The 66,008-nt window shown below is 42.6% G+C and overlaps 2 protein-coding genes and 2 non-coding genes across 4 annotated transcripts; 1 reads left to right on the forward strand and 3 right to left on the reverse strand.

Annotated features, from left to right (window-relative positions):
• Positions 1–18,632: 18,632 nt before the first annotated feature.
• On the forward strand, positions 18,633–24,811 carry NANOS1 (nanos C2HC-type zinc finger 1). The gene has a single exon (XM_055424556.2). It carries the CDS (start codon positions 19,052–19,054, stop codon positions 19,925–19,927), a length of 876 nt encoding a protein of 291 aa, XP_055280531.1. The 5' UTR covers positions 18,633–19,051; the 3' UTR covers positions 19,928–24,811.
• EIF3A (eukaryotic translation initiation factor 3 subunit A) lies at positions 23,653–58,563 on the reverse strand. Its single transcript, XM_088842365.1, has 22 exons — positions 58,365–58,563; positions 52,976–53,166; positions 52,683–52,819; positions 52,130–52,293; positions 50,589–50,788; positions 49,280–49,488; positions 47,252–47,423; positions 42,042–42,146; positions 41,352–41,450; positions 39,969–40,085; positions 39,525–39,710; positions 38,658–39,005; positions 38,121–38,225; positions 37,927–38,040; positions 36,467–36,589; positions 35,796–35,949; positions 35,053–35,237; positions 32,017–32,105; positions 29,197–29,882; positions 26,473–26,674; positions 25,597–25,778; positions 23,653–24,866 (listed from the first exon to the last, which is right to left on the reverse strand). The coding sequence occupies exons 1-22, from the start codon at positions 58,411–58,413 to the stop codon at positions 24,649–24,651; spliced, it is 4,035 nt and encodes a 1,344-aa protein (XP_088698491.1). The 5' UTR covers positions 58,414–58,563; the 3' UTR covers positions 23,653–24,648.
• On the reverse strand, positions 40,410–40,539 carry LOC129556046 (small nucleolar RNA SNORA19). Its single transcript, XR_008685886.1, has one exon. It is a non-coding gene; the product is annotated as a small nucleolar RNA SNORA19 (small nucleolar RNA).
• LOC129556047 (small nucleolar RNA SNORA19) lies at positions 41,586–41,715 on the reverse strand. The gene has a single exon (XR_008685887.2). It is a non-coding gene; the product is annotated as a small nucleolar RNA SNORA19 (small nucleolar RNA).
• Positions 58,564–66,008: the final 7,445 nt, after the last annotated feature.

Here is a 66,008-nt window from a genome sequence, read left to right on the forward strand (position 1 = left end):
AGCAGAGGCAGCAGCATCAATAAGCCAAGAGCACAGAATTTGGAATCTAACATCCTGGGTTTTAATTTTTTGTATTAAAAAAAATTAAGTATAGACCATGCACCCATAATTCCACTGCCTGAAGATGAACATTCTATTTGGCTATACCGTGTGGCTTGTGGAATCTTAATTCTCTGACCAGGGATTGAACCTATGCCCTGAGCAGTGAGAATGCAGAGTCCTAACCACTATGGGTAGCCAGGGAAATCCCAGATGACCACTCTAGGATTACATATATATATATGTATATATATATATGTAAATATATATATATTTCTATATTTTTCACACAAAGTATATAGGGGAAAATATGCCTATGAAGTGTTTCATTTAACAAGATAACAGGGGTAGTTCACATGGTTTTGAGATAGACTGTTTAACAGTGGTAAGTATGAACAGTGTTTCATTCCCTTGTCTGTCTTCTTATTTAATGGTGAGGAAGCTGAAGTCCAGAGGAAGAAACAAGTTGCGAGTTGCCAGGAAGTCAGAAAGTAGCCCCAGTTCCTGCGTACTCATGACCTGGTCTAGCAGGTGATGCTGCGTGGTGAGTTCCTGTCTGAAGGTGACACTTGGATTCACCATGGGGGTGAGGAGGGAGCTATGGCCTCGTTGCAGGCAGCAGCTAGGGGAAGGTGGTGCTATCCTACCTTGTACTGCCCCAGGAGATTCTGGGGCTCTTATAACCTCACAGCATCCCACAGGGCAGCTGCTGTGGCTTCCTGGCTGGGACCCTGGACCCTGCTTCCCTTCCACCATCCAGCTGAGCCCTGTCACTTGGCAGAGGGATGGCCCTAGACTTCACCTCTAGCCCAGAGACAGGTGTGGTCAGTTCAACCAAAGGTCAAAGCATGTCCAGGCAGTCAGCATTCATCTTTGAGCTGTCAGGGGTCACATGGAGTGTTTTTCTGGTGGCTAGACAGTGAATTTCATTTGGCTCCAGGAAGGGAGCTATTCATTAGCAAATGTCACGGCAGTGGACATCAGGGGCCCTGATGATGCATCCAGCATCCTGGGACACAACTCCATCACCCTGAACATTTCCCTGGGAGCCAGGGCAAGTGAAGCAATTAATGGACAGCAGAAGACACACCCAGCAGGGCTTCAGTCTGCTGAGGCAAAGGAGGAAAGTCACAGCAGAGTCAGGACCCATGGGTTAAGAGCACCAGCTTTGGAGTCTATTAACCTGGGATCAAAGTCCCTTCCAGCTTTTGCTGGCTGTTTGACACTGGATGCATTGCCTTCCCTCTCTGATCCTCACCCTTCACATCTATAAAATGGAATTACCCATAACCCCTCCCCGCAAGGTTGTTGGAGATTAAATGAGGTAACGGGATAGAGCTCATAGCTGGACACACTGAACCACAGTTATTATTTACCTGGTGGTTCTGAGAAGGGAGAGAAGCCACATAAGTATATATGCCTACATGATCAATAATCCAAACTGTGTTAATCATTTTCTAAACTGTACTATACATTTCCTGCCTTCTTAAACAGAGTAATTGGAATTTGATACTTTTCTTATAATTCACAGTTGCTCAGTTGTACCCGACTCTTTGTGACACCATGGACTATACAGTCCATGGAATTCTCCAGTCAGAATACTGGAGTGGTTAGCCTTTCCCTTTTCCAGGGAATCTTCCCAACCCAGGGATCGCACCCAGGTCTCCAGCATTGCAGGCAGATTCTTTACCACCTAAGCCACAAGCGAAGCCCTCAGAATCAACATTACCAAATAATTATATCCTGTCATCATATGGTAATGTCTATAATACTTTTAGAGGTCACTGGATGCAAGTGGGCTATTTGTCCAGATGCTAGACAGTCCAGCCCGAGGTGACCCTGTTCTGACTGTGCCTGGGTCGGTTTTTGGATAGTTGACTGGTCCCTTCTCTCACTGTCAGATTTTCAGTTACTCTTTTTCATTGCTCTTAACAGGTCCGCCCAACTCATCCACATGTTCTCTATCACCACCCCCTTAGAGTCTGAGCTGAGAAAGCAGATAAAGAAAGGTACCTGCTACAAATGTATGTAAAGTATGAATTAATAGGATCCCAGTGAGGAGCTGACTCTTGTGCACAGCTAAAATGCTCTCATAGAATTCTCTGAGATCGTTACCCAAGGCCTACTCATTTCCCACTTCTTGGCCTCATCCTGGATGGCTGAGGTTTGAGGGGGTCACCCCCCTAGAAAAGTGACCATCACTATGTTCAGCTGATGTGACTTCCAACGTGGAGGGTGCTTTAAAGTGCTTTGTTTTTCAGAAAACATGTAAAACCAATATCACCAAAACAACTGCCATCTTCTTTTAGTATTCTTTTATAGAAATTAGACGAGATTTCATCTGAGTCGAACTCAAGTCTCTGATGCGCTGAGTGTCTTGTTCCAGCCTGAAGGGACCACTGTAATGACGATGAAGAAGTCCTCCTGAGGAGAGCCCATGGCTCCTAACCTCACGATGTCCCAGCTCCTTCTCCACAGAGCACTTGTTTCCACTCACCTGCTTGCCCCCAGCACCTTCATCCTGCCTCTACGGAGCTTCCCTCACCCAGCAGCCATGTGCAAAGTCCCATGATGTGCCAGGCACTGGGATGGGCACCAGGGGTCCTTGCCTCCAGACGCCCCCATTGGGTGAGGAGAGCAGACAGGTAGCAGCAGTTAGTCCTTTCTTCCTTGTAACCAGGATGTAGCAGGTACAGAGCTCCCGGGCACTTAGAGAAGAGTGTGACCAAGTCATCTCAGTGGGAGGAGGAAGCTTTACCCAAGAGGGGCCATTTGAGCTGAGCCTTGAACACAAAAAAAGAAAAAAGAAGGATATTCCTGGCAGAAGAAACAGTTTGTACAAAGGTGTGAACATCCACAGCTTGTTTGGAGCCAAGGGAGGGCTGGACAGAGACTAAGCCCAGAGTTTAAGTGTTCCATCAGCGGGCAACCACCATCATAGGGAGAGTCCGAGCAGGACCAGAGAAGGATCCAGGCATGAATCCCCTGAGGTCCTTACATACTGGCCAGGGCCAATCTCGGGAGAGCCCCCAGTCCTGCTTTCAGATTCAGGGACTCCGGGTCCCACAGCCACTTCCAGCCCTGGCCCAGGAGTATCTTCGAGCACTTGTGACTGCCTGCTGGAGATAGTACGTGCAGGCTGACCCCTGGCCCTGAGTGAACATCTCCATACAGCAGCTGATCCCCTGGCCAAACAGGCTAAAAATAATCTCGGGTAGATTTCCAGACCAGACTCTGACGCATTCAAACCAAAAAGATTCAAAGATTTGCACAGTTGATGAAAACTAAAATATCAACAGGCTCCTCCAGCTTGAGGAGCACTTTGCCCAGGCGGTGATTCAGCAAGAGATATTTGTTCAGTGAGCACCTGCCAGACACCGGGAGGAGGAGAGCCAGGAGTTTGACACCATCCCTGAAATAAACCATGGTTCATCTTTAGAGCAGCTGAGAAGAATGAAGCAGCTCTATATATATTGACCTGGAAAGCTCCTCTGACATATTACATGAAAAAGCAAACTGAAGAACAAGGGACTGCCCTAGTGGTCCAGTGGCTAAAACTCCGAGCTCCCAGTGCAGGGTTGGAAGGCCTGGGCTCAATCCCTGGTCAGGGAACTAGATCCCACATGCCACAACCAAAGATCCTGTGTGCTGCAATTAAGACTCAGCACAGCCAAATAAATTTTTTAAATTGTTTTAAATTGCAGAACAATACATAGGATCTCAGATACACTAAATTTAAAAGAATATGTGTGTGTGTGTGTGACTATTTAAATGTATAGTCAAAGACTTGGGATATCTTACAACAACCCCATGCAGTAGGAGTACTAATCACTTTCTGGCAATGAAATTATTAAATTTCTATGCAGTTAGGTAATTTGATCATATGACTAATAAACTGTTGAACTAGAATAAAATAATAACCACCACTAAGATTTATATAGCAATTTTTTTCAAAGAACTGAAATGCTACACACTAAACTCATTCATTCATTCAACAAACCTGAACTGAATATCTACTGTGTGCCTGGCTCTACTTCAGCCGCTGGAAGTAAAATGATGAACAGTACAAGTGAAATCCCTGTCCTCATGGCACTTATTGGCAGGGAACACCTCTGGGAAGATAATGATGGAGGGTGGGGTTGGGAAAATGAAAGAAAATATTAGCCTTGTGTATACTGTTTGAATTTTTCATAATCGGAGTTTACCCGCTATTTGAATAATGGAAATTTATTTGTAATGTTTTCATTGAAAATGTACCTTTGCCTCAGAGGGTATTTAATTTTCAAGCCTACTGCACAACTGCTAAGAATTTCTGATAACTTCTGTTTCAATTAGCATAACAGTAAAGTGAGTGCCTGGAGTAGAAAATGGCAACCTACTCCAGTATTCTTGTCTGGAAAATTCCATGGACAGAGGAGCCTGGCAGGCTACAGTCCAGGGGGTCGCTAAGAGTCAGACAGGACTGAGTGACTGAGCGCGCATGTGCGCGCGCACACAGACACACACACAAAGTGCACTCAGAAAAGTAAAACATAAATACATAACTACTTGCAGCAGCAGAGTGGGGAGGAGAGGGAGGTGGAGAGAAAGGGGAACTCCCCTACGCGCCAGCCACTCTGCTAAACCTTATGCACACGCCATTTTGTCCGACCCTTACAACTATACCACGAGGTAAGAACTATGCCAGTTTTCTTGTTTTGTTTTGATCTAAGATGTTATTTATTCACTCATGGCTGCACTGGGTATTTGTTGACGGGCAGGCTTCTCACTGTGGTCGCTTCTCCTGTTGCTGAGCACAGGCTCTAGGCACACGGGCTTAGTTGCTCCATAGAATGTGGATTCTTCCCCACTGCATTGACAGGCAAACTCTTAACCACTAGACCACCAGGGAAGGCCCTATATCTGTTTTATAGATCAGTTTTCAACCAGGGGTGATTTTGCCTCCAAGAGACACATGGCAAAGATCTGGAGATGTTTTTGCTTGTCATGTTGTAGGGAAGGGGGTGGTTGCCCCTGGCATCTAATGGATAGAGGCCAGGGCTGCTGCTGAACATCCTACAAAGTACAGGGTGCCCCCCGCTCCAGCAAAGGAATTATCCATTCAAAAATGGAATGGTGCTGAACCGAAGAAACCCTGTTACAGATGAAGAAATTGAGGTTTGAGAGAACTGAGTGCCCAAGGTCACATGGCGACTGTGGTGGGCAGAAGATGACCACCCAGACCTGTGGATATGGTACCATGTGAGGAGGAAATGACAACCCACTTCAGCATTCTTGCCTGGGAAATCCCATGAACAGAGAAGCCTGGCGGGCTGCAGTCCATGGGGTCACAAAGACTCAGACGTGACTGAGCACAAGAATGAAAGTTGGAAATGGAAGTAAGATTGCTGATCCATGGATCTTAAAATACAGTAGCCTGGATTACCCTGGTGGGCCCAGCGTAATCACAAGGGTCCTTAAAACTGACCCTTGTCCCTTAAAAGGGAGGCAGGAGAGTCAGTATCAGAGAGACTCAACTAGCCGTTGCTGGCTTTGACATGGAAAGTCTGTTTGGCTCCAAAGCATAGCTCTTGATACTACACTAGAAAAAAAGAAGGGTGGGGTATCTTTGATAACCCCACAGCCCAGGAAGAACCACTCTTAATATTCCAGAATAATACAATGGTTACAAATTACATCATGAGCATTCTTCTGTGTCATTAAAAATTAATAGAATACCCAACTTTCATTGGCTTTATTATAGTTCACCACATAAACGCACCATTATTTAACTGCTCCCTTTTATTTGACCATTAAGGTTTTTTTCATTCTGTTACTATTACAAACAACCCTGAACATTTTGGCTTGAGTTTCTGACTGCTGGGTAAGAATAACTGGGTTATTTCCTTAGAATAGATTCCTAGAAGTCAAATCATCAGTTTAATGGGTATGAACATTTTGAGGCTCTTAACAGATACTGCCAATCGTTGTCCAAAATGATAAGTACAGGAAAGAATCCATTTCAAATTCATGAAAACCTGAAGGATTTTTAAAAATCATTTGATAGATAAAAATAGTCTCCTGTTTGAATTTGCTTTTCCTTGGTTGTCAGTGGAACTGAACCTTTTTCTCGTATATTTAAAAATCGTTATGTCAACTATGAATCATTTGTTCATGTTCTTTTTTTTTCTTCCTACATTTCTATTTATTTGTTAATTTTCTTTTTTTAATTTGGCTGTACTAGGTCTCAGTTGTGGGACACAGGATCTTTCTTCTTTTAACCCAGGCCCCCTGCATTGGGAATGCAGAGTCTTAGACACTGGACCGTCAGGGAAGTCCCACGAGTTTCTTTATATGTGTGATTCTGGTTTTAAGTCACTCAGTCTACAGCTGTCTCAGTAGCACATCGTCTGAATAACTAAATCTTTAATAATTTTGATCTTTGGCCAGGCAAGCTCTTACTCCTACCCATCCAGCCCTTTTTTCCTTCAAGAGTGCATTATCTTTCTTGATCTTTGTTTTTCCATACAAGTTTTAAAGTCATCTTGTCAAGTTAAACACACATGTGCACACACACAAAGTTAGGATTTTGATTGGATGGAGGAGCCTGGTAGGCTGCAGTCCATGGGGTCGCTAAGGGTCAGACACTACTAAGTGACTTCACTTTCACTTTTCACTTTCACACATTGGAGAAGGAAAAGGCAACCCACTCCAGTGTTCTTGCCTGGAGAATCCCAGGGATGGGGGAGCCTGGTGGGCTTCCGTCTATGGGGTCACACAGAGTCGGACACGACTGAAGTGACTTAGCAGTAGCAGCAGCACTGAATCTATAGATGATTTGGAAGAACTAACAACTTTACAATAGTGAGTTTTACACAAACAGTGTATCTCTCCTATTTAGGTTTCCTTTAATGTCTTTCAAATAAAAGTTACAGTTGTTTCCATAGAGATCATGTACATATTTCATTATTAGAATTATTTTTCCTCAAATAGGAGAACTTATCTATGAAGTCATCTGGATCTGGTATTTTTCTTTGTAGGGAGATTTCTTAGTGCTAGCTTAAGTGACATTTTATCATTTATGTTGTTGGCAATATACCAACTGCAAACACTTTGTTTCTTTTGGTATATTGAAGTACATGGAAAGTGTTAATTGCTCGGTCATATCCGACACTTTGTGACCCATGAACTGTAGCCCGCCAGACTCCTCTGTTCTTGGAATTCTCCAGGCAAGAATACTGGAGTGGGTTGCCATTCCTTTCTACAGGGGATCTTCCCAGTATACATTCATTTTGTATTCAGGAAACTTACTAAACTCTGTTATTTCTTCTAAAAGTTCATTGTAAATTTTAAATATAATACATTACTACATTTCCAAACGTACAGGAGTTTTTTCAGAATTTGTATTTATTACATCACTTCATGGCAAATAGATGGAAAAACAGTGGAAACAGTGTCAGACTTTATATTTTTGGGCTCCAAAATCACTGCAGATGCTGATTGCAGCCATGAAATTAAAAGACGCTTGCTCCTTGGAAGGAAAGTTATGACCAACCTTGATAGTATATTAAAAAGCAGAGACATTACTTTGCCAACCAAGGTCCGTCTAGTCAAGGCAATGGTTTTTCCCGTGGTCATGTATGGATGTGAGAGTTGGACTGTGAAGAAAGCTGATCGCCGAAGAATCGATGCTTTTGAACTGTGGTGCTGGAGAAGACTCTTGAGAGTCCCTTATACTGCAAGGAGATCCAACCAGTCCATTCTAAAGGAGATCAATCCTGGATGTTCATTGGAGGGACTGATGCTAAAGCTGAAACTGCAATACTTTGGCCACCTCATGCGACGAGTTGACTCACTGGAAAAGACTCTGATGCTGGGAAAGGTTGGGGGCAGGAGGAGAAGGGGACGACCGAGAATGAGATGGCTGGATGGCAACACCGACTCTGTGGACATGGGTTTGAGTGTACTCCAGGAGTTGGTGATGGACAGGGAGGCCTGGCGTGCTGTGATTCATGGGGTCGCGGAGAGTCGGACACGACTGAGCGACTGAACTGAACTGAACTGAACAACATGGCAGAAATACGATATGATCCCTGGGAATTTACTGAGGCTTCCTACATGTTCAGTAATTGGTCTATTTTGATAACTGTCCCACATGTAAAGAATGTGTTCTCTGTTGAGTATAATGCTCTGTAGATAGCTAATGCTCAAGTGTATTATTTGTATGGTTCAGATTGTCTGTACCTCCAATTATTTTTGTTTGCTTGATTCTGGAAAAGATATGCTAAATTCTCCAAATATAATTTTTTTAATTTTTTGACTGCACTGGATCTTCATTGCTTCACATAGTCTTTCTCTAGTTGCAACATGTGGGCTTCTCATTGCAGGGGCTTCTCTTTTTGCGGAGCATCGGCATAGCAGTTCCCCCGTGGCATATGGGATCTTACCAGACTAGCAAGCTTCTCTTATATTTTCTACAAAGAATATGTGACCTGTAAATAATGGCAGTTTTGTTTGTTCCTTCCTGATCCTTATAATTCTACTTTTCTTGCCAACCTGCACTGGCTAGGACCTCTGAGACCTCCAGTACAATACTGAATAGAAGTGTTAATTATAATGTTCACTATAGGGGTTTATAGACATGCTTTATCAGTTAAGGAAATCTTTTTCTAATTTTACAAAAATTTTTATCATCACTCTATGTGAATTTTATCAAATGCTTTTTATTGAGATGATATTTTTTTTCATTCTTTTACTATGTTAATATGGTGAATTACATTAACTGACTTCTTTGTTAAACCAATATTTCATCCTATAGGTCCATCTGCATTAGAACTGATAAATTATCTTCTGTTTTCCCCTTCATTGCTGAATTTGATTTGCTGATATTTTCAGATTTTTGCATGAATCTTTACAACTGAGCTTAGCTTGTAATTTTCCCTTCTTGTTATTTTTATATCAGGCTATACTAGTCTTATAAAATTAATTAGAAAATGGTTCTTCTTTAGCAAACGTCTAGAACAGTTTGTACAGGATTGAAATTATTTGTTCCTTGAATGATAGAACTTCTCTTTAAAGTCATCTGGATCTGGCATTTTGTGACATTTTTGTTTTAGCTTGGCCAGAGCATGTGGCATTCAGGATTTCCCCCACCAGGGATTGAACTGGGGCCCCCTGAAATGGAAGTTTGGAGTTTTAACCACTGAACTGCCAGAGAAGTCCCTATTATGATACTTTTAACTCTGGTTCAGTTTATGGCAACCCACTCCAGTACTCTTGCCTGGAAAATTCCATGGACTGAGGAGCCTGGTAGGCTACAGTCCATGGGATCGCAAAGAATCAGACACGACTGAGCAATTTCACTTCAATTTTACTTCACTTCACAGTTTATACAATGTTAGAGGACTACTGTGGCTTTTAAATTCTTGAGTTTTTGCTTTCAGCAATTTTTCAATTCCTATACATTTTCAAATTTAAGCAGCAGCTAGTCACAAAATTTTTCACTTTGTGTAATGTCTTATTTTAAGAAGTAAATCCTGCCAAATAAGTTCCGTTCCATTCCGTCGCTCAGTTGTGTCCGACTCTTTGCGACCGCGTGGACTATAGCCTAACCAGGCTTCTCCGTCCATGGGATTCTCCAGGCAAGAATACTGCAGTGGGTTACCGTTTCCTTCTCCAAATAAGTTAATTTTGTTTTTTATTAAGAACAAGCTTTTTGGTTCTGTGGATCATCTGTCACGTTTTGGTTTTCTATTTCATTCATTCCTTCACTTTTCTGTATCAATTTTTCAAATTATCTTCTATCATCATTTTTAATTTATTTATTTTTAATTGGAGGATAATTGCTTTGCAGTGTTGTTAGTCTCTGCCACACAACTAATTTCTCTACCGTTTTCCTGACTTTCACCTTGATCATGCTTTCTTTTGTGACACTCCACTTCTTTACATCTACTATATATAGCCTCTATTTTCCTCTAACAGTGGTGCGCAACAGATTTTTATACACATACTTAACCTATCAAAATTATTATCAATGTTCATAACTTCAAAATGATCCACAGGTGGGAATGGAGCGAAAAACAGGTGTGGGGGGGCGACAGATTAAAATAAGAGTCATTATGGGTCAAGGGAAAGGTCAGTTAGGATTCTTTACACTGGGACCTTTACTTTTGTAATGCTTAAAATTTTCCATAAGTGAAAATTTTTAGAGTTAGTATCTTTACTCGCCTGGGTGTTGGAATCAGAGCACAGGATTTTAGAGTGCTTTACTCCAGTCACTCCCCGTGATGTACATGCTGCTGCTGCTTGGTATTTTTATTGAAGTTGGCTGTTTATTTTGACCACAAATTAAATAACATCATCATAATCATTATTTTTAATGATTTTAATATGCCACTTCCTTTGCTCACCATCCCTTCTTGCAACGCGGACCCTCAGCAATTACTTTCCATCTGCCTGAGGGACACACGCACATGCATGCACACACACACACAAGGCTCCTCCACCCCATAGAGTCCCCTGTACTCTGTCAGGTCCTGACAGGCAAAGGAAACCTCAGTTCACCAGCCCAGTTGACCTCTGGACATGCAAAGGTCCTGGGGCCCATGTGTGTTGGTTGGATGCCCCTTGCCAAGGGGTCCCACAGTCCTCTGTACCCCTCATGTGGAAAGCAGAATAATGTCCCCACCAAAGATGCCCACATCCTACTTCCCAGACCCAAAGGACTATTCTATGTTCCACCACAAGAGGAATTAAGGTTCCAAGTAGAATTAAGATTGCTAATTAGATCGAGTTTAGATCTAATTAGATCATCATTAGATTAGTTTAGATTGCTAATTCAGTTCAGTTCAGTTCAGTCGCTCAGTGTCTGACTCTTTGTGACCCCATGGACTGCAGCATGCCTTGCCTCCCTGTTCATCACCAACTCCCAGAGCTTACTCAAACTCATGTCCATTGAGTTGGTGACCCCATCCAACCATCTCATCCTCTGTTGTCCCCTTCTCCTCCGGCCTTCAATCTTCCCCAGCATCAGGGTCTTTTCAAATGAGTCAGTTCTTCGCATCAGGTGGCCAAAGTATTGGAGTTTCAGCTTCAGCATCAGTCCTTCCAATGAATATTCAGGACTGATTTCCTTTAGGATGGAATGGTTGGCTCTCCTTGCAGTTCAAGGGACTCTCAAGAGTCTTCTCCAACACCACAGTTCAAAAGCATCAATTCTTCGGCACTCAGCTTTCCTTATAGTCCAACTCTCACATCCATACATGACTACTGGAAAAACCATAGCTTTTACTAGCCAGACCTTTGTTGGCAAAATAATGTCTCTACTTTTTAATATGCTGTCTAGTTTGGCCATAACTTTTCAAATAGGGAGATGATCCTGGATTATCACGTGGGCCCAACAAGGGTCCTGAGAAGTGGAAGAGGAAGGCAAAAGAAAAAAAAATGGCAGCATGGAAGGGACTTAATCTGCTGTTGCTGGTTTTAGAGGAGGAAGGGGACAACAGCCAAAGGGATGCAGGCAGCCTCGAGAAACTGGAAAAGGCAACAGTTTCTCCCCTAGACTCTCCAGAAAAGAACACAGCCCTGCAGACAACTTGACTTTAGCCCTGAGATCCATTTCAGATGTCTCACTGCCAGAATGGTAAGAAAACCAGTTTGTACTGTTTTAAGCCACTATGTTGGTGATCATTTGTTACGGCTGCAATAGGAAGCTATTATGCCTTCTTCCAAAGTATCATTGTCTGTCTGTTCACCCCATCGGAGTAATGAGCTCCATGAGCTCAGAAGTATGTCTGTCTTATTCACACTCAGCCCAAGGCCTTGATGGTGAACAAATAAATGAGAGCTGGAAAAGGCTAAGAAATCAGTTTGGCCACCTAATTTTTTTTTATCTTGAGTTTATATCCTGTCCCTAGGGTTTTGTTTTTTTTTTTTAACAACTTTATTGAAGTAGAATTTGTCCCCAGTTTTTGTTTGTTTTCTGGGGTGTGCTTTGGGTTTGTTTGTTTTTGCCACACCACATGGCATGTGGCATTTTAGTTTCCTGACCAGAGATTGAACCCCCTGCATTGGAAGCGCGGAGTCTTAACTACTGGACCTTCAGGGAAGTCTTGGCCACCTCATTATTTTAAATGAGAGAAAACTGAGGCCCAGCAAGGGGCAATCACTTGGTTAAAGCCACTCAATTTGTACCAGCCTGGGCCACCACCCTGCCTTCTGGTTCCTAAGCCACAGAAGCCCCAGGACAGGCACAACTGCCACCTCACCATCAAGAGCACAGGAAGAGCTAGAGAACTCGAGACAGCTGGGGAAACGCTGGCATCAGGCAGGCAAGATGGAGAGAAGACGCCTAAAATGAGCGACCTTAAAAACGTTAACCCCAGTGGCGCTTCTGGTCCACCACCACTACTAGGGCAGAACTGCAGCCAGCATCCGCCTGATCAGCTCAATTAGAAAGACACTTCCACCTGAAGCTTTAAAAAGGCCCACAGGCATGTAGCTAGTGGAAAACTGAGGGCTGCTTTCAAGAATCTTAGCATTTCACACTTTGGGTCAGAGTCAAAGCTTTGGGCAAATTAGGAAAAGGCATTTCTTCCAGAGGGCTTTTCCAATTGTCAGAATATTGTCATCATATACTGATTTCATTAGAAAAAGACTTTACCCCCAATTTGCCAGAAAACTATCATAGATGTACTCCTACATATATCAATATTACCACTTCTAGGAAGCACAAGGTGGAGAAAGCAATGGCAAGCCACTCCAGTACTCTTGCCTAGAAAATCCCACAGATGGAGGAGCCTGGTAGGCTGCAGGCCGTGGGGTCGCTATGGGTCGGACATGACTGAGCGACTTCACTTTCACTTTTCACTTTCACACATTGGAGAAGGAAATGGCAACCCACTCCAGTGTTCTTGCCTGGTGAATCCCAGGGACAGGGGAGCCTGGTGGGCTTCCGTCTATGGGGTCACACAGAGTCGGACACGACTGAAGTGACTTAGCAGCAGCAGCAGGAAGCACAAGGCACTCCCTGAGATGAGAAACCCTTGCTCAGTGCACGACCTGCAGAACCATACAGGGCAGCCCTGCTGGGCAGTCTGGTCGCATCCCCTTCCCTGACTGCGCCTACCCCCACCCCATCCCGCAGGCCCACTGGAGAACAAGCTTACCCTCATAGTATACCATTTTATGTCTAACTCTTCCACTCGGGGCCCCAGCCTTTGCACCTCTCCCTTGCAGACAGCAGGGAGTGAAGATGAGCAGAGAGCTGACAGTCCCAGTTAGAAAGAAGGTTAGGAGATAGGAAGACAGGAAGTGGGGAATTCTAACTCAATATCTACAGGCCAGGAGATACTCAAGGAAGTAGGGTAGCTCCCAGCTCAGGCATTGGCGAAAGCCACCCACTACCCACTGGGAGACGCTGGACACACTTGTTTTGGGGGGGGTGGGGGGCGCTGTGCTGGGTCTTTGCTGCTGTGCGCGAACTTTCTCTAGCTGTAGTGCGCGGGCTTCCCATTGCAGTGGTTTCTCTTGTTGCAGAGCACAGGCTCCAGAGGGCCTGGAGCTTTAGTAGTTGCGGCCCCAGGCTCTAGAACACAGGCTCAATAGTCGCGGTACACGGGCTTAGCTGCTCCGCGGCATGTGGGATCTTCCCAGACTAGGGATCAAACCCATGTCTCCTGCATTAGCAGGCGGATTCTTTACCACCAAGCCTCCCCAAGCCTTGTTTTCCTTTCTCTGAAAAGGGTATGATTATAGGACTGTTGGAAGAATTTAAGAAACTACAAGGTTGGGACTTCCCTGGTGGTCCAGTTGTTCAGACTCCAAGCTCCCAGTGCAGGGAGCATGGTTTCGATCCCTGGTTGGGAATCCTGCCTGCTGCATGGCGTGGCCAAAAAAAATCAAAACGCTATGAGCCTGTGAGGGCTCTGGATGCGCCAGCTGTTGTTATTGCTGTTATTATCAGCACCATCAGCCCAGGGACATCTGCCCTTCAGGCCCTCAGCTTCCAGGCATAACTTGCTTTAAACAAAATTGGGACCATACTGGCCAGGAGGTGGAGGGTGTGTTACAAACAGAAAGGACTACTTATTGAACCAAAGTACCCACTACTGGATAAATAGAAAAGTCCACACCGCTTTTGAACAAAATTGATTTTGTTGGGGTACAATCTCTGACACGATGGATGGGCCCAGTTTGGCCTTAAATGTCCCCTTCTGCCTCCCTCAGCCCCCGCCTGGCTCCTGGCCAGCCTCCCCATGCTGTGCCCTGAGGCCCGAGGGCCAGAAGACAACCAGGTGAACCCAAGGAAGCACAGCCCAGCTTTAGAGAGAGACACGGGTTGACATGTGAGCCCAGCCTCAACTCATGGATAACACGAGGGCAATCCCAGCCAGCCCTCACGCAGCAGTTATGTAGGTGGTACCGAGACGATGCTACGAAGCACCTGGTCTGATGGTCGTGGTGTTAGCAATACTAACATCAGCTGGGAGGCTTCAGTGCAAGGCAGGCTGGGTAAGAGAAGGGCCCCACAAAGCTCCTGTTCTCAGTCCTCTGGATTTCCTTCCGTCCCCCGTACACACACACGCATACAATGCTGACATGGTTGTCACCTCCATCTGGCCAGAATGGGGTGTCTCACCTTCTTGAAAGAATTGCCAAATGCTTTTTTTTATATTACTGTATCTCAGTTAGGCTTCCCGGGTGGTGCTAGTGGTAAAGAATCCGCCTGTCAATGAGGGAGATGCAGGTTTGATCCCTGGGTCGGGAAGATCCCCTGGAGGAGGAAATGGCTACCCATTTCCACTGCAGTGTTCCAGCCTGGGAAATCCCGTGGACAGAGGGGCCTGGTGGGCAACAGACCATGGGGTCACAAAGAGTGGGACACAACCAAACGTCTGAGCACAGCACGTCTCAATTAGACTGAATTCAGCTGCAAGCAATACCTGACTTGCCGTGGCTGAAACAACAAAGATGCTTAATTATCTTGTGTAACAAGTCACAGGACAGCAACAGAAATGTCACCGAGGCTTCATTTTTCTAAATAACTTTCCCAGGCAGCCACCAGTGTACCAGCTTTTTGTCCCGAAGTCTTAGCTTTGTCACCTCTGGGCTGCCTCCGATTTTCAACCTGCCAGTGACTGGAAGAAGGTGAGGTTCCTGGTTCTGTTTTGTAATTTTCTGAAGAAAGGAGCAAACTCTCTTCCAGAGCCTCCCTAACAGACACCCCCCCACCCTTATATTTCAGGCACCAGACGTGGGTTACCAGCCCTCTCCTAAAAATATCAAGAAACAGGGGCTGTTTCTGCTGGCTTACGCCTATCACAGCTCACCTCGCCAGGTTCAAGGGAGAGACTTCATAAAAGTAAGAAAGCAGGAAGGAGAACGTGGCTGTCCCTCTACATAGAGCCCCTTCATTGACAGAGGAAGGAACTGAAGCCGAGTGGTAAAGTCCCTTATCCGAGGCCACTCAAGACTTTGCAGAAGGACCAAGGTAAAAACCCAACCACGCCAGCTCCCGCCACATCACCACGAGGCTTCTCACCCGACTGTGGCTGCCCCTAAGCCCCACAGGGCACTCTGAGCTTGGCCAGAGGCATGACGCGGACAAAGTCAAGACCATTAACAGAAGTGAACCCCTGATGCGCCCAAATGCACCTCCAGGCCCCAGGGCCGTGTGGGGTTGGGGCAGTCAGAGCACTTCCTGCTCCTCACAGGAGCTTGGCAGGAGGGCCGTGGGGACCCAGAGCCTGACAAACTTCTCTGTAGCCGCCTGGACCCCTGCCAAGCTGCCTCATTCCCTGGGGCTGACCTCATGTTTCTGAAGAGCCTCAAGACGCCCGAGGTCCATGTGTTGCCTCTCCTGGCTCAGTTCTGCTGCCAGCAAAGGCAACGGCCCAGGATGGGGCCTGGGGACCATGTGGAGAGGTGGACACCCAGAGCCCAAGCATCTCCCAACTTACCCCTGCCCTGCCCTGCCTGTGGCACGCAGGCCCCGTTCCAGAAGAAACAGAAGACACACTGTCTAACCTCTGAGATGAGGTCCCTCCTGCTCTGTCTTCCAGCCCCCAACCACCTGAAGGTGTCCCTTGAAGAAACTTTCACACTCAGGCTTTTTGGTCTGTTTCGGTCCGGAACTAAAGGCAGTCAGACTTCATCCAACAGAGGTATTAAGCACATCTCAGAAGTCAGCTCAAGAACCTCAAAGGGAGCTGGAGAGCTCATCTGAGGTCTGCACTCGGTGACAAAAGTAACTGGTGATTGAGCCAAGAGCTGGGGCAGGCACGCACTCTAGCCTTTCTGGGGTCACTGACAGTATACTGAGGTGCAGCATGTACCTCCTCCCCTGCCAAAAAAAAGGGGAGCCTTCGTGCCCTTGACCTCCACTTCCAGACACTCTTTCAGGGCAAAACACCTACTCTGGGCAAGGCTGACAGCAGATGAGGTCAGTAGCCTGGGGAAACAGCGTGGAGCCAGGGCCCCAGGCCGCACCCCTCCAGCTCTCCCCAGAACATCTGCCTCACAATTACCACAACCCACCCACCCAGGCCGCAGCTCCCGATCGAGGCACTTGTTCCCATTCAAGTTCACTTAAAAGCGTTTATTTCCCTGCAAATCCACAAGGGCTAAAAAATCCACATGAGAGAGGAAAGAAAGCCTCTCCTAGTTGCCATTCTCTCTGGTCTGACCAAGAGGGGCTGGCCCCAGCCGCTGGTGGCTTTAAACTTTGCTCGCAGAGGTTTTTCTCGGAATAGTAGCTCACAGTCTTCAGAGCTTGAAAAGCCCGCATACCTTGAAAGTACACAGGCTGCAGAGCTGCAAGAACAGAGTGGAATTTTCCATTTATAGAATAATACTCTTCATACCACTCTGAGGGCCAGCATTCTCGTGGTAAGAGCTCCGAGTTCAGTGTCAGCAAACCCACCACGCTTCTGCAGGAGCCCCACGCCAGTCGGGCCTTTTTATTTATTTTTGGTGGGAGACAGGAGGAAATAAAGGAATAGCTTTTCAACTTGAGTGCCAACACAAACTTGGAAAAGGAACTGGCTTGGCAAGTGCTGAATATCACTGCCTGGTTTGGGGACTTAAATCAACCATCAGGGAGTAGGAGGTGAGGAAGAGGTTGAAAAATACACCTTCCACCCTGGCATGTAGACAGGTGGCCAGGACAGGCATCACATTACTGCCTCAAGACCTTCCCTGTCCCTGCTGCGTGGTCCATGGATCACGCCTGAGGGCAGGGGCCCATACCAAAAGCACAAGACCCCATCTCGCTTCTCTTCCTCCATACCCCCATGGGCTACACTTGATTTCTGCTGATGCAGGCACAGACAGACTCAAAGTCTGAAATAGCTTCCAGATTCATGGTGTAGAGGGAAGGCCACCAAGCCAGTCATGAAGAGGCCTGAGTCCTCACTCTGGCAGTGACAAATTCACTGTGTGGCCTAAAGAAGCCTTCTCTTCTCTGGGTCTCATTTTCTTCATCTGTAAAGTAAGATCGGATTGAATGATCCTAAAGATCCCCTTCACTGTGAACATTCGAACTCACTCATTCATTCTACTGCTAACCCGAGCCAGCACTAGGTTCTGGGCATCCCTACCGGGCCACTCTAAACCTGCTGGGACATACCCAGACCCACCCACTAATGACAGCTGCAACACCAGTCTCCCAACTCTTGTTTCAACAGACAGAGCTCTCCAGAGAGAGGAAGGAAAATCCTGCCTGCCAGCTTAGAGGAGGCGGCATTGTCCCCGCCCCTCAGCACCCTACAGGAACCCTCCCCCTACCTAACACTTTTCCTACTTTCCATATTTTAAAAAACCGTGTTGCTCCTTCTCCTGGGAAGGGTATGACCATCTCGTAGCCACCTAAAGTCTTCTGACTTATTTTCCACCGTTTATACAAAAGTACAGTATTCATTTCAAAGTATTAAATGGTGATGCTGAAGTGGCCCCTGAATACGCTTTGTTATTTCAATTGCACAAACACCTCATATTTCAATACGGTCCCCCCACCCCAGGGGCAGGGGGAATGAGGAGCTACACACACACTTAGAAACACACACACACGGATCACTGTCCTAAGGCCCTCACCCCTACCTGTCACCAGCTATTGGCCACCACCTGGTCTTGGAACACCTGTTGGGAGGTGCTACAGTGCTGCTGTGGGAAAGTTATATGTCCTTCCACTACTTACGAGGTAAGAACCAATACCTCTCTGAAGCTCTCAGGTTTGTGCGAGGATTCCACCCAGTTGAAAGCTCTCCAAAACGCTGTGCAAAAGGAAGTTTCTTGATTGCTGGGCGGCTCCCACTTAAAAACTGCATCGTTAGCTCGCATCAAGTCCTGCCTCCCCACATCTTTCCTTGCTGATGCTGATGAGGAGAGAGGAGACAAGGGTTTCTCAGAAGGCAGAAGGCTGGCCCAGGGCACTAAAAGCTTGGGAGGTGGGTCTCACCCCCAGGCCAAGGGAGATCCAAGGCTGGTCACCTGTTCCAAACCCCGGGAACAGAGCTCAGGCGAAGGCGGGCCCCAGCAGCCGCCCCTCCCCTACATCCCCCTCCCCTCCCAGCTGAGCGGTAGGGCACGCCCCCTCCCCCGGATTCACCAATCAGCGTCCGGAGCGGCGCCCGTGGCGCAGGGGGCTCTGGTCAGCAGCCAATTAGCGCAGCGGCCCGAGGCGGCGCCTGTCCGCCCCCTCCCAGAATGAAAGCTGCCCCGCAGCTGGCGAGGCGGGCGCAGCGCGCGGGGTGCAGGAGCCTTGCGGGCCGGGGCAGCGCGCGCTCACTGCCCGCCCGCCCCCCGCGCGTCCGCCTCCGCTCCGCCTCCGTCCCGGGCGCCGGCTAGGTGGCCCGGGCGGGGGAGGCAGGGGGCAGGGCCGCGGCGGAGAGGCCGCGGGGAGGGGAGGAGCGGGGCCCGATAAAAGGCGGCGAGGCAGCCCCACCCCGAGGCAGGCCGACGGGCAGGCTCGGCTCGTCCCTTCCGTCCGGCCCTCGCCGGCGGCGGGGAGGCGGCGCGCGCGGCCCCCAACCCGCCCATGGAGGCTTTCCCCTGGGCGCCCCGCTCGCCCCGCCGCGGCCGCGCCCCCCCGCCCATGGCGCTCGTGCCCAGTGCCCGCTACGTGAGCACCCAGGGCCCGGCGCACCCGCAGCCCTTCAGCTCGTGGAATGACTATCTGGGACTCGCCACGCTCATCACCAAGGCGGTGGACGGCGAGCCGCGCTTCGGCTGCGCCCGCGGCGGGGACGGCGGCGGCGAAGGCTCCCCGCCTTCTTCTTCCTCCTCGTCGTGCTGCTCCCCCCACGCGGGGGCCGGGCCCGGGGCGCTGGGGCCAGCCCTGGGGCCGCCCGACTACGACGAGGACGACGATGAAGACGACAGCGACGATCCGGGGTCCCGGAGCCGCTACCTGGGGGGCGCGCTGGAGCTGCGCGCGCTGGAGCTGTGCGCGGACCCTGCCGAGGCCGGGCTGCTGGAGGAGCGTTTCGCTGAGCTGAGCCCGTTCGCCGGTCGCGCCGCCGCCGTGCTTCTGGGCTGCGCCCCTGCCGCCGCCGCCGCCGCCGAAGCGGCGCCGCGAGAGGAGCGGGCCCCGGCGTGGGCGGCCGAGCCCAGGCTGCACGCCGCCTCCGGGGCGACCGCCGCCCGGCTGCTCAAGCCCGAGCTGCAGGTGTGCGTGTTTTGCCGGAACAACAAGGAGGCGGTGGCGCTCTACACCACCCACATCCTGAAGGGACCCGACGGGCGGGTGCTGTGCCCCGTGCTGCGCCGGTACACGTGCCCCCTGTGCGGTGCCAGCGGCGACAACGCGCACACCATCAAGTACTGCCCGCTTTCCAAAGTGCCGCCGCCGCCTGCAGCCCGCCCGCCACCGCGCAGCGCCCGGGACGGCCTGCCCGGCAAGAAGCTGCGATAAGGGCCCGGACCCCGGTCTGCTGCTGCCTCCTGATGCCACCAGGGTAGCCGCCCGCCCACTCTCGTGTTTGGTCTGCGCACCATCTCTCCCTCGCTGCCGAGGAGTGTGGAGCTTGTCTTGGTTTTTCCAGAGGAAGCCGACGGTACTATTTTCCTGTCGAAGAGCGGTTGAGACTAGACGTTAAAATCTTGATTATGTTTCTAGTTTATGCACATCCAGACGGTGAAGGCTGGGTATTCCACTAACTGAAATGTGACAACTTAGAGGCGCTGTGGTTTATTTATACGTCGACCTATTTTAGATGCGCATCAGTATGAAATTGTCTCGATCTAATCTTGGATGTTTAATTTTATGAATGGAGGCACTTTACTAGGTCTAGAATATTTTTTTAAAAGCCTCTCAACTGAACTTAAAACTGGCGATTTTATGGAGTGTCAGCAAAATGACTATTTTATTGTTTGAAATAAGTAATATTTCTGTTGTCCTTACCCAGTTATAATTCCAGGTGAAGCCCTGCCTGGTAGCATCATTAAGTGAAGACTTGGTATACTTCAGTGTTCGTTTGGGTGGGTGTTCCCTCCTTGTGGCTTGTTTTTGTCCTAGCTGGAGATGTATAAAAATTGTAGGCAGCAGGTAGAATACAGCTCATGTACCAGATCTTTTTATTACTGAAGGAGCAACTACCGTTTTCCCCCTTTAAAAATAGTGCCAAGTTATAATCATATTGTGTATACACTTGAAATGGTGCTGTTTAAAAAAATTGTGTATTTATACAGTAACAGTATATGAATTCATTAACCTTGCCTTTAACTCTACTACTTGGCTTTTTCTTTATGCCCCTTCCTATTCCAGTTCTTCAAAAATATGTCATACTTAAGATCAAAAGGGTGCAGTATTAATTCACTCTGAATTGCTCGATTTCAGGGTATCTAGTGGAAATCTCGTTCCAGCTGTTGCCTCTCAGACTAAATGTAAGGTGGAATCCTTTGAACTCTGAAAGGTTAATGGAAGAACTGGTGTTCAGGAAGGTTCCACTCTGGACTGTGTCAGCTTTAGACCATCATAGAAGTCCCCAAACCAGTGTAAGCACCAGTTAAAGGAACTGACTGGAGGAAGGCAATGGCAAGCCACTCCAGTACTATTGCCTAGAAAATCCCATGGATGGAGGAGCCTGGTAGGCTGCAGAATGTGGGGTGGATAAGGGTCGGACACGACTGAGCGACTTCACTTTCACACATTGGAGAAGGAAATAGCAACCCACTCCAGTGTTCTTGCCTGGAGAATCCCAGGGACCGGGGAGCCTGGTGGGCTTCCGTCTATGGGGTCACACAGAGTCAGACACGACTGAAGTGACTTAGCAGCAGCAGACTGGGGGTAGGGGGGTAAGAGAAGGAACACAGCCTCCCTCTATCGTGTTCCCCTTCTCATTAGAAGACAACCCTTCTGGAATCCCACCAATTATTTTCATCAGTGAGATTAAATCTAATCCTTGGGCAAAGGTGCTTGCTTGACTTCCACTTTAACCTCCCATCTTCATTTTCAACTCCACCATAGTGAATACCACACTGTATGCACCATCAGAACAGACACAGAAGGTAAATATGGGAATGAATTAACATGAAGTCATCTAAAATGTACAAAATCACTATCTGAAAATAACAGCAACAGATTTAGTCTTTAGAGGTTCCAGGAGAGCTTAGCTAGGTTATTAAAAATTAGACTGCCTTCATATTAAACAACTACCTCCCTCCACAGCAAATTAGCTTGATTTGAACACTTCTTTGAAAGTCTAAGAAGCTGCCATGATAGCTGAGATAGCTATGAGCTTTTTTGGTCAAAGGGTGGGAGAAGAGGCAGGGCACACAGGCAAACCATTCATTTCTTGGTCAAAAAAATCCTGTTAGTCTAGCTGCAAATGAGGGAACTTCAGACATGAATATACCTAAACTCAAAAACATGCATTAACTTCTTCTCTTCAGTTTTGCTAGAAAACATGTCAATTTAAAATAGTTTTGCTTTCTAGGTTGTTTTTAGGTCACAGGAATTCCTGTCACCTCTTGCCACTGCTTTAATTCTACCTTTTCAAGAGTCGCTGTTAACAGATGGGTGCATTCTCCAGACAGGAAGGACTAGGCAGGTTACTTACCTAGCAGTAACCCCGCCCCGCCCCCCTCCCCAAATGGCCATCTGCCTGTTTTCCAGCTAACTTTAGCTTCTAAAGTATTTTAAAGCATAACAGAGAATGTCAGTAGTTTTCTAGAACTCTCTTATGAAAAGTTTAGTAAAAAGTTTAGTAAACACATTTAAAAGCAACTCTCAATCTGAAACATGTTTTAAGCACTTGAAAAGCCAAATTTAAGGTAAAAGGAAATTCAATTTTTTGAAGTCTAGAAAGTATACAAAATAGTGACAAAATTACTTATTTTCATAAGACTGCATATTTTTGGGAAAAGGTGTATGGAATCCTCAAAAGAGCTTTACCAACTGTGCAGCCACAGACTGCCTTACATTTTAAAATCCTACCACAAATGCACGTGCACTTCAAAGAAAAATTTCAGTGTTAGTCCTAATTTTCTAATCTGTTCTTAGCTACAACATGAACATTCCTTCCATTAATTTCCAGTATATTTTAGTTAGACTTACAAGATCTTAAGTCAGTGTACAGCCAAATCATGTCACACATACAGATGCCAACCTCCCCCTAGGAGCCACTTTGGACAACTACTGGGATGTGGAACCTTTTTGGGCCGCTGTCTCCACCCTCAGGTCCATCCACACTGATAGTAATGATACCCTGTCTAAAAACGCAGAAGCCACTGGGAACATGGAAGACACCTGTAAATAAACACTGAGGGAGGGGCTAGGACTGTGAGACCCTGAGCAGAATGACAGGCAGCTGCACTCTTCTGCCTGTGCTCAGATTCCAACACCCAGGCCACAGAACTTGGGAGAACAGTACATCTGGGAGAGGGTCTGGGTAGGAAAAGGGTGGTTTGCAGACTAGCCTGGAAACCTAACCATTAGACAGCCATCTAAACAAATCAGCTCCAATAAATGTCTGTTGGGGCCTGTACGTGATTGCCCAGGTATGTCCTGTTCTAGTAACTTGGGACAGAGCAGGTTTTCACTTGTTAAAAAAGGCCCTCTTCTCACAAGACTTTCACTTGTTTGAAACATAAATTAAGAAAAATGTTTTTTAAAGTGAGTTCTATCATTACTAGCATCGAAAAGGAAAGGCTGCATTTGGTAAAGTTTTTTATAAAAAAGCATCAGTACTCCCTCTTCTGGCCTCATGGCTGCACCAAGTGTAATTCTCACCACAACTCAACACCAGAAAGAATCTAAGTGCCTAGAGTCACTATAAATTTGCAATTAACATTCTTTGATATCAATTATGCTTTTAATTTCAGAGGAAAACTCAAGATGTACATCACACACACACCACACAGACAGGACAACTTTACAGGGAAACACAACTTTACACACACACATCCTCCATACAGAGAGGACGACTTTACAGGGAAACCGAGAGGTCCATCCAGTAACGGAGGAAGACACTTTAGTGGAAGCATCCTAGCCACATTTGCTTTTTGTTATATTTAGGTTATTTTCTATGATACTCAACAGTGAGAAAATTAATACCACTGGTAAAACCTCAAATGAAATAAACTCAACAAATATGCAAGCTAAACATTACATATGAAACACTAACCACAAATCAACACTAAAATTCTGTAAGTGTTTTATTTATCATTGAAGAAAAAACACAGCAGCAAGTTCTGTGTTGGCTTCAATAAGACCAAATAGTTAAATCTTTAACATAGCGACTACACTCCAAAATTGAAGTCAACACAGTCATTACTACAAATTACTTATTGAAAGAATCTATTCTGAAGAGAAAGGAAATTAGGAAAAAGAATTTAAACAATTCCTCCAAACCACACATTTATAAATATTGTCATATTTAAAATGCTTGAAAGGCATGAATTCTCCATAAATGGAAAAGCAGTTTGCTATTGGCAACAGAAAAAACTCAGCCACAGTTTACCAAATGCTTTAAAATTTAAAAGCTATATGTTTCGGATTCACACTCCAGCAGTATTCCCGTCATTATAATAACGACCTCAAGTTGGTTTATACTCACCTTCTTTCAAGTAAAATCTACCAAAAACTCCACGGTATCCAATGTGTGTAATGTTTACTGCACTTAAGAGTAAACGGAAAAACCTTCTGAATTTAGTGAATAGTAAATACCTCAAAATACCTAGAGGTATGTCTCAATGGTGTGAGAACTGTTTCAGCTCCCTGTTTTAGAGACTTCAAATACATTCTCTATAACAGAACCTTACTTCATTCCAAATTAATACCAGATATTTCAAACATCAAAAGAAAAAAGATCAGTTCTTTACCAAGATATAGGTGTTACTCAATACCTGAAGAATTCTCATTTTAAATTTATTTTTAGTTTTTCCTCTTTGTAAACAAATGATTGATGAAATAATGCAACACCTTAAATTCAAAAACATGGCATGGTTTTCCAACCATCTGTGGATGCGGTGCCTGATCAATCTATTATATAGAATTAATACAAGTTCATGCTTTTTGTGTTATGGTGAGACATTAAAGAATCCAATTTAGATTGGTTGAAGCACAAGTATAATAATCCTTGAATGTGATCAAATCTATGTAAAGACATGAGTTTGAATCCATAATCTTGAGACTTAACGTCGTACTGTGGTCCATCCATCTTCATCAGTCTCATTTTTAGTACGACGAAGAGATTCCCTATCTTTCTCAGCTCTCCAGGAGGTCTTCTCTTTCTCACCTTCCCTTTCTCGGTCTCGGTCTCTCGAAAGAGCGGCGGGAGGAACACGACGAGGGGTATCACGCTCTTCTGCCCGGTCATCTTTCCTGTCATCAGCACGTCTCCAAGAACTTACTTTAATTAAAAGAAAAGGAGAGAGAATAAATTCGTACTGTATTCTATCAGCTCAGACTAAATAGAACTGAAGCAAAAGGAATGTCTCAAATTACTCAGAAATCCAGTACTGAAGATGACAGAGAATCTTCATTAAAAAAAAAAAAAAGCTAAATACATTTTAATCATTTTGATACAATTTCTGAAAAACCTTTAAAATAGACTTAAAGATACCAACTTGCAATCAAGAAATCACTGGCCTGGGAAGTGTCCTAATTTTTAAAAAATTTAGGATAAGGTGACAAAAATCTCACTGGATAAAAATTTGGATAAAAATTTTTTACAGGAGTTTTGGCTCCTGTTGAAGACTTAACAGCATACTTCATTATACTATAAAAGAAGAAATACCCTCGATGTAAAACAAATAGTAAAGGCTTCTGAGGCAAAAGTGTCATGGTCATTTTAAACAAAAGAAAGTGAAAGTGAAGTTGCTCAGTCATGTCGGACTCTTTGCAACCCCACGGACTGTAGCCTACCAGGCTCCTCTGTCCATGGAAATTTTCCAGGCAAGAATACTGGAGTGGGTTGCCATTTCCTTCCCCAGTGTGTGAAAACCATGAACTTTAAATGGAATACATGATCTACTTGGCCATCTTATTTTTGGCATTCACACAAGTTAAAGAGAAAGTAAATCCCCTCATCAACTATGGCTCCCCAGCGTTCAGCGGTCACACAGAAAGCACATCTCTACCTTCCTCGCGCTCTGATCTGAGAGGCGGTCCTCTTCGGTCCCTGTCGTCTCGTCTGTCCCTTAGATCACGACGATCATCTCTCTCACGACGCCGGTCATCGCGGTCCCTATCGTCACGACGACTTGCATCTCTCCAGCTTGAAGACTCCTCAGCTGGTCCTCTTCTCCAGCCACCTTCATCCCTGCATCCAATTCAAATGACATGTTAAGTTCTGCCGTTAGACAACACAGGTAAATTTAAATAGATATATAATACCCAGGTCAGCAAATAACAGGAATAAACTTTAAACTCGTGAGCTGACCTCAAACTGATGCTTCAGGCATGAAGTCAAATGAGAACATCTGGCTCTGCACTGTCCAACAGAATAGTCATTACCCATTCCAAACACTCAACAGTCAAACGTGACAGTTGGTTACCATGTGGACATTACATCTACAGGACACTTTCATCCTTGCAGGAAACTGTACTGAACCTGTGCTGATCTAGATCAGGTTAGTACAAAGCCACTTTGACCAGATGAAGCCAGCCAGAACTCTTAAAACTAGTAAAAACAAAGGGGCTTTTTAATAATTTAAAAGCAATAAACGGACCTCAATCACAGGGGAAAAGTAATGGACAGTGAAGAAGCTGGACTGGTTCCACCACCATAGATAGAGCCACACAAACTACAGACAGCACCAGCCCACCTGTCCCTCTTTGAAAAGAGGAATCTGGTTCAATTAGATGACCTCTAAATGTTTTTAAATCTATGGTTCTACTCGATAAATACATGAAAGGGGGGAGCATGTTTTTCAAACACGGCTGGGAATGCGCAGGACAACATGAAAGGAACTCTGACGGGAAGGCCACAGACGGTCTGAGGCAGAGCGCCGAACCTCGGCCGTCTGAAGCGGTCCTCCCGGTCGCCGTCCCTCTCTCTCTCCCTGTCTCTCTCCGGGTCCCGGTCGTTCTCGTCTCGATCCTGATTCTCTCGGTCTCTCTCTTTTTCCCTCTCCCAATCACGGTCTTCTGATGGTCTCGTGTCTCGAGGCGGACCCCAACTCTCTTCTCTGGCTTTTTCTTTCTCTCTCCATCCACCTAGGTTTTTTAAAAAATAAAATGAAATTTTCCACTCAAGAAACAGATTGGCAACCAGGAATCTTGATGTTATCCATCACCACTGTAATGGCTAATTAAGACACTCTAACGTGGCTCAGAGGTTAACGCGTCTGCCTCCAATGTGGGAGACCCGGGTTCGATCCCTGGGTCGGGAAGATTCCCCTGGAGAAGGAAATGGTAACCCACTCCAGTATTCTTGCCTGGAGAATCCCATGGATGGAGAAGCCTGGTAGGCTACAGTCCACGGGGTCGCAAAGAGTCAGACACGACTGAGCGACAGAACAGAACGTAATTTTAAAAAACTAAATGCATTTACCTCGTTTCACAGAACCAACTCCTATTTATGACTACCTATTATTGTTTCTCTAACATATAACACATAGGAACTTTATGTTCCATATGCAGATTTCTCAAGTATAAAAATCTGTAAACCTGTTCGGACAGTGAAGACAACTCATTTAGGCAGAGAACTTCAAGGGTGATGGGGAGGATCTAGATCTGAGAGACAGAGCCCCAATTATGAGTTCACTTATATCTTTCAACATTTTCCAAACCTTTCTAACTAAAAAGACTCTCCTTTCACAATCCTGCCCCCTACCATTTACCACCGTAAGGTCATGAAGCAAGGACAAAGCCTTGGCCCTGCTCAGTATCTCACTTAGCCATGGGATGTCCAAATCTAGGAAACATGTATGCACACAAATTCAAGCAGATTATTTCAATGAAAATCTCTTATAGCTGCAAGGCCAACAATTATCATCACTACCATTTCTATTCCCGTGTGCTACAGCACTAGTCTAAACCGTCTATTATTAGCTCTTTCAATCCTATCCACAGCTCTGAGATAAGTAGATTATTCCATACCTGCTAATTTGCTACTTGCTAAAAATCTGTAATTCCAAAATTAGCACTCCAGCACTTTCACAAGTCACTCCCAGGCATGTACCCAGTGGTGAAATATTTGAGCCGCCTGACGGGCCTATTCTCAGCTGAGCTCAAAGAAGGCAATGCTAGTCTTCTGGCTGCAGCTCTCACTTTAAACAAGTAGCCTTTCAATTGCTTATTTAGTGCCACATTTCCACTTTTTGTGTGCTTTTTTTTTAGCGATTTCACTTTTTAAGCACGCCACCGAGGCTACCTCCAGCATTCTCCCAAAACAAAAAGGCAATGGACATGACTTAGGGAGAAAATACAGGTGTTAGATAAGCTTCTTCCAGGAAATGAGTGACAGTGCTGTTGGCCAGGGAATTCATTGCTAATGAATCAGTAATATACATTAAATGAGGTATCTTTAAACAGAAAATTATAAGAAGGTTATGTGTTGATTGGCTGGAAAAAGCTGACTAGAGGGTTCAGGAAAAAACAGGAACCTAACCTAGTATTTCCCTTAGCAGCAATGGTTCAGTATTCACTGACTTTATAAAAATGTAATTACCATGAATTAATGAGAATCTACTATGCTATTATCCCCATGTTACATAAAGCACAGCAAAGTTAAGCTTACCTAAAAGTCAGAAAGTTTCACAATGGAATGAAGTGAAAAGAAACACAAGTATGCAAGAGAAACCCCTCAGGGTAAGGGGCAGGCAGGTGCTCAAACTGCTTTTAAAACAAATTACTGAAAAGACATCAGTCATTGAAAAGATCCAAGAAGAAGGATGAAAGAGCAGAATAAAGGAGAACTCCCATCTTATACAATTGGATGGACAGTGATGCTCTTGAAGAGAAACGTGTGTGTATGTTTGGTTTTTGTGTTTTTTTTTGGGGGGGGGAGGGGGTCGGGGCGGAATTCTGTTCTCATAGGCTGAGTCTGAAGTGTCAATGACCAGGCGCTACACAACAGTTGGAAACACAGGTCTGAAGGTTTGGGGAAAAGTCATCTGGGCAAGACCGTAATGAAGGCACAGACCTGTACACAATTACTCTAGAATAATAAAAATCATGAAGGGGGGATAGTTCCCTGGTAGTCCAGTGGCTATAAAAACTCCACGCTCCCAATGGAGGCTTGGGCTCAATCCTTGGTCAGGGAACTAGAACTCACATGCCACAACCTAAGATCCTGCACTCAGCAACTAAGTCCCAGCACAGCTGAATAAATTAAAAAAAAAAAAAAAAGTATGAAAGGATGAACAGGCCCAAGACCGAGAAAGTAAATGGGCTCCTCTCATGAACCTAATGCCATGGTTGACAAGAGTACAGACAAATGATTATAAGTATATTTTTATTTTTCGTTTCTTCTACAAGGAGTTCAGTCCAGGAAGGATCCTGAAGAACACCGATACTTAGGGATGAGCACAGAAAGAACCACCTCAAAGCCCTGAAATAGCAGGAACATATCTTACTTAACAATCAAAATGTAAGTTGTCCTTTCAAAGTTTTTTCTTTGAAATAACCTGCTACTCTCTACAGAATAGTGCGGATGAGCTGGTGTAAAATTTCAGGTAGCATTTGTAAATACATATAAAGCATCCAATTTGGTTTTCTGAATACCACAATTTTACCTGGTTTGACAAATGGTCTCCAAGGGCCAGGTCGTGAATCATCACCCCTTCTGGGAATCCGATCATCATCAGCCCGTCTTGAGATCCGATCGTCATCCATGTTTCTCCAAGGCCCCCTGTCATCATCTGCACCGCGCCTGGAAAATCTATCATCGTCGGTGTTCCGCCAAGGTCCTCGATCATCATCCAAGGCCCGCCTGGGACCCCGGTCATCATCCATGCCCCGCCTGGGACGGTCGTCGTCAGCATTCCGCCAGGACGGACGCTCATCGTCCACACCTCCTCGGCGCGGCCCCCGGTCCTCGTCCAGCCCACGCCTGGGTCCTCTGTCCTCATCAGCCATGCGCCAGCTCCCTCTGTCCTCGTCCAGCCCTCGTCGAGGTGGTCTGTCGTCGTCCGCGTGACGCCAGCTACCCCTGTCTTCATCGCCAATTCGTCTGGGAGGCCTGTCATCGTCTGCGCTACGCCAAGAAGGCCGGTCATCGTCTGCCCCCCTGCGAGAGAACCGGTCTTCATCAGGACCACGTCGTGGGCCTCTGTCGTCATCCATGCCACGTCGGGGAATGCGATCATCGTCTGGTCTGAGAGAGGACTCTCTCTCTTCATCATCCCCCAGGCGCCTCGGTCGGTCGTCATCTCTTCTGTGAGGTCTCTCTTCGTCCCGCCCTTCTCCACGTCTCCACTCCCTGCAGAGTAACAAGCCAAACACCTTTAAGAATACGTGATCTCTCAAACACAAAGAACAAATATTAAAAGCAGCAAGGGAAAAGCAGCAAATAACACATAAGGGGATTCCCATAAGGGTAACAGCTGATCTTTCAACAGAAACTCTTCAGGCCAGAAGGGAGTGGCAAGACATACTTAAAGTGATGAAAGAAAATACCCTACAGCCCAGATTACTATACTCAGCAAGGATCTCATTCAAATATGAAGGAGAAATCAAAAGCTTTACAGACAAGCAAAAGCTGAGGGAATTCAGCATCACCAAACCAGCTCTCCAACAAATGCTAAAGGATCTTCTCTAGACAGGATACACAGAAAGAGTGTATAAACTTGAACCCAAAGGAATAAAGAAAATGGCTACGGGATCGTACTTATCAATAATTACCTTAAACGTAAATGGGTTGAAATTTTCAAAAAGGCTAGGAAACAATTCTCATAGCCATCAATAGTTCAGTGTTGAGTTCATGAATAGTTTTTAAAGTTTGGGACAAACTGTAGTATTTGCTATTTGAAGTACTATTTGTAATTGGCATATTACGATGTAACTTTGGTCTTCATTTCCAACTTAAAACGCCTAAAAATGCCTAACAGATTTTTAGATTTGTGAATTTTAGTTGAAATGTATTTTACGATGTTACTAAACCTGCAGAAATATTGAAATATTTCAGAGAACTTATTCACTGTACATTTAATTTATTTTATTTATAAAAGTTATGAACTGTAGAAAGTTTTACTTGTTGGGTCAAATGCTTGTTGCTTCAAATGCTTGTTGCATTTGAAGTGCTAGTTACAAGAAAATCAAATACCTTCAATGTATAAATGCTATTAAGTTTTTAAAGGACTCTGGAGTATAAGTAAGTTTGTTTAAAGAAATTTAGTCTATTCAACCTGAATCAGCTCTGTCAAACATTAATTAAAAGCCTCATTTTAAAAAAAAAAATAAATAAATAAATAAATAATGGTGGTGGGAGGGAGGGTTGGGAAGCTGGCTGGAGGTGGAGGTGGTGAAGTTTATAAATCTAATTAAAAATGAAGTTGCATTTCCATTTTCCAAATCCACCCATCCACCAGCGTACTGTGTCACTAGACATTATGTACGATTTTACTTTGCAACAGAAACCATTACATTTAAAAATTCATTACAGCAAGGTGAGTTAGACACATGATGGATGCAGCTTTAATTCTGCCATATATTATTACAGTTAAAATGTAAATGATGAAAAATATTTTGTGCTTATCAGCATTTATGTGGAAATGTGTTTTACAGTGATATATGATGTTATATTTCTATTATTGTGATAAAAAAAAAGCAATACAAAAAGACGAAGTGTTTATTAAAACATGAAAAAAAAAAAGAAATGGTTTTGCAGCACTGAAGAGATTATAGAAAGTAAATAAGCTAGATCAGACCTGTTTTATGTAGTAATTTTATAGTTTATTTTAATTATTTCAGTTGTAAAATATTGTTATACTGTTAATTAGTTCTGATTGTTCATATTAAACTATTGTAATGCAAATAAATAAATAAATAAAATTAAAACAAGAAAAATAAATAAATAAATAAACTGCAAAATGGAAAAAAAAAAAAAAAGAATACGTGATCTCTTTGGGAAGGATTTTACTCACTTCCAAAGTGTAAATTCACTAATCTTAGTCCTACAAGAGTATGTTCCAATTAAAAAAACCCACAAAATTCAAAATTTTATGTCAACAAATAAACCAGTAAGCAGACAACTGCCTCTAAAAGGTATCTGGCACTTTATGAGGGATACCTTAGCAATTTCTAAATCTATTACTACAAACTTTCAAACGACAAGAAAAATACTATGAAACCATTCACTATACTCTAACCTCAATACCATTAGTTTAGGAAATTAAAAATAAAAACCTAAAGCACATATTTTCCAAGATATCTATTCTATGTCAGTAATTACAGCAGCACTGAAGTAAACCATGAAAAACATTTCAGTAATAGACATGCATACAATTCTTCATGACTCCCTTCTCCCCACCGCCACAAAATATGCCAAATTAGAAAAACACTAATAAGATACTAATAGGACCTATGATAAGTCTCTTCTCCTTAATTCTACTTACTTCTCTGGAGGGCCCCTTCTCCACTCAGAATCTGTTTCGGGTCCTTTTCTCCAAGTAACTTCTGTATCTCTATCTCCCCAACGAGAGTCCTACATTGAGCAAAGTGAGAGTTACTACATTAGCAACACCACTGATAGAAATTGAACGGGAACCTCAAAGAGCTAGTTGCTATAGCACAAAGAGATGAAAACAATAAATGAAACATTGAAAGAGATAAAGAATAGGACTTTGACAGGCCAGAAGAAGAGAAAAGGAGAAAAAATCTTCCTGAGTTAAGACAATTCAATATGCTCTAGGTAAACTGAATCCTGACTGATGGGGCACACGTGCCAAAAAGGGTGAACGGTAAAGACCTCAGCTTAGGCAACTAGACGAAGACTTGGTGAAATGTTAGACCTTCTTTTCTCAGAGCTTCCTAGGAATACAGGAGAATATCTACTGAAGGAAAAGATCAAGACTATTGTCAAGAACCCTCTTTCCACTAAGGACTAGGACACTGAGCAGACAGGTCTCTCAACTTCTGAGGGAGGGCGACTTTCAACTGGCTAAACCAATGAACCATTATGCAACTGTTAGAGAAAAGCAAAACCTCTTGTGAGGCATACACAAAAATAAAATATAGAATATACAAAAGACTTACATGCAAAGGGGAAAAGATACATTGTAAACATACTTTAAATCACCTTGCCAATGCAGTTGTAAAACTGCTAAGTGATTTCTAAATAGAAAACATTGTTTAAATGCATTGGAGGCAGTAAATTTAAGTAAAGCCTTTAAATAGATGTGGCTCAGATGGTAAAGAATCTGCCTGCAATTCAGGAGACCAGGGTTCAACCCCTGGGTTGTGAAGATACCCTGGCGAAGGGAATGGCTCCTCACTCCAGTATTCATGCCTGGAGAATTCCATGGTCAGAGGAGCCTGGCCAGCCATATACAGTCCATGGGGTTGCAGAGTCAGACACAACTACGTGACCAACACAGGTGCTACTACAAGAGAGAAAGAGGCTTCAGCCTTATCATCTTTGGGCTTCTCTGGTGGCTCAGTCAGTAAAGAGTCCACCTGCAGTTCAGGAGACCTGGGTTTGACCCCTAGGTTGGGAGAGCATGGAGGAGGGGTGGCAACCCACTCTAGTATTCTTGCCTGGAGAATCCCCATGGACAGAGGTGCCTGGCGGGCTGCAACCTGTGGGGTCACAAAGAGTCAGATGCAACTAAGCACAGCAGTGCTTGTTTTCTTTGTTTTGCACATTTTGTTTGTTCTGAAGAAAGAGAAGAGTTCTCAAAATCTACAGACTGTAAGTTTAGACTTTGAAAAGACTGTAAGTTTAGACTTTGAAAAGAATGGGTTGCAAAAGAGCAGAGAAAATCATAAATGCCACAACAAATGTCAGGAATAAAGCCACAAGCACTAGTAAGTTAGCATAGTTAGCTACCACATTAAACATGAACAGAAAGAACTGAACACTCTCCAACTGAAAGGGAAGGGGGAGTTAACAAAACAGAAACAACAACAAAGGATGAACACAGAACTGAAAAAACCGGTGAAAACCTCCAAAACCCCAACCATGGGTGGTCTACTCATCTGCTTCAGAACTAAATTAACAGGAGGGAGTGAATCAAACTGGAGAAGAGGGCGATGGCCACCCACTCCAGGACTCTTGCCTGGAGAATCCCAGGGACAGCGGAGCCTGGTGGGCTGCCGTCTATGGGGTCGCACAGAGTCGGACACGACTGAAGTGACTTAGCAGCAGCAGCAGCGAATCAAACAGTTAACTCGTATTTCACACACACACCATTCTGTGCCCAATAGGAAAAGAACACTCATAATAATTACCAAGAAGACTAACAAAACTAAAAATCCATTCATATATTATAAAACAAACTGAAGGCTACATAACTAGGAGCAGACCCTCCAATAAAGGGAAGCATTTGATGCAGGCGTGGCACAGATAAAGGATCAGAGGCATGGCAGGCAAGAAACCCTCCAGCTACTTACCGCGAACCTTAAAAAAACAGCAGTATTTCATTTAAAGGACAGCATGGACACATTGCAGGAAAAACAAAGAGCATGCTGGCAGGTGTCACAGACACAATAAAAGCTAACACTAGCTCAGAATAGCTAGAGTGTAAGTGACTAAGAAAACAGTGACTGATAAAGCTAATAAAACAACAGTAAACATAAAAGGCCTGGACTGCTAAGGTGTGTTTAGTTGGGCTCTAAGCAATGAGTACAAACCCAAAGGAAGGTCTGAAACCGAAAGCAGAGGTAACAATCAAGTATGCATCATGAAAAACCAAGCAAGCCACAATAGAGATGAAGGTCTGAGGCTGGGGGAAAAGAGGACAACCAGGGATAAGACCTGTAAGTAATACAGGCAAAAGAAACCAGCTGAATTAAATAAGGCAGGAGCATAGGCACAGAAAGGAGGGATGGGTTTGAGACAATGTGGTTTAAGTAGGTAACAAAGCTACTGCCAGGAGAACATATTAGATGCCCTCTTTATACAAGATAAAGTCCGAAGCACTGGTCACTTTGGACACGAACGGAAATTAAAAATAAACACTTAGACCAGCACTGAAGCACCTGGTAATCTTGTTAAAATGCAAATTCTGGTTCAAAAGATTTGGCTCTGAGCCTGAGACTGCGTTTCTAACAAGGGATGTTGAATACTGGCTGGTCCCCCAAATTAATCTTTGAGGACCCTCACATCATAGCAACTCCTTTCAAGAAACCGAACAGCTCCTCTTCCATATGACTATGTTACTTTTCATCAAATACTTAGTTTCATGGGATTAGTTCTTACTGACAAGTACTCTAAAGCCTATAAAATCCTAGCTTGCTAAGACAAGTCTAATCCCCTCCCATCCTCCTTAGGAACCCTCCGTCTTTGGAAAGATAATGCAATACTAGACTTAAATCTGAACGATGTGATTCAAAACACCATGCCCAGACGCTGACACACGCACTGACAGCTCTGTCATGCAGAGACCTGGCTGATAATCACACATCACATTAACACTGACGTCCATACTTACCTTTCTAGAAAGTGAGTCATCACCAAGTCTCCTCTCCTCCTCTCGACGACGCTCCCTTTCTTCAATTTCCAACTCCCTCTGACGTTTTTTCCTTTCAACTTCTTCTAACTTCTTGACCCGCTCCTGATATTCCCGAAGCTCCTCCTCACGCTTCGCGCGCTCAGCCCGCTCTCGCTCTTCTCGCTCTGCACAACACATCGGGTTATAAACTGTGCCTCCCACCCACACGTTTCCACCAGTGCTATACGTCCACTTTTCTGGTATTAGAGGCAGCATAATGTAGACGAAAACTCTTTCAAAAGTTTAAAATAGTTTACAATCAGCTAAACTTGAATATCAGAAAATATTCAAGAAAACAAGAATTATCCCACTCAACCCAACTAAAGATATCAGAATCCCTCCCCAACACCTGAGCATCTGCAATGCCACAAAAAAGGATCATTTGAGAGACTTCACGTGGCATATTTTGCTCAATAAATGTTAATACTATACAGACTACAATGATAAAAAATACGAGGACAGAGTTTGAGAAAGAACACCAAAACCACTCAAACAGGCCGGCAGAGGACCTAACACCCTCACAGCTAACACCCTGCAGAGAACTAGGTCAGGTTGTCAGGACCCGAGAACTAGTCAGCTGCAGTGAAGGAGCTAACCACCTTGGTTCCACACCCGTCTCCGAAGGCTGCACAGAGACCTGTCATCAGCCTTGCCGCAGAGCCCAGTCTCATCTGAACAGTTACCTTTGAGCATCTTTTCTTCTGCCCTCCTCTGCTCTTCCTCTTCTTTTTCTCTATAGTAGGTTATCCTTCGTTCCTCTTTACGCTGCCTTTTACGTTCTTCCAAGCGATTATGCCGTTCTTCTGCTAATCGCTCTTCAAACTGTTTAAGTTTTTCCTGTAATTGTATAATCAACAAAAGAAAGGACTCAAACTATCAAGGGCTACAAAACGGCAGTAAGTTACAAAAGCATGGTTAAGTTTGGTGGAACCATAAAATGCAACCTACAAACCTAAAAATCAAATTTCCAAATGACAAGTTCTTGCATGCCAAATGGTTAAAACTTTGAATTGACAGTATTATCTATACACAGTGGATTTATTTATACAAAATAAATAAAATGATTAAATCAGAGTCTAAGAGCAGGACTTTTCAATCTCGTTTTTTTCTCTTTCTAAATCAAAGAACTAAAGTTTATATCAAAAGCATTAAAGTGGTCTATTTTCACCTTCAGAAAAAAACCATTTATAGTGATGGCTACTTAAGTCTAGGAAATAATTTCAAGGTATCTCTATTAAAATATTATTTGAATGATGATTATGTTAGCTCAAGACAAGAGAAAATACCACCACACTGAAGAATCCTTAAGGCAAAAGGTCATGAATAAAGGTTTCCCTGAAACCAAGAAGTTCACCTCGTAAACAGACTGTCGTGCTGCCTTGAGCCGCATTACAAATAAATCTCTGTCTTCAAGCATTCGTGACATCCGGTTCTTATGTTCTAGAGCCTTTTCCCGTTCTAGCTGCATCGTAGTAATCTGCAAACACATGATACAAAGTTAAATTTCAAAGGGCTTATTATCTGATTATGAATTTACCCCAAATTTCTGACAGATATTCTTAAGTGTTAAGCATCTCCTCTGCCCGCTCCATTCTGCCATACCAACAGCTCCCTAGGATGACAATGAGGAACAGAAGACGAATAAAAAGGACTTGGGGCATCTGTGAGAAACAGCTTCAACCCCACGGTACCACAGCATCACTGACTCAATGGACAGGAATTTGAGCAAACTCCTGGAGATAGAGAAGGACAGACAAGCCTGGAGGGATGCAGTTTATGGGGTCACAAAGAGTTGGACAGGACTTAGAGACTGAACAAAGACAACCACAAAATTTATGGGGGAAAAACTAAAATGTGTGTGATAAAAAAACAAATACTTCATGGCTTTATTATTTACTGTATTTTCTCCTTTAAAAGCAACTGGAGGGACTTCTCTGGCCCCTCCAGGGAGTGTGGGTTTCATCCCTTATCAGGGAACTAAAATCCCAAATGCCATGAGGCACAGGTAAAAAAAACTTTTTAAAATTTTGTTTCAATAAATTAACTTAAAAAAGCGGCAAATCCTCTCAAATTTTTAGCTGGAATGTAGCACTTTCTCTAATTTCATGTTAAAAGAATTATCACACAATTTCCAACTTATAAGAAAACTGGAAAAGATGGTTAACACTAGGCCCTGAATGACAACAATCCAATGAAACCAAGAGGAGGCAGCCACCATAGATATATGTTGTCTCCTGCCTGTGGTTACTTTTTTAACCATAATGAGGTCACTCATTTTTACTACAAATTTGGCCACTATAAGCATTTGCAAATGTTGCTTTTGTACTGTTAAGTACATATAAACAAATAAAACTACTGAAGAAGCTGTTTAATCTCACACATACAGATTATATGATTCCATCTGTAAGAAATACCCAAAACAGACAAGTCTAGAGACAGAAAGGAGTGAAGTGGCTGCTGAAGGAGTGGAGAGAAAATGAAATGACTGCTAATGGCTATGAAGCTTCCTTTGGGGTGTGTTCTACAATCAGATTGTTGCCCAATTCCATAAATACACTAAAAACATCAACTGCACACTTTAAATTCATGAACTGCATCTCCATAAAGCAGTTTTCAAAAAAATAAAGTTCAGCTATCCTTTGTACAAGTTTCATTTAATCTCGATTTTGTAAATGTCTACTAACCTGTTTGTATACAGCCATTAAAGTACAATTTCTGGTGAAATAATACAAAAATCAATTTGAAACCCTGTTCCCATTACTGGCTTTATTATAGTTTGCTTACAGTCTAGAAATATTACAATTAAAGCCTTACTCTTTCTTCTTCTTGTTGTTCCCACAGATCCATGTCTTTAATTCTCTGTTCTTCGTAAGCACTCTTTATCAAGGGGATTTCTTCCAAACGCTTAGCTCTTTCAAAGTAGTCAATCTGAGTATCATGAAAACAAATGTTGTTTAAAAAAATTCTTTTAACTTGGCACGTTAAAGTTCATCACTTCTTTCATTTACCTTCTTTTCTTGATTCTTCAGGCGTTCCTGAAGTTCCTTCTTTTCTTTCTCCAGTTGTTCAACCTGTTTAGCCATGATGAAATCAGGATCCAATTCTTCAAGGTCCTGAAAAGTAACAGAAAAGTACCACAATTAATAAGAGTATAAAAGAAGTACATACCAGTCAATATGGAGCACCATTTCTTTCTAGAAACGGATCCTACTTTCTTTCAAAAGGGCAAATGCTTACAATGGGTAAATTCAGGCAACAGAAAAGTGTTTTAAAAGAGGCTTATTTGATTGTGTGGAAAAACAATGTAATCAAAACATACTTCTTATTCCTGTATTCTACTATATCCAAACTCCATTTCAACAGTGACTAAAAACTGTGGAGTCACCAAAACAAATGCTTATTTCATAGACTAACAAACTATTAATAGCTGTATCAAACTGACAAAATAACCAAATACCCCAAAGTAAACCAATAAATGGTAAAGAACTGTTCTTTTAAGAGACCTGAATAAAACTGGAATTTTAACGCATTAATATGCTACATACTTCAATGTCAATATCTTTAAATGCTTTGGCACCCAGTTCCGTCTTCTTGATTTGCTCCAAACGCTCACGAACAGTTTTCTTCTTGATTTGTTCATGTTCCTGTAAGATCCGCTCCTTCTCTCTCTCCTTTGCCTCCTGTCTCAGCCTCTCTTCCTCAGCCTTTCGCACTTTCTGGAGTTCAGCTTCCCTCTGCTCCAGTTCTTCTTTCTCACGCTGAATATTCAGACTTTCAAGCCGCTCTTTTCTTTCCTCAATCGTCTGACGGCGAGCCAAGATACGCTGGTGCTCTTTCCGTGAATTTTTAAGGTACGCGGTAACAGCCAACTGATGCTGTTCTTCTTTCTCTTGCTTCAAGAAAAAATGCATTAAAAATATTAAGTGACATACCACAGTATCCAATACCAAAAATATTGCTACATACCCCTAATGTATTATCCTAACATGTACTTGCATTTAAAGACAGGATGACATCATTCAACTACTGGTTTCTAGCACCATATACTATGATGCTACAACTATTCAAAGTCTTTAACAGCAATGACACAGCTGAAGAACCTTTATCTGCTAGGCCAACTTTTATCTGAACCACATATACTATAAAGTGTTCAAGCCAAGGAGAAAATACTAACAGAGCTCACAAACAACTTAAACAGAAAGGAAAAGCGTGATCACAGCACTCCCTATGTGGAGGGTCATCACCTGTGGTCTGTTATCACAGTACTCCTATGATCACCTTACCTGTTATTCTGACCCATAGAAGGAAATATATAATAAATCCCTTCTCTGAGACATCATTTCAAACCTTTTTGTGAAAGACCTAAAGGGCCCCTCATAATTCCATCATCCATTTCTCCCATAGATGCGTACCAGGATATGAGCTGGCTTAATGACTTCAAGTGCTTTCGCAAGTACTGAGGACATGGCGGTCAGCTGATTTCGTATCTGTTCTGAAGGCATGCTTTGCAGATGAGGACCAATTGGAGCATCTTCTCGAGTAGCATAATTCAGATCAGATCCAAAACTAAGGGTCCGAGAAGTGTGGTCAATACGAACCTATGAAAATTGAAGAGTATTATCAATAGTTAAATCTACATGCAAATATGAAGTCATTATACAAACGATTAACTTTGATTAAAATTTCAACTGAATTTAAGAAAAAAAATCAACTGAAGAATGTCAAATATCAAAGCTAGAAGCCTCAATTCATTAAAGCTTTAAAACAGTGCCCCTCTACCAAAAGCAGAGAAACAAAGAGTGTGTTTCAGTCCTCTTAGGCCTCTCACCACCTCAGTGTCCCCTGGCAGCACTTACCTGCAGATCGCAGTGCCTAGCTGCATCTACTATGGCCCGTTCCAGTTGGAAAGCATCAACAAAAGGAACCAGAGAAGTCAAACGAGAAAACTCAATGCTCTGATAAATTTGTGCCACCTGCATAAGAAACACAAGGTTAGTAATAATAGCTATCATTTATTCAGCAATTGTTACGTGGAGTCTCACGGAACAGTAGAAAGTTAGAAAGTTAGCCTACTTTTCAAAGAAAAGAAACTGAAGCTCAGAGTATGTAAACAATGCACTGCTGGAGCTAGAATTAAAATTCAAGGCTAGTGAAAAGATTACGCTGTATTTCAAACCATCACATAATCCTTTCAAACCCCAGTTCCATAAAAACAAACCAAAAAAACCCTAAATGGTCACGTATTTGTAGATAGAGACCTGCTACTTACCTAATTCATCTGAACATTTAATAAAACTGTTTGTCTGAAGGAGACTGGCAGTATTACTATTTAGTTATACTGCTAATTAACCTTCAATTATTTGTGTAGCACAGAAGAAATAACACTGCTCACACATAGGAGAGAAAGCAGGTCAATGACATGTGCACAAATATCCAAGTTAACATATAGTAAACACACTCCACCGCCAATGGAACAAATGGAAGACACAACAGGATCATTTAAGTCATACTGTAAACCATAACACTCAAACTTAAGTACAAAGCTGAACTACAACAGTTAAAAGACTGACAATACTGGGACTTCCCTAGCAGTCAAGTGGTTAAGAATCCACACGTCCAATGCAAGGGGTACGGGTTCCATCCCTGGTTAGGAAACTGAGATCCCACATACCACGGGGTTGCCAAAAAAACTAAACGACTGAAGTGATTAGCAGCAGCAGGAAAAAAAGCTTTCTTCACTACTGGTGGGAGGGTCCATGAATTCAATCTCTGAGGATTTGTTATAAGTTTTAAATGTGTAGACTATGACTAATTCCACTTCTTAGCTATAAAAAAAAAAGTTACAGAAGTATGCAAAGATACCTGTAAAGAAAATGTTCACTATTTCAACTTTTTATTATAGCCAAAAAAACTAAAAAAATTTCCACCAATAGTCTGAATAAATAAACCATGGTACTTTTAGACAATGAAAAACTACGTAGGTATTAAAAGGAATAAATGTACATAGCTAACAAGGAAAAATGTATGAAGACAATGGTCAACAAAAAGAGACAAAAGCAGCTATGAATTATGTAAAGTAAATATTTTTCAAATCAAACACATAAAACCAGTTTTGGTGAGGGTTAGAATTTGAGGAAGCTTTTTTCTGGGCTATTTCTAAATTTTTTTGTTTTGTGATCAAAACCATCAATGGAACATTCCCAGCTATTCCACAAAACATCCAGTATTTTCATCTTTACCTGCTGGAGAAGCCGGAGTATGGTGTTGTTCTGCAGTTGTGGAACATACTGTTGTAACTCTGGTTCCTTTTCAGGTTGTTCCCTAACCCAATTGAGAACCTATAAAATCCATTAAAAGAGTTATATTTTCTCTACAATAAATACTAAAACACTAGTGATACTTTTTCATTTTCTTCACAGACAAAATCAACACACAATGCAAAGAAATACAAAATGTAACAGGAAGCTATTGACTCTTGTATGAAGGTGACTGACAGCAATGGCTAAATTAAGTCATGCTGCTAATTTACCTCCAAAGGTTTATTTAGCACATCAGAAATATCTTTTCTCATGACATAAAGAAAAAAGACAATGAAATGTGCACCAAATTCAAACACATAGGATAACACTTCTCTGTTAACAAATATGGGACTAACTGGGAGGTTCCAACTGACATGTACACACTACCCAGGTGGAAAACAGTTAGTGGGAAGCCGTTACACATAAAGCTCAGCAGGTGCTCTGTGATGACCACTGGTGGAAGGGAAGTCCAAGACAGAGGAAGACATATGCATGCATATGGCCAATTTACTTCACTGTACATCAGAAAAATTAACACAATGTAAAGCAATTATATTCCAATAAAAAAGAAAATAATACAACGTAAAACTGTAACAGGGATGACTACACGATAATATAACCAAAGCTTACCTTTGTGACTCTCTCACAGAGTTTTAGTGGGTTAAATTCGACTTCCAGCCAATTGTAAAGGTCTTTTACTTCTGGGACAACATATTGCAGCACATTGAATCTGACCTACGGTAAGCAAAACAAAAGGATTAACGGCTGAAGTTATTTTGTAACTGGGATTCTGAACTGATTATAACGTAAATAAAAATATCAGACTGGAGATCTGGGAAATGACTGGCATTTCTCTAGCCTCAACCACCTCCAAATTTACCAAAGAAATCCAGGACCACTGTGCTGAGTCTCTGGCCTCAAATTATGTGGCTCTCTACAGTGAAACCCCACAGGAAATTAATTACAGAGGAAATAAAAACTCATCAACACAACCAGAATAGTTAGAGACAATTCATCCAGCCAACACAAATCAGTTTATTATCAATAAAGAGTAAATGCCAGTTTACAAACAGCGTATCAGAGAAAAGTTATTACAGCAACACTGCTCGGAAAGCCACAAACTCAAAGAAAAACAAACTCAGGACAAAACAGGCACTGATTCACATAATATACACAAACAGTCAAAGAAAGAACAATTGTATTCAATACACGAATATATCTCACCAATGAGGAGACGAATTTCACATATTTATGTGAAATTTCATATAATTTCATGTAAAATACACAAACAGGCAAAATTAGATGGTGTTATAAATCAGGACTGTGGCTACTCTTGGGGAAAATAGGAAAAAGTGATGAATGGAAAAATCTTTTTGAGAATTTACGCAATTATACTTAGGACATGTACTTTAAAAATGTATGTTACAATAGAACAGTCTTTGGGACTCTGTGGGAGAGGGCGAGGGTGGGATGATTTGGGAGAATGGCATTGAAACATGTATATTATCATATGTGAAACGAATCACCAGTCCAGGTTTGACACATGATACAGGATGCTCGGGGCTGGTGCACCGGGATGACCCAGAGGGAGGATAAAGGGAGAAGGGAGGTGGGAGGGGGGTTCAGGAAGGAGAACTCATGTACACCCAGGGTGGATTCATGTCAATGTATGGCAAAACCAACCAATATAATATTGTAAAATAATTAGCCTCCAATTAAAAACAAAACAAAAAAACATGATTCAATTTTAAAAAAAAGGTATGTTACAATTTAATCATATTTTAAGTTGATATGTGAATAGAACTTCCTTGCACAATAAAGATGTAGCTTGTATAACCTGCCCTTAGGTTATGAGACATCAGTCCTACACCTATCAAGAAATTATTCTATGGCCATTAGCAAAAAAAAATCTATAAATAACAAATCCTGGACAAGGTAAGGAGAAAAGGGAACCCTCTTAAACTGCTGATGGGAATGGAAATTGGAGCAGCCACTAACGAAAACAGTATGGAGGTTCCTCAGGAAACTAAAATTAGAATTATCATATGATCCAGCAATCCTACTCCTGGGCATAGATCCAGAATAAAATAATTCAAAAAAGACATATGCACCCCTACTATTCTAACTAGCAGCACTATTCTCAACAGCCAGGGCATGGAAACAACCTAAATGTTCAATAGATGAACTGATAAAGAATACACATACACAGTGGAACACTATTCAGTCATAAAACAAAAGAATTAAATAATACCATTTGCTGCAACAGAGATACAACTAGACATTACCATACCAAGTGAAGTCAGAAAGAGAAAGAAATACCATACAATCACTTTCATGTGAAATCTAAACTATGACACAAATGAACCTGTCTGTGAAACAGAAACAGACCCTTAGACACAGAGAACAGACTTGTGCTTGCAGGGGGATGGACTGGGATGTCGGGGTTTAGTGATGCAAACTGTTACATGCAGAATAGATAAACAACGTTTCCTACTGAATACCACAACTATATTCAGTAGCCCAAGATAAGCCATAATGGAAAAGAATATAAAAAAGAATGTACATAAAATTAAACCACTTTGCTGTACAGCAAAAATTAACACATTATGAATCAACTGTACTTCTATTTTAAATGAATATTCTGGAGCACCCCCTCTAAATAAGGAATGTGCTGAGACAGGCTATCATCATCTATTGAAGTATACTTGCTTCCCAAGCTTTAACAATCTCTTATGAACTTGATTAATTTGAGTCTGTTCCTGAGATACTAGAATCATTCTCTAGGTGATTATGAATTTAGCTTACATAAACCTAATACTCAGGTCTCGACCTTGTACGTATAGTGAACTCAAGATTTATAAAATGCCTTCTGACATCTAGTTAAGCCATTCATCTGGCACCAACTAGAAGCCTTCCTATAGGCATTTATTTATGGGTCCAGTGAGGACCCAAACGTGGATGTCCTGCCTACTGACCCTGACCCCACCAACAGATTCCTACATCACTATCATAACTGATCAACTTTAACATCAAGGTATGCTACCTGATCTGGAGAAGGCAATGGCAAGCCACTCCAGTACTCTTGCCTAGAAAATCCCAGGGATGGAGGAGCCTGGTGGGCTGCAGTCCATGGGGTCGCTAAGGGTCGGACACCACTGAGCGACTTCACTTTCACTTTTCACTTTCACACACTGGAGAAGGAAATGGCAACCCACTCCAGTGTTCTTGCCTGGAGAATCCCAGGGACAGGGGAGCCTGGTGGGCTTCTGTCTATGGGGTCACACAGAGTCGGACACGACTGAAGTGACTTAGCAGCAGCAGCAGCAGCATGCTACCTGAGCTCAAGAGATATGGATAATACTTCCACCAGGCACAATTCTCAGCATTTAAAAAAATTTTTTTAAATACTTATTTGCTAGTTAAGACTTCTTCCTAAACATAATGCTCTTATTTAATTACATTTAATCCTAATTCAGGAGAGAGCAATGGCAACCCATTCCAGTACTCTTGCCTGGAAAATCCCATGGATGGAGGAGCCTGGTGGGCTGCAGTCCATGGGGTCGCTAAGAGTCGGACACAACTGAGCAACTTCACTTTCACACATTGGAAAAGGAAATGGCAACCCACTCCAGTGTTCTTGCCTGGAGAATCCCAGGGATGGGGGAGCCTGGTGGGCTGCCATCTATGGGGTCGCAAAGTTGGACACGAGTGAACAGACTTAGCAGCAGCAGCAATCCTAATTCAGTCCCATAAAAACATGCCAACACACAAAGCCGGTTTTTATAAATGGCAGCAGAATAAAACAAAGGCATTCAGACAGAAATACTATTTCAGAGGTTAAGTTAGTTCTTTTAAAAAATTGACCACAAAGGGAACTTGCCTTGCTACTATAACAGAGAACTGTTATAAGAGAAAACTGTTGCCATATACAAAATGTATTAACTTTTATCCAAACTGACTGACTCTGCCAGTGAAGGAATAAGGCCTATATTCTCAAGTATCTGTCCCTTTTTTCTCTTATCCTGAAGTAATTTGCTAGAAGTGTACTGCCGGGGTCCTGCCCCAGCAGAGTCCAGGGGTACCCTCCAGATGAGCGGCATCGGCGAGAAAAGAAAGAAAAAAAAGCAAGTCGAGTCTTGGTTGAGTGCAAAATCAAGACTGCTTTATTTTTCTACATCCAGTGCTTATATACCCTAAAACCAGCAATACTAAAAAGGGAGGAGGGATTGTCTTGATAAAATTGTGCCAGGAATGCAGTCATAGACCATCTTCTAGAACAGTCAGTACCTTCACGCATAACTCTTAAACAATGGGTTCTTAGGACATCAAGGTCACAAGGCATGAGAAAATGGCTTTATTTGTGTATCAGTTAGTCAACTGTAAAAACTATTAACAAGCCTTATCTTGGGAGCCTCAGTTCTGCACAGACTTTGTGACTCCCCAGGTAGCATGGTATCTGTTTTTGGGCTCTACCCCCATACATCTGCAGAGTCAATTTTCTACACTAATACTATATGCTTATTCATTTTGTTATCAACCTTTACCTCTATGTTTTCTTCTAGTGTACTCCCAGGCACACCATGGACAGGGGGCAGGGAGACCTATCAGCAAGCACTGGTATGGGATCTTGAGGGCCAAGAGTCTCATGAGTTCCCTCCAGATCTCACTCTAAGGGGCCCTTCTAAGCTTGTGAAGGGCTCTATATCTATTTTGCTTGTGGAGTGTTTAGGCCTATTGTTAGCAGACTTAGTTTTATGCCGGGGGCGCTTTGTGCAGTCCTGAGCATTCCAAATTTTAAATTGACAATTGTAACCCCAACAAGGCCAGAAGGGTTAGGATGTTCTGTGTAAAAATATTTCTTTCATTCCTGGCCTATTTACAGGGCCCATACACCCTCAGGGACTGTATTGCTGCCATGCAAAAGCTTCAAGGGGGATATCTGAGCAGGAGTCAGAATTCTTAGAAAGCACAGAGGACTACCAAGCATCAGAAGAAGAAAAGACAGAGGCCCAGGAGTAGATGATGGAGCGGCCCCAAGAAATCCCCAGAGGTCTGGACACCCTTGCGTGCCAGCTCCTCAAGCCAAGACCTTGTCATGGGCAGGGTCTCTCATGCCGGCTCCCGACAGTGTACCACAGTAACCAAGTAAAACTACTGTGAATCAAACTCCTCTGGAGTACAAATTCCATTTAACGATCACTTGCCTGGCAGGTAATAGACACTAACATGATAAATTCCCATTGAATTAAAGAGTCCAACATAAAACACTGCGAGATACAAAACCTTGGGCTCTATATTCCAAAATCAATTTAATACATGCAATGGGTGAAACCTAGAAATCTGCATTTTAAAAAGTAATTCACACAATTTTACAGTGCATAGCCCTAATTAAGAACCACTGCCTTAGTAACATACAATGAAAGTTAAAGAAAACAAAGTTGTAAACACTTGAGTTGTCCAGAACTGGGCCTAATTTAATTCCATGCTTGCCTGGACTTATCATCATATTTCTAACACCTATCAGCTTAATTTTTTCCTATAGCCCCTGAAATAAGCCGTGATCGCTCTTGCCCATCACACTTTCCTCATCAAGGGGCCCATGCTACTCCTCAAAGCTAGTCTGAGTCTCGTCTGCTGCATCCAATTTAACTCCAGCTCATTCAAGACAAAACATCTCACCTCAACATGGGCTGACTTACACCAATGGTTCTCAAACTTGTCCATGCATCAGAATCCCCTGGCAACGCATCAGAATTCCCAGCATTTAATCATAAATTATAAAACCTGACCATAGACCGTTCTGTTCAAAGCTGTTAAAGAGTGCTAAAACTTATACCAACCATATCGTTAATAAGGCCAATTCGCGTTGGTGGGGCTTGCAGGCCTAGCAGGGTTGCAAGGCGACGCTGTTTCTCAACTATAATGCCGTCCATATCCAGAAGTCGAGCAATATCAGTACGCTCAGGGGTAATAGGGATGGAAAGAGTGGCCAAAAGGACTCTAGTAGACATTCTGGAGAACAAAGTTACAATCTGTTAAATTTGCAAATGTCACCTGATAAGCAGAAAGACACTTCTCTTTAATTACCTAGTAAAATATGCCAGTGATAGAATATGTATACCACCACGATGAACTGGCCTAAGTATTCATCAAAGCATGGGATTAATTAAAAAGAAATGGATTATCCTAAAATGAACACTTGGAGAAGCAGAATTCCCCCACCCACTTACTACTGTCAGTGTTTTCTAGCTGTAGAGAAAGACTATGTTAAATGGCAGCACAGGCACATCTGCATATACCCCTACTTCCTTACAAAAATGATTAGAAATTTTAAAACTAAGAAAAAACTGACACTTAAGAGGGAAAAGTTACAAGGACCACAAAAACAAATTATGGGAGTTGAGGGCAAAAGTTAAATGTCAGCTTCCTTAAAATACAAAACCCAGGCTGCATTTAGCGCACCGTAGCACACTAAGGATTGCGGGCTCTGGAGCCCAAGAGTCAAGAGTGGAATCTCAGCTTCACCATTTCCAAGACTGGAACCTTAGGCAAGGTACTTAATTTTCTAAGTCACAAGCTGTTGGGAGGATTAAGGAAAATAATGTACATATAGCCAAACAGCCTAATGATTATGACAGTACTCTTACAGTATTTTCTAACAGAAGAGTATAGAAGTAACTTAAAAGAAAATCAATTTTTTTCCCTTATTCCAACAGACAAGGATTACATACATAACAGACAGTGGATGACATAATGAACACTGTCCTCAATAGCTTTTTAAGGGACTTTCCTGGTGGCCCAGTGGTTAAGACTCTGAGTTCCCAATGTAGGAGGCACAGGTTCGAGCTCTACTTGGGGAACTAAGACTCCACATGATGCTCTGTGTGCCAAAATATACATACAAACATATATATATATATATGGAAGTGCAAGTTTTAGTTGCTCAGTCACATCCCAACTCTGCAACCACCAAGGACTGCAGTCCACCAGGCTCCTCAGTCCAAGATTCTCTAGGCAAGAAGACTGGAGTGGGTTGCCATATACACTAGAAAAAACTTAGCTGGTTCCATGCACTGCTTACAAGCTAAGAAAAACAATTTGGTGCATGTACTTCTGCTGCTGCTAAGTCACTTCAGTCGTGTCCGACTCTGTGTGACCCCATAGACGGAAGCCCACCAGGCTCCCCCATCCCTGGGATTCTCCAGGCAAGAACACTGGAGTGGGTTGCCATTTCCTTCTCCAGCATGTACTTCTACTAGAGACCAAAATAACATGGTCTGCCAGTAAGAAATGGTATGTGAGTTGCCTAAGCCCAACTAAAATGTATAATAAAAACCAAACATGATTGAAAGTATATATGTAATGCTAAAAAAAGTCTTTAGATTGTTAGGTTATAGGCTATCTACATAAAAATACACACGCCAATTATTTACAGAGTTAATGTTTTATAGCTGGGGGAAAAGTTACTTGATAAAAGTACTAATTTGGGGGGAGGGGGTCTAATTAGTTCCTAGATTCTAAATACCTAGACTCAGTTAAGGAAGCTAATACCTTAACACTGCCTTTCCTAACATTTCATTTTCTCAATTGGAGGGTTGGTTACCAGATAAAAGATAGCTACCAAAGGCCAAGAATTCTGCCCAAGAATACCAATGAGATTTTTTGGTAGTTAACAGAAGGAGTGCTACTGGCAACCAATGGGAAAACCAGGGATGCTGCCAAAGATCTTAAACACACAGTCCCCTGACAAAGAAATAACCAGCCCCAAACGTCAACAGTGCAGCTGAGAAACCCTAATCTAACATTATCATGCCATTTACAAGATAGTTCTTTTATATCTCAATACTATCCAACAATAAGATTCTTACCTTTGCATCTCTTCTTGCGTAAGATTCTTTCTCATTTCTCTAGATAAATGGTAAAGACGATGGAGTGTAGACGCATGAAAAAGAGCATTTCCAGATTTCCAAAATACAGTTGAGACTTTGTTATAGTAATTTGCCATCAACTGAGGCTTGGGCGGTTTTTTAGATAAGGAGAATAGCCCATGAATATCTTCCACAGCTTTGAATGCTTCCTAAAATTAGTGGTATAAATTATAGTCATTACATTCTAAACAAACAAAAAAAAATCTATGAAACTTAAAATATATTACACTTAATAAAAATGGCAAATAAAATACCTTCACGTGTGGTTCTTTTTATTCATAATTTAACTATATCTGATATATCTCAGAAAACTAACACAATCTCTTAAGACTGCCCAAGCCTTTAAAGTGAGGGAATATATTTTTAAAGAATCTGAAAGGACATAAAACACAATATAAAAGCTATTTCTGAGTGTTAAGATAATGGATAAATATTTTCTTCCTTTTACTTATCCATTGTTTCTATACTAGGCATGTTTACTTGTCTTCTATTAAACTTTTTTCCTTTAGTTCAGGTATCTTAAGGGTGTACCTGCAGAAAAGGAAAATATGGGAGAGCCGGAAATCACATTTTCACTGGCTGAAAACTACCAATTTTTAGTTTCTTCCTCTGCAATTTCAGTAAGATTTGGTGGGGGAATCAAATATATAAAAATAACTCATGAGAAAATGAGAATCCTTAGAGTAAAAAACTCCATGTTGACAACAAAATGCCCACTACCAAGATCTCTGATGTAGGATATTCACTGTGCATGCTTACTAAGTCTGCACAGCGCTGAAAAATCTAGGGGACAGCCTAGTGCTGCATTTCTCCAACTCTCTGTAGTAAAGGACAAGTTTGTCTTTGTAATTTCTAAACTGCTGCCATCAATACTTTTATAAAGTACAATAAATTACTATTAAAATAAGATGTAAAGACAAACTGATTTTTTTAAATCAGGGTAAACAAAGAAAAAACTACCATGAAATTATTTACAAAACATACTCTCCAGGCATTGAGCCACAATTTGAGCACTGAGGTCTGAAAAAGATTACACGATTTGGCTTAGAATTGACAGCAGGCATCAAGAACCAAAATAACTGAGATTTCTTGTCCCAAACTCTTCCTTCTCCATTAGACAACCTCAAATCTGTTACCTAGCTACTGAAATTAACCAAGAGATACCAAGACACAGATACTCATTAAGAGAAAAAAAGGTAATACGGGTTATTATTACTACAAAGAAAAGCCAAAACAGTTCACAACATACCTGCCACAATTCCATGCTGATAGCACTGTCCAACTGAACAAGCCTGGTTTCCAAATGCATAGACTGGCTCTCTGGATTATTAAGGTTGATTGCTGTACTTTGGTTATGGTGGCGTTGAATCTGAGACAAGTGCATTCTCAAGTTGTCACACAACTTACGGAATTCGGCCTTCCGGGTATATTGGAGGCAGAATTTGAAAGCTATAAGCATAATTGCAAAATATATTAGGTACTTTCCACCATAAACTTAGTATTTAAACAGGTTCCATTTCATGTATTAAGATCAGTTATCTTAACAAGATTTACCAAACTCACCATCAGTCTTGAGAAATGATCAGAGTCATAACTCACTTCATGTGCCCTGAGCACCTTTTAGACATAGTCATCAGTCCTGGTCTATGACTGAAATGGTTCTGAGAGCTAAGGAAGCTATTTAAGTTTAGGTCTAACAGGGACTCACCTTTCAAACACTTATCACTTCAAACCCTAAAAGAGCAAAAAGATTCTGGTCTGAAATACAATTAACTCTCAACTAATTTACTAGAAAACAAAGCTTCTGCACTAACTGAAACTGAGTAATACAAATTGGGGGTTTATGGTAACAAAATTTCAATTGCACACAGATGTATAAATGAACTATGTGCTCTATCATTAAAACACATAATTTTCTACTACCATACATGCAATACTAAAATAACTTCTTTGAATGTCCTTTGTCAATCCCTTAAAAAAGAGTATTTCTATTTCAATAGGCCTGCAACAAAAGGATGAAGTTTAACTACAAGTTAATATTTATCTCAACTGTTATCAAAAGGTCCTAGTTGACTTGTGTTAAATGCTAGCCATGTGGGCAAAAAGAAATATTCTAATACTCCTAGTAAGCTATTCTTAGTCACATAATCACTTAAAACCTGAATAAACAAAAACAAATGCCATATTAAAAAGAATGATGACAAGCTTGTGCCTAAGGCTAAAAGTAAGAAAAAGCCAAGAGCCACTCATGTCACATATAGTTAAAAGTTTGCACTGACAGGAAGATAAGCTGCAACAGTAAGGCAGAAAGACAAGATTAGGAAAACAAACATACAGTTCTTCAGATTAAAAGTACATGGACTGTTAACTATTGGATACTTTTTATGATGATCCTGAGTCTTCAGTAAGGTTCAGTTCTATATTCAATAACACTCTGGAGCTCAAAGACCTCAGAAACCCAGTACATGCTTGCTGAAGAGTATGCTATAGAGTCAAAAGTATTGATCGACTCAAGCTTGCCAGAAAGCAATAGAAAAGTTTATCTTTTCAGTCACTTAGAAAATTCCAAAATGACTTTAAAAGGTGCTTCAGACATCAACGGAAAACAAAGAATTACCTTGACTAATAAAACAAATTTCTTATTTAATACTCAAATGAATGCCAATCATCTAGAGTAAGAATTAAAACTATGTAAAGTAAGTACTACAGAGAAAAGGAGGTTAACTTTAACAGTTAATCTTTTGCAAAACCTATCCTTAAGTCAACTTTTCAAATCAGTTCTTGTTTTACCTTGTTGGGCAATATCATGGTAGAGACGCTCTACTCTAGAATTGTTTCGAAGAAGGTCCAAACACTGTCTGTATGATTCCCACAGGAATTTAACCCATGGAGTTAAAAGTAATCTGTCAGTACGATCCTGAGTGTCTTCACCACTTACAGCACTTAGGAGAACACTACAAAAATATTTAAAAACGTTGAAAAGAATTTTAGACATGGTTTCCTACTTTGCCATATGATTATAAAACCAAAACCAACAATGATCATTATAAAATAGTTCAAATCCTACCTACAACTTTGAACATACTGTAAAGCTATCACTCAGTCCAAATATTTGAATTCTCAATCTGTATTAAAACCATTTAAATTAGTATACACCCTATCGGATGGTTGTAATTTTTCACTTTTATGAACTTTGAATAGTACATGACTTGAAGTTACTGTACATTTAAAATCCCAAAGACAAGCATTCTTTCTAATAAACATTTACTTCAAATGGGGACAATGGAGACACATGTGAAGAAAAACAATGAGAAAGATATATTTAGCAATTCAGCCCACATACCTCTCAGGAGTTTGAATATTATCCAGATCTTCTATGTCTAAGACCATCTGCTGGGACTCTTCTTTAGCAGCTTCCGTTTTCTCCTCTGCCAATTTCAAATATGCCCTAACAACATCCTCTAGAGATTTGATGTTCACCTAGTCAATAAATAAATAAATAAAACTCGTTTCCCAACAAACCAAAAAATATTTTAAAAGCAAACTTTACGGTATAAAACGGTAAATTTGAAAGGTAAACGCCTCCCAAAATGACTAAAAGCACTTACTAAAATATAAAAACCCAGCTGTTCATACCTGTTGACAAATGTTCTTATACTGATATAAGCCTTCTTTAGCCAAATGGCTCTTGCGAAGATCCACACAAAGTTCCAAGTATTTCAACATAATCGGCTCGTGTATCTTTTGCCATGTTCTATGTTTCTTACTTTTCATAACATCATAAAGAACGTCCAAAGCAGGTTGCTTTTTGCCAACTTCAAGAAATTCTGGAAAAGTAATTCAGGAGAATTAAAATTAGTTATGTATGCTATATAAAAACCTACATCTTGCTTTTTAACTTGGCTGTTTTAATTTCCCAACCTATTACCATCTCTTTTGAGGTCACAATTTATTTTTGATTTCTAACACTATGCCAAGGTAAAAAAATGAAAAACTGACACTATCTCAAATGACCTATAGGTAAAACTAGATCTCACTCAATTCCTCTGCACCAATTATGTCTAAGTTACTTTATAAAGTTCCAGAAATTCAAGTCATGAGGGTAACAATCTCCCCCTTGAATAGGCAGAAAAAGTGTAACTTCAGTCACAATGATCTGGCTGATGCAATTTTTGCTAATTTGTATTAAGACTTGAGGTAGAAAAAACAAATTAGATTGACTTTGTTCCTTTTAGAACAACTGACTGTGTGGGTCTATTTGGGGGCCCTATTTTGATCATTTCTCTACTGACCTGCCTCGGCTTTTGCCAGTACCTCACTGTCTTGATGACTGTAGCTTGACAGAAAATCCTGAAGTCAGGTAGTGTGAGTACTCCCACTTTGTTCTTCAGTACTAGCTGGCTATGTAACACCTTTTGCCTTTCCATACCAACTTCAGCATTGCTTGTAGATACCTACAAAATAGCTCACTGGGATCTCATTGAACCTATGTAACAAGTTTGGAAGAACTGACAACAGCATTTAGTCTTCCAATCCATGAGCACAAAGTATCTCTCCACTAAACACGAGAAACAAACAGACAAATCCCAGCTAAGAGACAAAATACCTGATGACCAATACTCCTCAAACTGTCAAGGCCATCAACAAATCTAACAAATGGCCACAACCAAGAGGAGCCTAAGGAGACAACTAAATGTAATGTATCTTGGGTGGGATCCTGGAATACACAGGGGACATTACAAAAAGCTGAGAAAATATGAACAATGTATGGACTTATCAGCATTGATTCATTAGTTGTAACAAACATACCACACAGATCTAAGATATTTATTAACAAGAGAACCTGTGTGTGGTGTGACCCTCTGTACTATCTTTACAATAATTCTGTAAATCTCAAACTTCTAAAATGAAAAGTTTATTTTTTAATTGAGAAAAAAAATTTTGAATGTAGAGCAAACAAATGTATACGCTTTTTAAAATTCTCTGCCTAAACCTGATGGCATTCTGTATGTAGCAATATTTCAAAATCTGTTCCAACCTCAGATTTTGGGTATACTGCTTGTTCTGAAAAGCAAAAGCAAAAGCTCCTCCATTACATTTCTGACCAAAGTTAAAATTTATCATAATTTTCTTTTTTTTTTTAAACTTTCTTAATACACTTAACAGACTATGGGTGGTTCTTTTCTGGTTATGTTCAACTTAAAACTCAGTAAGTGCCAAATTTACACACAAAAATTTCCCCACTGAAAATCTGACAAATAATTTGACAGAACACTAGTTTACGCTATAAAAAAGTTAAAACACATCTATTTTTTTAAGTCATTGTTCATTTTTCTAAAAAAATCCTTGACAAATAATTATTTTAGGCATTAACCTAACAATGTATAGCATTATTTAAGATATAACTATGCTAGGGCAAACAGAGACAAAAATGTCTCTTATCTGAAGGATTTACTAGATCTATGGATTTAGTGAGTAACTCTTATTTCTTCTTCCAATCATCATATCTTTCAGGAATGCTGCCTCTGAACATTCCTTCCTCCAGGAAAACTATAAACAATATTCCAACTCTAGTATATTTTTAAAACCTTATACAGGAGAAATCACAAAACACACTGAAATAAGTATCTTTTAACAATATCCTACATCATCCCATATTATACCAAATCATACTCCTCACATGCAAATTAATATAAACCCCTCTTCAATACTTCAATAATCTCAATATCAAATCTGCCAACATGGGAGCAAGGCCATTTTCACTTGGGTCAATTTTATTACACACCTCCCAATCAAAGATGTAACATTGAATACAACTAGATACTTTGCTGGAATAAGCCTTTTCTGTTTTAAGAAAGGACCTACTCATCTTCCTAGAACAGGCACACATAGTTATTTTAAAATTCAACAATATTTTAGTGTTTTTTCACAACTATTTAACAGAAACAGTTTCTATCAGCCAAAAATTGGGGAGTAAAGGTTTTCACGTTTATCCTTTACATTAAGGATATCACAGCAACCCACCAAAATGACTTATTCTATCCAATCCCCAATCTTACATTCAAACCCCATACTACTTTATATGTCAACATGTTGCGAAATAGGCACCAAGACTGGTAACAAGGTCACTTAAAAAAAACAGTAAGTCTTGTTTAGTGATAAAAGTGAAAGCACTTTCCATTTCCTCAACAGCTAGTCAAAATTTAAGATTCCAAATTCAATACTTTCAAATTCCAAAACAATCATCTAATCAGGGGAAAAAAACAAGTTTTTGAGGCTGTGTGACAGAAAACTATCACACACTAAAAGCTGTATTGCAATCTTTAAAAAAATGTTCATTTCCAGATTGATATCATCTTAAAAATAAAATCTGGAATTACAAACTACTCCTAGGAAGGTAGGCATTCTTAAAGACACAGTGAGTGATCTGTGTATCTATCTACAGTAAAGTTTAGGTCAGCCCTTCAATTTTACTAGTTTATTTGTGTAACAGACCAAGTAGATAAGCTATGTTACATAATTTGTGGGTTTAATAACTTTATTTTTGAGACACTGGTTGTAGAGTGTAAGTTAAAAGGCCGTTATACAGTCAGAAGCAACAGAACTGGCACTATCATCAATATGAACTGGAAAAGGGGCTTTTTCTGAATGAGTCTGGGGCATGCAAATTTCTTGCCGGTAACTGCTGGAACTCAGTCTCATTTTCCAGAATGCTTGTTTTCCAATTGCTTCCAAAACTATTGCTCTGACAAACCATACCACACCTAAACTTATTCACATCTTATTAGGATACTCTAATGGACGGGGTCCAAATGTAATTTGATTTTACAAATGTAATAGATAAATAAGATTATTTCCATTAAAAATAAAATGTGCTCTGATTACCCTATTTATAAAATTTTGTCAACAGTGTCATATGCCATCCACATTCTGCTCTTTGATACTAAAACAGGATCTCTCTAAGATGAAAAGTACAGAAATTATACTACTTGAAAGGGAAGGCATCTCTACCATACCAGCACTCATCTAACAGCTTTTTTAAAAGGCCTTTTACAAAAACTACACTAACAAATTTAAGTCCCCATCCCCATGTCTTTCTCATCTTGCCTACTTTAATTTCTCATATTTTCACAAACTGCTCTTCATGAATCAAATCTATTTCAACTTAGAAATTGTAAGAAAATATTTAAGATAACATACATCACTTCTAATTTTAAAGTTACTGAAATATTAAGTTCATATAGATTCAAAAGGGAGGAGTGAAGGATACAAGGCTTAAACACATCAATATGTAGTATTTAGGCCATGGAGATTACAGTGCTTCAGTCAATTAACATGGGAAAAAATGTGCTGGTAAAGCATTAAAAGGGCTATAAAACAGATCTTCACTAGTAATTTCACCCAAGCCATTTGTATACCACAATATATAATTCTCTGAAGTTTCAAAACATTTAAGAAACAATGCTTTTCCCTAAATTTGCTAGCTTATTTTGTAGGGTTAAATTTCCATCTCAATCTTATTTTCTTTCCTATAAATTAATCAGCATCTGTAAACTTCCTGCCTGTTCAAACTATTAACATGGAAGATCAGAGTGAGTGATTAGATCAAAGTTGTAGTTTGAACTGTTTTTTAGAACAGTTACTCTATTCCACAGAATGTGGCATTATCCTATTCCACAGACGGTTACTTATCCCCGAAATTGTTAACTTACAGTAAAAATAACAAGCACACGACAAACAGCTCTCCGGCTCTGACAGATTATCAGTAGTACCAACTGTACGCATTGACTGAAACTGACCTTTTCCTAAGAGGATTTTCAAACGAACTAACAAAATAAGCTTCATAAGTATAAAAGGGTTAACAGACACGGTACATCGATCCACAACAAGGGTAAGACCCAAAACTCGTTTGGCTTGAGGAAGCGTGAAAATGAAAGAGCAATGGACGCCCTAACACTTATAAACCCTAAATAAGAATCTATTGAAAAACCAGAGAATACATTTGCACCCCCTGTAATGGCAACGTAATAAATGCCTCTTTAAACAGATCAGGACACACACAAGTTTTCCCAACAGTGCCGCCGACTCAAGCACACATATGGAAATAATCGCAAGCAGCAGCGCAATAGCTGGAGAGAGGGGTGCGGGGGGGGGGGGGGAACCACGATGGATCTGGAAGTTCAGAGACCTTGCTGTTAGGCTTCTAGCTCAACAACTCACTCCCAGAGTGACCTTGGGCAAACCAGTCTCCCTAGGCCTCACTTTCCTAATCTGAGAGAAACTTCAAGTCCCTCTTATAGTATTAACTCTGTCTCAACTTCCTGTGACTCGGAGTAGGCTTCGCAGCTGCCAATAATCAATGCCAAAAGAAAAAAAAAAAATAGGGAACGAGTTAAAGGGGTCAGAGTGCCCAAAGAGAAGAGGGGTCGGAAGGGGAAGTGGACCCTGAGCCGGCAAAGCGCGGCGCTGGCCTCGGGGGCGCGGAGGCGTCCGCAGGAGGGCCCGGAGGTGGGCCTGCCAGGCCTCCCGGCCCGGCGGGAGGTGGAGCCGAGGCTCTCGCGTGCATTGTCCCCGGGAGGGAGCCATGTTTCCTCCTCCCCGGCACTCCCAGATGGCGGCCGGGGGCGCGGGGCCGAAGCGCACAGGGCACGGTGGTCTGGAGTGAGGGGGTGCCCAGCAGAGACGGGGAGAGAGGAGCTCGGGCCCGGGTCGGCCTGTCTCCGGAGCCGCGACGCCGCCACCCTGCCCCCCGAGACTCACCGGGCGGCGGCGGGAGGAAGGCGAGCCCCGCAGAGAAACGGTTCCCGGCTCCGCGCCGCCCACCCTCCCCGCTCAACCTCCCATGTCGGCTGGAGCGAGAAGGGATACCATACCCAACCCCGAGCTGGGTCGGCGGCGGGCAGGCCGCAGGGGCCTCCCGTGCAGCCACAGTCGGGCGGCCGCACACCGCGCACCAGGCCCGGGCCCCCTCGACCTCCGAGGCCTCGGGCCGCCCCAGTCCGGCGCGCTCCGATCCCCTCCTCACCGTTGGCGCGCTTGAGAGCATTTTCCGGCCTCTGGAAATAGGCCGGCATCTTAGCGGCAGGCTCAGTTCACCCGGCGTCAGCGAATCCTCGGGGTCCCGGGCCGGGAGAGAAGACGAAGGGGAACCAGCGCGAGGTTCCACGCGCCTAGCCAGCAGTCGCCCGCGCCCAGCCGGCCAGAGACGGAAAGGAAGAAGCCACGTGACCCCCTGCGCGGCGGCGCCGCCGCCGCTTAGGCCCCGGATGTAGGGGGCGGGCCTCCGGGCGCGCCCCGCCCCTCCCGCGCGCAAGCGCGTTGGCGTTACGCGCGCCGGCTGACGTGGCGGCTGCGCTCGGCAGACGGGCGCTAAGGTTCCACTTCTGGAGTCTGTGAGACGTACGTTGGGGAGCGGGTTTTCAGGCCCCGAGCTCCTCGAGTGAGAATAGGGGTGAGAAAGATGCAGTTTGGGCCAGAACTACTGTCTGGCGAGAAAGCGCTGCTGCTGCTGCTAAGTCACTTCAGTCGTGTCCGACTCTGTGCGACTCCATAGACGGCAGCCCACCGGGCTCCCCTGTCACTGGGATTTTCCAGGCAAGAACACTGGAGTGGGGGTGCCATTGCCTTCTCCGGCGAGAAAGCGCAGTCTTCCTCTAGTAAGATTTGTGCGGAGTCCTGCAAAGTTAGAATCAGGTCTCATTCGCCTCAGTTCGGTTCCGTTCAGTCAGCTCAGTCGTGTCCGACCCTTTGCGACCCCATGGACTGCAGCACGCCAGGCTTCTCTCCCTGGAATTCTCCAGGCAAGGATACTGACTTGGCTGAGTTAAAATACCGAATTTATTCGCTTAACACAAATGCATTGAGCACATATTGTGCTTAACACAATTGTGCTTAACACAAATGCATTGAGCACATGAGGCCCAGGATGTTCACCTCTAGTGGAGACCTGTCGCATGAGACTAGCATGGGGAGGAGAGTTGCAGTAAGTAACTAAACAGCTAAGCAGGCTTTTTTCACATCTAGATAAAATTTTAAAGTTGGTGACACAGAGAGTGCCGGGCCCTCAGAAAAGGCTCGTTTTGCGCCAAGACCTGAAGGTTGGGTATATACTGGAGACAGCAGTCTGGCGTGGGAAGACATGGAGCAGACCAGACCCTCAAAATATTTGAAGATACATGGGAGTGTCATCCCCTTTATGTTGAGCATATACTGCACACAAACCTAAGAAACGTGTTAATGAAAAAATTCTGTAACAGGCCCTTTGCTACCGGTCTTCTATTTTTGATGAACAACTTTAATGTTCAAACATTATACCTAGAACTTGAAAGCCATTTAAACTTAATCTAATTACTCAGAATGAGTTCTGGGACTTGCCTGGCAGTGGTCAATGGTTAAGACTATGCACTTCCACTGCCGGGGCATGGGTTCCATCCATCCCTGGAAACAGAAGATCCTGCATGCCCTGCAGCTTGACCAAAAAAATTTAAGTTCAGAAGAAAAATTCAGAAAGCAGCAGTGGAATAAACTGTTGCAAGTTTATTACACATTTTGTAATAATGAGTGGTAAAGAATCTGCCTACAATAGAGGAGACCACCTGTAATGCAGGAGATGTGGGTTTGATTCCTGGGTAGAGAAGACCACCTGGAGAAGGAAATAGCAAATCACTCCAGTGTTCTTGCCTCAGAATTCCCATGGACAGAGTAACTTGGCAGCCTGCAGTCCATGGGGTCACAAGAGTCGGACATTAGTGACTAAACTCACAATAATAGATGGGATGTGTAAATTAACAAGAGTACCGCATTAATGAATGAGAAAACTGCAGTATATACACACAAAAAGCATTTCCCCCTCATTCCTCCTGCCTCAGCAAAGAGGGTTTTCTATTTATCACTAGAAAGAATATTTGGGAAATGCAGACATAGACAAAAAATAAATCGCAAATTCTAAAAGAAAAAAATTTACTTTAAAATTCATTTCAGAGAGTTCTTCCTCCAAATGATTAGATCACCCTGAGCCTACTCCTCAAAAAATAAGAGCAGAGTTGAGCAGCAAGTGTTAAAAAACCATGGGAACTGTTTTATAGGACAAGATCAAGAGACTTTTTTGTGTATACAATAATTAAGTCAAAATTAAAGAGCTAAACATAAGAGCAAATATAGCTTTTAAATGCTGTAGGTAGAAAACTTTGTCAGTAGACCAGAGAGGTACATAACAGAATAAAATAAAAAGAAACCTGGCCTAGGTATCAAAAAAGCTTTCCAACATTCTTAACTTTCCATTGTCATATCTCAAAGAAAATGGTGAAATGATTATTGATTATTACTCATTATTTGGCAGACCTGAAACAAAAATACTAGAAAATTGGGAGGTAAGATGAAACCCAGTGTTTCTACATCTTCATCGTTTTCTCTTTGAAGTTATTTTAAGACTACAGTCAACCCTCTGCACCCACTCCTGTGGAGTTCTGCATCGTCAGATTCAACCAGACATGCATCAGAAATAGTCAGAAGGGAATTCCCTGAAGGTCCAGTGGGTAGGACTCTGCACTTTCACTGCTGAGAGTCCAGGTTCAATCGCTGGCTGGGGAACGAAGATCCCACAAGTCACATGGCACAGCCAAAAAATTAAAATGCCTTAAAAGAGAGAGCAACAGAACATATTTGGGAAAAAAGTTCCAGAAATTTCAAAAAGCCTAATTTGAATTTATTACTGGCAACGATTTACATAGGTTTATACCGCATTAGGGCTTTTAACCAGGTGGCACTAGTGATAAAGAACCTGCCTGCCAGTGCAGGTAGACATAAGAGACATGGGTTCAGTCCCTGGGTTGGGAAGGTCCCCTGGAGGAGGGCCTGACAATCCACTCCAGTATTCTTGCTTGGAGAATCCCGTGGACAGAGGAGCCTGATGGGCTGCAGTCCATAGAGTCGCAAAGAGTCAGACACAACTGAAGCAACTTAGCACTCACACTGCACTGAGAGTTATACTTAATCTAAAGATTATTTAAATTATATAGGAGGATGTGACAGGGTTACCTGCAAATACTAGGCCATAAGACTTGAGTATTGCATATTTTGATATGTGATGGGAACTGGAACCAATCCTCTGTAGAAACCAAGGGAAGACTGCATTTGAAGCATTTGGTAATATATCAGCACTAAATGGGGCTTCCCTGGTAGCTCAGTGGTAAAGAATCTGCCTGCAATGCTGGAGACCCTGGTTCAATCCCTGGGTCTAGATGATTCCCTGCAGGGGGGCATGGCAACCCACTCCAGTACTCTTGCCTGGAGAATCCCATGGACAGAGGGGCCTGGTGGGCTGTAATCCATAGGGTCACACAGACTGAAGAAACTAAGCAGCAGCAGCAGCAATACCAAAGGACCATTTAAGTGCATGAAAAGCATTTAGAGTCTGTTACCATATTTTTGAATGAGTACAGATATAATGTCAATTTCCAGGATAAATTTACCTATTAAACTCAACTAACAGGTATTCAGTACCAGATAACAGCCATAACGTTAGATGCTGGGGATAAAAATAAGCACGATGCCTCCTTTCATAGAGGTGATGATTCACTGGTGAAAATAGACTAGTACACGAAGAGGGACAAGATGGGATCTATTCTGGGCCTGGAGAAAAGCATAATGACTTGCTGTTGATTAATGCTCACTTAGTGGAAAACAGGCAACCTGAATAATGCTAAAAGCCACTCAGGAAGTGGCAAAAGGAAGTAATCAGGCTGATGAAGGTCTTTTCCCCCTAATCAAGCTACTTTTATACTGTATATGACTGGATGATTTCTCTAATACAGTGTTTTGTAGGATTTTTTCTGAGTTGAGTGGAATAAATAAGGTTCTCAAGAAAAAAAACAGTTGTTAAGCTTACAACTGAAGTACCAGGTTATACATATTTGCAACATAATACTTCACAGCTTTAAAACAAGTATCATGTTTCACAGTTTACTGAAATGCTTTCACATGCATTGTTTACAAGAATGCTATAATGAAGGTATTTGTACTGATGAACATAATAAATTTCAGAGTTAAACCAAGGTTCACGTTTATACATTCATTCAACAAACCATCATCAACAAACTATTACTGTATGCCAGACTCGAAAGGCAGGCGCTCCATAGGTAGGTATGCAGCAGTAAGCAGGATAGATTTGGTTCCTGCCTTCTCAGACTTTGCAATCTAGAGAGAGGAAAACTCTGAACATTCATCAGAAGCTCCGTGGAGGGAATTCCCTGGCGATCCAGTGGTTAGGACACCATGGTTTCAGGGCCCAGGTTCAGTCCCTGGTCAGGGAACCAAGATCCTGTAAGATGCACCAGGCAGCCATGCCCTCTCGGTCTTCTAGATGACCAGGTCATACTTTTCCCTCTCTCTAACCTCCAGGCCCTCCTTTCTCTACTCTCCACCAAGGGCTGAGAGAAAATAGAGGAGAAATTAGAGGACTTTGGCACCCTGCCATCTGCTGCCCACCTTCATCTATGCTCAGACTCTGCCTTCCCTCCTATTACCATTCACTGATGCTCCTATCTGGGGTCAGCCCTTACCTACTAACGCGTTGGATTCCATCTCCTCTCACACACAGAGATGATCGCTGTATCCTCCCTGAAACCCTTTCTCCACTTGACTTCCAGGATCCTCCCTTCCTGATTTTCTTCTCACCTCTCTGCCTGTTCCTCGTCCCTCTGACTTCTAAGGTTGAAAAGTCCCGGGGGTCAGTTCCTGGACCTTGTCCCTCCTCTAACTGCCTTCATCTCTTGGTTCTAGCTCATGGTTCTAGATGCTTTTGCTGTAAGCATCTTTGCCGCAAGCATTTTTGCCCCGAATATTTTTGCCTCATAACTAATTGGCCATAGGCAATTTTGCTGTAAAAGATAAAACAATGGGGGGAATAAAGCTAAAAGAACAAAAAGTCAAGGAGAGACATCACCTGGTAGCTTGATAAATACATCATTAATGTCACTGACTAGAAGAAATGCTAATGCATTTCAACTCATTGAAACCAAACTGTGAAACCCCAAACTGTCAACCCATTTTTATATCCTTCATGGCAAAATTGTCTTATGGCCAATTTGCAGCGAAAATGCTTGCAGCAAAGATGCTGACGGCAAAGGCACCCAAAATCCTCGCTCATCCCTTTACATATCACATCTGTGCTGTCAAGTTACAAAACTGTATCACCAGCCCTTGACCTCTTTTCCTGAAAGCCCAGCTCACAGTCAGATATGTATTTGACAGATCCATTAAATGTCTGACACGCAATGTACACCCAGGCTGCCCCAAACCAGACGCCGGGTCTCTCTGGCTCCATCCTGCTCTTCTTCTCACCATCCCTCAGAGAATAATTACAACCCTGTTTTTCTGGTTGCTTAAGCCACAAAAATATTAAAGACATCCTTGACTCCACTTTTCTCTGTCAGATCCCCGTGTCCAATCAGCCCATCAACAAATCCCACATACGCCACTTCCATGGCTATCCAATGATGGTCTGAGCCACCATCATTTCTCAGCTGGAGTGTACGATAACCAGCTAGCTTGTCTTTCTCTTTTCAACTGGCTCCCTCTCTGTTTTTCTCCACATAGCAAGGAGGGGGATCCTTTTCAAAACAAAAGTGAGGTGATCGTGTCAGTCTCCTAATCAAGACCCTCTTGTGGCCCCCAGATCACTCTGTGAAAGTCAGTCCTTATAATGACCTGCAAGACCCAACACAGCCCCTTCTCGTCCCTCATCCTTCTGACATCATGCCAGGGACACCTTTTCAGCAATGTCTTCTCTCACCTCTTTAAAATAATAACCTCCCTTCTTCCCATACTTCTTAGCACCCTTCTAGCCTTTCATTTCCTCCATAACATTTATTTATTACCATTTGACCCCTGATATATATTATGAGTTTCTTTCTTTACTGTCTGCCCCTCTAAAAGGTAAGTTTTTTGTTTGTTTGCTTGTTTGACTATGCCATGTGGCCTGTGGGACTTTTAGTTTCCTGACAAGGGATCAATTCCAGGCCTTCAGCAATGAGAGCAAGGAGTCTTAACCACTGGACCATCAGGGAATTTTCTAGAATATAAGCTTGACGAGGGCAGGGATTTATGTCTGTTTTGTCCAACTGCTGTCTCTAGCACTGATAGCAGTGCCTCATGAAGAGTGAACACTCAGTAAGTCAGTCATTTGAATAAATGACAGTTGGTTAAAGCAAGCCTTCTATATTATAATTGCCCATCTGCACATTTCTCCTGTGTCACCCTGGAAGTCCCTTGAAGGTAGTGACTGGGACCATTCATCTTTGTATCTGGACGGTCCCTGGCTCATGGTCATACCCAGAAAGTGTTTGCTTGGTGTGTGTTTCAGAGCGCATCAGCGGCACCGATGCTTTATGAAAATAAACTAGATCCAAAACCTCACAGCCTGGCGTTCCTCACCTTGAAAATGTCCAGGTGGGGTTGGGAAGCCTTTAAACAGTGGTGTGCCTAGGATACATGTGGAGTGCACTGTGCTAATGCCAGGCAGTTCTCACCTCACTGAAAGTTTGGGTTCTGCAAATTTAAAGCAGGAACTTGAAATGCAGATTCAGTCGAGTATATTTTTAGCAGAAACATGTCCTGGTGATATATTATTATTGATTGGGAAATATGCATCTTACACTCAGGAGTCTTCAATTAACATTCTACTTGCCTTGGGGCTTCCCTGGTGGCTCAGTGGTAAAGAACTCGCCTGCCAGTCAATGCAGGAGACATGAGTTCAATCCCTGGTCCAGGAAGATCCCACAGGCCGAGGAGCAACTAAGTCCATTGTCCACAACTATTGAGCCTGTGCGCCCTAGAGCCTGTGCTCCACAACAAGAGAAGCCACCACAATGAAAAGCCCACGTGCAGAAACAAAGAGTAGCCCGCCGCCCCTGCCCTGCACGACTAGAAAAAAGCCCTTGCAGCAGTGAAGACCCAGCACAGCCAAAAATAAAAAAATTAATTTTAAAAGAATTTAAAATACATATTCTGCTTGCCTGTAGAAGAAAACTGAAGGGAAAAACGGGGTCTTGTTTATGGGACATGGAATACATGTTCACACAGGCCAAGGTTGGCATGCCATGGAGCCCAGCTACTGCTGGAGAACTTGGGAGATTGCACTCAAAGCTACACAAACCAACTACAGCCAAGGAAGCAGAATGAGTAAGACACTGTGCACAGTGGTTTTGGGTGTGGTTTAAAACGAGGCTTCTCTGTGAAGTGCATTAAACATGATTAGAAGGAACCCTGGAACATGTAGACTTTCATCTTGGTTTGTGGAAGTTATATTATCTTCACATGGACATTTTCATTGTGTTATCTTCTCAAGGAGCAGCTAAAACAGTCCCTCCACAGAGAGCCCTTTCCTAAAGACAAGCCCATTTTAATTCTCCGCAGAGCATTCAGCACTAACAGGGAGTTTTCTTTGTTTCCTTGGTTACTATCTGTCTTACCACGCTAGATAGTAAGCTTAAAGAGGTCAAGCTTGTCTTGTTCACCGTTGTATCTCCAACTCCTAGAACTATGCCTAGCACAGGGCAGGCATTCCATAAATACGAGGTGTGTGAATAAGTGAAGGAATGGAGTCTGTGGTAGACAGACTTGTAAGATGTGGTTTACACAGCCTGTTTAATGCCTAAGACTGTAAATGTGA

This window comes from Moschus berezovskii, chromosome 12, assembly GCF_049115385.1.
Source record: "Moschus berezovskii isolate FMDL1 chromosome 12, NW_MosBer_1.0, whole genome shotgun sequence".
In the NCBI taxonomy this organism is placed as follows: Eukaryota; Metazoa; Chordata; class Mammalia; order Artiodactyla; family Moschidae; genus Moschus; species Moschus berezovskii.

Coding starts and splice junctions, on each gene's coding strand:
- NANOS1 (XM_055424556.2), top strand. CDS start 19,052: ATGGAGGCTTTCCCCTGGGCGCCCCGCTCGCCCCGCCGCGGCCGCGCC.
- EIF3A (XM_088842365.1), bottom strand. CDS start 58,413: ATGCCGGCCTATTTCCAGAGGCCGGAAAATGCTCTCAAGCGCGCCAAC. Junction 53,167..58,364: donor TGCTCTCAAGCGCGCCAACG/GTGAGGAGGGGA, acceptor TTACTTTTCCAG/AATTTCTTGAAGTTGGCAAA. Junction 24,867..25,596: donor CAGATCAGAGCGCGAGGAAG/GTAGAGATGTGC, acceptor TTTTAATTAAAG/TAAGTTCTTGGAGACGTGCT.